General features: G+C 44.3%; 3 protein-coding genes and 1 pseudogene across 3 annotated transcripts; 1 reads left to right on the plus strand and 3 right to left on the minus strand.

Annotated features, from left to right (window-relative positions):
• Positions 1-8,073: 8,073 nt before the first annotated feature.
• On the plus strand, positions 8,074-9,072 carry LOC101941165 (olfactory receptor 52R1-like). Its single transcript, XM_008174999.3, has one exon. The coding sequence runs from the start codon at positions 8,074-8,076 to the stop codon at positions 9,070-9,072; it is 999 nt and encodes a 332-aa protein (XP_008173221.3).
• A 23,875-nt stretch (positions 9,073-32,947) lies between these two features.
• Positions 32,948-33,946, minus strand: LOC101947730 (olfactory receptor 52E4-like). The gene has a single exon (XM_005310486.3). The coding sequence runs from the start codon at positions 33,944-33,946 to the stop codon at positions 32,948-32,950; it is 999 nt and encodes a 332-aa protein (XP_005310543.2).
• Positions 33,947-35,993: 2,047 nt separating this feature from the next.
• Positions 35,994-38,591, minus strand: LOC112060555 (uncharacterized; annotated as a pseudogene).
• An 11,823-nt stretch (positions 38,592-50,414) lies between these two features.
• LOC122172989 (olfactory receptor 52E4-like) lies at positions 50,415-51,362 on the minus strand. Its single transcript, XM_042846419.2, has one exon. It carries the CDS (start codon positions 51,360-51,362, stop codon positions 50,415-50,417), a length of 948 nt encoding a protein of 315 aa, XP_042702353.2.
• Positions 51,363-72,089: the final 20,727 nt, after the last annotated feature.

Here is a 72,089-nt window from a genome sequence, read left to right on the forward strand (position 1 = left end):
ACGGGGCGGCGTATGACGATGGTCTTCAGGCCTATTGCACAATCGGCTGCTCGGGGAAGACTCTGCTAACGTGCGATGACCCGACTTGTAATAGGACGGCTAATAGTCGTAATACACCATTTACTGCCAAAAGGCAAGTCCCACGGCTGCCAGCACCCAGATCGCCGATGAAGGCTACCAGTCTACTGCACCGTCTACCGCCAAAAGGCAGTTAGCAGCTGCTGCTGTGTAGCAATGCAGTCCCACGTCTGCCGGCACCCAGAGGACATATGGTGATGGTGAGCTCAGCTGAGCAGGCTCCATGTTGTCTGCACAGGTAACCCAGGTAACCCAGGTAAAGAGGCGCGAATCTATTGTCTGCCGTTGCTGTGACGGGGGAGGGAGGGGCCTGACGACATGTACCCAGAACCGCCCGCGACACTGTTTTGCATCATCCGGGCATTGGGATCTCAACCCAGAATTCAAAGGGGCGGCGGAGACTGCGGGAACTGTGGGATAGCTGTGGGATAGCTACCCATAGTGCAATGCTCCGGAAGTCGACGCTAGCCTTGTACTGTGGACGCGGTCCGCCGACTAGAGCACCTAGAGCATTTTATTGTGTGGACACACACAATCGGCTGTATACAATCGATTTCAATAAAACCGGCTTCTATAAATTCGAACTAATTTCGTAGTGTAGACATACCTTAAGGGTCCTGTGGCACCTTTAAGTCTAACTGAAGTATTGGGAGCAAAAGCTTTCGTGGGTAAGAAGCTCACTTATTCAGACGCAAGTAATGGAAATTTCCAGAGGCAGGTATAAATCAGTGTGGAGATAACGAGGTTAGTTCAATCAGGGAGGGTGAGGTGCTCTGCTAGCAGTTGAGGTGTGAACACCAAGGGAGGAGAAACTACTTCTGTAGTTGGATAGCCATTCATAGTCTTTGTTTAATCTTGATGTGATGGTGTCAAATTTGCAAATGAACTGGAGCTCAGCAGTTTCTCTTTGGAGTCTGGTCCTGAAGTTTTTTTTTTGCTGTAAGATGGCTACCTTTACATCTGCTATTGTGTGGCCAGGGAGGTTGAAGTGTTCTTCTACAGGTTTTTCTATATTGCCATTCCTGACACGGCTACCCCTCTGATACTTGACTACTAAAGATAGTTAAGTCCCAGGCAGATTGCAAATAGATACAAAAAGATCTTTCAAAACTGGGTGACTGGGCAACAAAATGGCAAATCCCAACTATACATATAAAAGGATATGGTCTAAATAAGCTGTTATCACTCAAGAAAGAGATCTTGGAGTCATTGTGGATAGTTCTCTGAAAAAAATCCTCTCATTCGGCAGCGGCACTCAAAAAAGCGAACAGAATGTTGAGAATCATAAGGAAAGGGATAGATAATAAGACAGAAAATATCATATTGCCTCTATATAAATCCATGGTATGCCCACATCTTGAATACTGTGTGCAGATGTGGTTGCCCCATCTCAAAAAAGATATATTGGAATTGGAAAAGGTTCAGAAAAGGTCAAGAAAAAAATATTAGGGCATGCAACGGGTGCTGTATGAGGAGACATTAATAAGACAGGGACTTTTTAGCTTGGAAAAGAGATGACTAAGCAGGGATATGATAGAGGTCTATAAAATCATGACTGGTGTGGAGAAAGTAAATAAGGAAGTGTTATTTATTCCTTTTTCATACCAAAAGGACTAGGGGTCACCAAATGAAATTAATAGACAGCGTGTTTAAACGAACAAAAGAAAATATTTCTTCACACAATGCAAGGTCAACCTGTGGAACTCTTTGCCAGAGGATGTTGTGAAGGCCAAGACAAAGAGTTCAAAAAAGAACTAGATAAATTCATGGAGGATAGCTATTAGCCAGGGTGAGCACGGGTGGTGTCCCTAACCTCTGTTTGCCAGAAGCTAGGAATGAGTGACAAGGAATGGGTCACGTGATGATTACCTGTTCTGTTCATTCGCTCTGGTGTACCTGCCATTGGGCGCTGTCAGAAGACAGGATACTGGGCTGGATGGACCTTTGGTCTGACCCAGTCTGGCCGTTTATATATTTTTATATTATTTATATATACTGTGAACATCAATGGTCCAAGGACTGACGTCTGGGGGACACGGCTTTTTACCTCTCTCCATATGGAAAACTGACACTTTATTTATACTCTTTGTTTCCTAATGGAAGTGCCTGTCAATGCTTTCAGGATCATCTAATGATCCTTAATTTAATTTAATGACTTCAGGTAGGAAAATTGGGGGGGGGGGGTCTAGAACCCCCGCCAGCTCCCCTAAATGGCACCCCTGCCCAGCTGGGTGCTTTCCGCTCCCAGGCTGGGATGGGAGCTGCTGCAGCCTGAAAAGGAGCCTCCCCGCAGGTAGGAGGCAGCCCCGGCTGACCAGGGGCTGGCTTGGGTTAATGACCCGATGCCTCCCCCCGTCCTGCAGTAACTGGACACTGCCAGGGTCCATTTCCAACATTCTGGTTTAAAACTAGGTACCAGCCAACCCTAAATGGCACCCAGACACAGAAGCCAAAAACCAGATTGTATGGGCAAAATCGTGATGATGTGTGCCTTTATTTCTTAGATAGCCAATTTTGTAGAGAGCCAAGTTCAACAAGGACAAGTACAGCTGGGTGTGTCCCTGTCTGTCAAAAACTGCATACGTGCAAGACCTGGAGAGGATTGCAGCTTGTCACAGCCTCACAGTGTCAGTGGGGCTTCATACTGGTATGCCAGAGGGCTTGGCGGTACCCAATTCCAGGTTGCACCATGAAGAAATCATCACACCCACCCAATGAACAGGCCCTGGGAGATTGTGAGTCCATTTCCCGTTTCGAGTGCACACAGTTACTGACGGAGAGACCGTTGTTATAGCCAGGAAATCAGGACTCCTGGGTTCTGTCTGTTATTCTCTGTGTGACTTTGGCCAACTCATATCTCCCTGCACCTCAGTTTACCAATGGGTATAATGGGGATATGTATATGTTCATAGTGACTTCCTTTGCTAGGTGTTTTGAACATCCTTCAATGAAAGTTTCTACGCTGAATGATGATAATTACTGATGAGAATTACTGATCTCTGATCCCTTAGCCACAGCCCTATTTGCCAACAGAAAGTGTTCATGTCTCCCATCAGTCATCTTTCTCTAGCTCTGTCTGTCTACTACTGTTTAGCCTGGGCATTTACACAGTATCAGACCCTATGGGACCTAGGCATTATCCCTAGTTTTTTTAGTAATCAACAATAATTTTTAAATATACTCAATTACAAAGAACAGGTAATTCCTCTCTGACTCAGTGAAGAGCCCAAAGGGTCTCAACTCCCTCTGGGAAGGTCCCTTAATTATTGTTTACTGCTAACGCTGGATAACAAAAACAGAAGTGCGGCCAAAGAGAGAGAGTCATTGGGTAGAGTGTCTCTAGTCTCCAGCCTGTTTGCATCCAGATGCCGCTTCTCCACAGAGGCTGAGCGAAACCCCCTGGGATTGCATACAGCTATATTTAAACGGTGCACACCTCTGTTTTGGCTATTGGCGTGGGATGCTACTGCAGATGCTGGGGTCAGAGAGGTGCAGGACACAGCCACTGGAGGGTGATTCCCAGGGAAGACGCTTCCATATCAGAAATCACAGGTACCCATCTCTTTCTGTTCGACGCGCGCAGTGGAAGGTGCACATGCTGGGACAGGGAATAGGTCTGCAGTCATTTCCACTCTGCACGGGCATTAAACATCCCACAGCCCTTTCCACAGCAGATGAGTTTGCTCCAGTATCAGGGGCCAAAATGTTGCTAGGACTCCTCACTAGAATAAATATAACAAATTTTCAACATGGGCAAGACATCATTTCTCCTGCTGCATTCGAGAAGTCGGCTGAACCGTTATGCCTTAAACTTTCAAAATGCAATTCTGCTGGATGCAGACAACCAGCATGGGAAATTTCAATCCAAACAGTTAATGTTTGGCAAATGTATAAGCATCTTAAATTGTGGTCTTCTCCTTGAAGTTGTCAGACAGCCTTAACTAACTGTGACGCCACCAGCACCATTTACAATGGCCAATCCATTTGTGAATCCCATTCAGCTAAGCTCTTTGCTCCACTAAGAGCTGTGGTAAGGAGTTCCACAGGCCAAATATGGGTTTTATAAACAATTTTCTTTTTTCAGTGTTATATGTTCAGACTATTAATGTAATTGAATGTTCCCTTCTCGTGTATTATGAAATAGAGTAAATATAAATGCCTGATCTACTTTCGTTATTGATAGATTCATAATGTTCAAGGTCAGAAGGGACCATTAGATCATACAGTCTGACCGGTATAATGCTGGCCACTAAATTTCACAGTTACACTGGTATTGAGCTCCATAACTTGTGTTTGACGAGGATCTGGTCTACATTAGGATTTTATATCATGGAATCATAGATCCACACTAGCATTGAGTGGTGGGATCGCATCATTATGCAGGTCTGGAATGAGGAGCAGTGGCTGCAGAACTTTAGGATGTGGAAAGCCATCTTTCTCAAGTGTGTGCTGAGCTCATCCCATCCCTGCAGTGCAAGGACACGCAAGTGAGAGCTGCCCTCTTGGTGGAGAAGCACTTGGTGATCACAGAGTGGAAGCTGGCGACACCAGGGTGCTACCGGTCAGTTGCAAATCAATTTGGAGGCGGAAAATCAGCCACTGGGCTGTGTTAAGGCAAGTGTGCAGGGGCATTAATCACATCCTGCTACGAAGGACTGACTCTTGGCAACGTGCATGAAATTGTGGATGGCTTTGCAGAAATGGGGTTCCCTAACTGCGAAGGGGAGATAGATGGCATGCATATTTCAAATTTGGCACCAAACCACCTTGTGATGGAGTACATCAATTGGAAGGGGTACTTCTCCATGGAGTTGCAAGTGCTGATAGATCACCAAAAGCGTTTCATTGACATCTATGTGGGGTGGTCCGGAAAAGTGCATGACACACGAGTCTTCAGGAACACCGGCCTTTACTGAAAGCTGCCAGCGAGGACTTTCTTTCCAGACAAGAAAATCCTCACAGCAGGTGTCGACATGCATATAGTGATCCTCGGATACCTGGGATACCTCTTAATGCCATGGCTCATGAAGCCGTACATGGGAAACCTGGATAGCAGTAAGGAGCATTTCAACAATAGGCTGAGTAGGTGCAGGATGATCGTGGAATGTGCATTTGGCAGATTAAAGGCACACTTGTGATGCCTTTATGGCAGGTTAGACCTCAATGAGGATAATATTTTCATGGTCATAGAACGCTTGGCTGCTGATTTTGGGCAGCCACATACCAAGGCTATTAGAGCGGCACAAGAGGGGGCAAGTTGAATCAGGAGGCTTCGAGGCAACGCATTGAAGATGATAACCAGTAATGTCTGTTGCTATGCTTGGGATTGCAATGCATAATGAAGTTCAGTTTTCGTAGGGTAGGAGCCAGTTCTGATTGTTCAGGCCCAGGATCCAATGAAGGAAATGATAAAAATGCTTCTTTGTTTGCTCCTGCCAGATGCTATCATAACTTCCATGGAAACAAATAAAGAATACTTATTAATGAAATCACTTTGCTTTTGTAGCCAAAAAACCCACAACACTATGAGCTCACACACAGACACACGCACATTCATGGTTCTGTGGGGGTACCAGAGGAGAGGTGAATTTTAGAGTTAAGTGTAAGTCCAGCTGTCTTTTGAAAAGCTGTTTGTGGGGGTGTAGTTTAGGGGAAAGCTTGAAGTCCCAGAAATCGGAAATGAATGTGTGGGTGGAGTTTGGGGAGGGCATGGGAAAGAGCTCTGAATGTTCTGAAGGGGAAGGCAGACATGCATCTTCTCAGTGCAGAGGGTTACTTGGGACACTAGTATGTTGGTTTGCTGCTCCAAAACTTGTATCAGCCTCTCTGTTGCATCCCTAGTTTATGCCTCAATTTCTTTTCTTTCCTGCTTGTCGCTTTCCCTCCACAGCCTGAGTTCCCTCTTGTCTATATCAGAGTACTGCAGCACCTCCCAGAACATATCTTCCTTGCTCCCTCTTGGGACCTTTCATATCCAGCGGAGATGCTCAGCTTGAGTGGAGGGGGTGTCTCCTTTCAGGGACATATCTGGTGAGCCACAAGTAACAATAAACAGAAGCATTATTGTTAAGTACATTTACAGCATTGAAATGTTGCATTAAAATCCAGCGCTGGTAACACACCAATCACTTTCTGGCTGACCCTTGATAAGCACACATACCGGAAAACACTGCAAGGCTGGTGAGTGTACCCAGCACCGGAGGACATTGTGCCTGGGAGAAAAGCAATGTGAGAGGGGTCGCAAAGCACTTCTCATGGGACAACACTATAAGTTTCCCACCCATTCCCACAGGAGGGGTCATTGTGGCAGATATTTCTCTCCTGAGGGGAAGCAATGAAGCAAGGTTTCATATAGTACATGCTTGTAGCTTCCACCCCGGTCCCTATGCTGCTCACTTGTTCTTGCCCAAGTAATTGCAGAATGGGCCGGGAAAGTGTCACTCAATTCCGGAAGGAAGAAAGCAGTTCTGCCAAGGAATCTCCAGCACAGGACAGTGGAGTACCTGCAGGAAAGTTTCCTAGAAATTTCCCTGGAGGAATCCTGTGAAATCTCGGTGAGAATCAACAGCCTGCCCCCCGCACTGCCTAGCTGCACGGGGAAATGCCCAGCACACAGAAACGCAGCCAGTCTTGGACATTTCTCTGCCCTCAACCAACCTCCACACTTCACAAAGCAAAACCACTTACCAGGGGTCTATTTTCCTGCTTCTGGATTGTAACTGTTGAGACTGGCTGGACACCTCCAGAGTCGAGAACGGCTTCTGACTGGGCAGAGCTCTGGGCAACCCCAGCATGGGATCCATATCTTCTAATGCCTCCACCTCTTCACCAATGACTTTCTCCTGTGGGTTAAGTCCAGTTTGCATCATCTGCAAACCTACCAAAATATCCACGGGGCTCATGGCCATGGAGGTGATGTCACAGATGAGGATAGCATCCAAGTCCTTATAAAAATGGCAGGTCTGGGGAGCAGCACCTGACTGACCATTTGCCTCCCTTGCCGTCAGGTTCATAGCACTGCTGATACATGGTACTTCTGGTATGTGGCACTCAGCTCCTTCACCTTTCCTGTGCACTGCAGTGTGTCCTAATCATGGCTCTTTTCCAACAAGCTGCACGAAATCTGCCCTTAGGTGTCGAAATTCCTTCAGCTGAAGCACAGCTGGGACTGCACAGCCTCCTCTCCCCAAATACTGAGCAGATCCAGCAGCTCCGCAGTGGTCCAAGAGGGAGAGCGTGTGCTGTGTGGAGCCACAATGGTCACCTGAAAACAGGCAGTGTGAGCGCTCCATGCCAAACAGGAAGGGGAATTTCAAAATTTCAGGGCCTTTAAAGGGGAGGGAGCGGAAGGTATTTACCTTGGTACAGGGCAGAGGAGTTGAAACTACTGACAGCAGCGGTCAGGATGTGCAATGTGGGACGCTTTCAGGAGGCCAATTACAGCGATAAAATCAAAGTGCAAATGCTTACACTGGCACATCGGTGACAAAACTTTTGCGTAATGAACCTTACAAGTCTTTTCAAGGTGGTTTTATTATGTCACTGAAATTGAGGAGTTCTGTCATAGAAAGTAGATTTGCAGTGTGGACACCGCCACTGTCTCTTCACCAAAAGCTTCTTTTTCCCAAAAAAACTTGTCAGTGTAGAGAAGGCCTAAGGAACAGTGTCGGATAACCAGTATCCACCATTGTGTTTCCTGCTGGGGTCTATTAACGTTTCCCACACCAAGATGTGTAGGAATTATTGAGGCAGAGAACACCATAAAATGTGGAATTGTCATTAGTTGGGTCATGTGTTCATAAATCATTTATCTGAATAATGAAAATGTCATTTTTCTGTGTGTGAAGACAAACCAATCTGCTTCACCCATAAGAACAGCCTCCAGTTGTGCATGCAGTATCTCATATTCACATTGTCTCTCCATCCAGGCATTTGTACTGCGACCATCACCCTAAAGCCTGGGCACATACAGGAAGCCAGTAGAACGTACAGTACATGCAGGAGACACCGTTCACCCTCAGAGCTGGACACCTTCTCCCCTACTGCATGTCAGATTCCAACAAAACCGACTTCACCAACCCCTCCACCTTCATCCTGCTGGGCATTCCTGGCCTGGAGGCAGCTCACATCTGGATCTCCATCCCCTTCTGCACCATGTACGCAATAGCTGTCTTGGGAAACATCGCCATCCTGTTCATCGTGAGGAGGGAGCCGAGCCTCCATGTGCCCATGTACTATTTCCTCTGCATGCTGGCTGTCACCGACCTGGTCCTGTGCATGTCCATCCTGCCCAAAATGCTGAGCATCTTCTGGTTCAATTCCAGGGAGATCGATTTCAATGCCTGCCTCACCCAGATGTACTTTGTTCATTGCGTCTCAGTGATAGAGTCTGGGATATTTTTGGCCATGGCTTTGGATCGCTATGTGGCCATCTGTGATCCCCTGAGACATTCCATCATACTGACAAATCCCATGGTGGCCAAGGTAATCCTGGCCGTAGTGCTGCGTGGCAGCATGATCGTACTGCCCTATCCCTTCCTGGCGAGGCAATGGCCATATTGCAGAACCAACATCATCCCCCAGTCGTACTGTGCACATATAGCTGTGGTGAAGCTGGCCTGCGCCGACACCCGTGTCAATAGTTACTACGGCCTCTTTGTGCTTTTTGGTGTGTTGGGTCTGGATGCGATTTTTATTGCCATGACCTATATCCAGATCCTCAGGGTCATCTTCAGCCTCCCCACAAAGGATGCCCGGCTCAAGACTTTTGGGACCTGCGGCTCCCACCTCTTTGTCATTTTAGCCTTTTATATCCCAGGGCTCTTCTTCTCCCTCATGTACAGATTTGCCCAAAATGTGCCCCTGCATTTCCAAGTTCTCTTTCCCAACATGTACCTCTTTATTCCCCCCATGCTAAACCCCATCATCTATGGGATGAGGACCAAACAGATCCGGGACAGGCTGCTCCGGCTCTTTACTCATAAAGGGCCCTAAAGTTTTCTCCTGGTGCTCTGACTCTGAGATTGAGTTTCCGTTCAGAGCTGGTTTAGTGACATAGTGCTGGGCCCTCTTCCCTGAAACACTGACTGCACTGTCAAAGGGACATGAAATCTTTTCCTGGCCTCACTGTGCTGTGTCTGCCTGACAAACGGAGGAATCAGTCTGGGTACAGCTCATTAACTCATAGGGTTGCCACCTTTCTAATTGCTGGTAACTGGATACCTGAGGCCCTGTGCCCTGCTCCACCTATTCCCCAAGTCCTTGCCCCCTGCCCCTGTCCCACACATTTCCACAAAGGCCCCTCCCACTCTGCCACCTATTCCTCCAAAGCTCCACTCTCTTATCCACCTCTTCCTCCAGGCCCCGCCTCACTTCTGCCTCTTCCCCAAAAGCGCCACCCCTTTTGCTGGCCCCTCCCCTCCCCAGCCCCAGTCACTCTCTGGATTATCTCCACCTCCCTCCACGCCCCCCTAGCTGGGGTCCCTCTGCTCTGGGGCTGGGACAGGAGCTGCTGCAGCCTGACAAGGAGCCTGTAGTGAGTGCAGTGAGGACACAGTGCTGGGGCCGACAGACCAATGAGGAGCGGAGAGGGAAGCTAGGAAACCCTATAAGAGCAGTGGATGGTTGGTAGCAGGGTTGTAAGGCAGGTGGGTGAGATTGTGCATCATACAACTTGTGGGCCCTAAAGGTCAGCCACAAAGTCCTGAGGGAAGAGACCATTGTGTGGCTTGTTTCCTTAGCTTTCAGTTCCCTTTTGTTCCTCTTGGCTGGGGGCCTGTAGCTGGCAGTGTTCCTGCAATGAGTATGGGCTGGGAGCCCTTTTCCCTGAGCCAGGTCTTGGGGGCAGGGTAAGTGATTAGCTTTGAAGCTAGAGGGACAATAGCTGAGTGAGGTGACAGGATAAGCCCTCATGTTAGCTGGGAAGGTGGGATGCTGGGCATAGGACAGGGAGGCTTTGGTAGCTCACAGCAAAGGAGATAAATGGTGCATCTTCTATTATCTGGCTATTTAAACACGTACATGGCACCTTATCTGGAACTGCAGGGCACCATATTCTCAAGGTGAAACTGAACACTGAAGGTGAGTCTAACATATGCTCTGCATGACAATTTTGATCACCACATCTAGAATCTCCTTAGCTAAGCAGCTAGATGGCCTCATTATACAATTGCAAAATCATAGAAAATTAGCGGTGGGAGAGACCTCGGGAGGTCATTGCAATGGTCGGTGCACCCCATAAGGCTTTATAGAAATATGCTTATGTATGTTTATATATAACATAACTAGAATGTGTTTTATGCTACATATGCCATGTAACATATCTATGTAAAGGTTATGAGCTACTGACACTATTCATCCTATTTGTATGCATGTATCATTTTTGTATTCAAAGTTATGAATATTGGCTCTGTACTGGCTTGATTTCTAAATAACCTGAGTAGAGCATTTAAATCTTGGAATGTTCCAGCCACATAAGAAGTCTTCCTGGAGACATTCAAGATACCATATGGGCAATGGCTTCTGCCTGTAAAAACTCAGAGTCATGCATGGACATGTGACTTCCCCATGTGATTCTAAAACTCCATCTTGGAGCTGGACTTTGCATAGGAGAGAGGAGGAGGTCTCCACCCACAAGAGAAAGTCTATTTAAACCCCTGGGAGACTCCTCCATTTTGTCTTCAGCTGGCTAAAGAAAAAGCCTCTCCACCCCCAAAGATACCTGAAAGAAACTGGAACAAAGGACAGTAACTGCAAGGGGCGTGAGTGATTGCTGCACCCAGACTAGAAGGAGATTAGTCTGTAAAAGGAAGCATTCTGAAACTGGTGAGAATTTTATTTGTATTCAGTTTGATTAGACATAGACTTGCATCTTTTATTTTATTTTATATGGTAATTCAATTTGTTCTGTCTGTTACTACTTGAAACCACTTAAATCCTGCTTTCTGTATATAATAAAATCACTTTTTACTTATTAATTAACCCAGAGTATATATTAATACCTGTAATGATCTCAAGTTGCAGTGGGCGAGGTTTAGGTTGGATATTAGGAAAAACCTTTTAACTAGGAGGGTGGTGAAGCACTGGAATGGGTTACGTAGGGAGGTGGTGGAATCTTCTTCCTTAGATGTTTTTATGGCCAAGCTTGACAAAGCCCTGGCTGGGATGATTTAGTTGAGGATTGGTCCTGCTTTGAGCAGGGGGTTGGACTAGATGATCTCCTGATGTCCCTTCCAACCCTGATATTCTATGATAATTCTCATAACTTCATATGCAGTAATGATATACATATATGGATAGAGAAATGACTTTCAGCAGATCATAACCTTTACCTTGATACCTCACAAATCATGCTTTATATGCAAGATCACAATCATATACAAATGAGCAATATGGGGGTTTCAAGACACTCCCCCAAGGTATAGAATATCACAGTGACATACTTTGTACAAGTTTTCTCACAATTGTATAACAGTGTTAGCAACAATGATATAAATGGTCATATTCAATCATACAGCATCCCACCATGTTCTTGTCAAACGATGGTGCTACAGCTGCTAGCCACCTAAGGAAGGGGTATTGCCCGGGTGCTAGCAGGGAAGCAACTGGGACACCAGAGCCACTGGAGGATGGGAAGAGCAGATATAAACCTGTTTTACCTCAGGGAGCCTGATCCTTGTTCAAAGAAAGGAGGAAAGAGTTCTTTAAAAGTGAAAGGTGGATGTCTGTGAACTTGGCTGTTTCATCCAAGCGTCGCCAGCCAGCCCCCTTGGCTTCAAACACCCTGCTCAACCAGGGGTTCTTTTGTGAGGCCTTGTATTTTCTGGGACTAGCCCAAGGACAGAACTCCTGTGATGGGGTCCCTGGGGTGCAACCAGGACTCTGGGACCTCTGTCCCACCAACCTGGGGTATCCCTCTCACACTGTGATGCTGAGACAAGCTAAAACCTCTGGCAGGAATGGCACTTACACAGCCATACACAGACAGGGACAAACACAGTTGAGTTACATGAATAAACTCCCAGACACTCATAACTAACACTAGAGAGGCTCAAGCCACTTCCCCTGAGATCCCCAGCCTTGCACCCCAGAACTGCACCGTCCTGCCCTGATCCAAAGCCTGGCCAGTGTCAGTTCATTACCCAGTCCACCTCTCCCTCGATATGGAGAGGACACACACCAACCTGTGTAATCTGAGCTGAGATTTCCTAAGCACTTCAATCAAAACACATGTTTTAGGTAAAATATAAAACACCTTTATTAACTACAGAAGATATATTTGAAGTGATTATAAGTAGCAGGCATAGAGAACAGAGTTGGTTACTTAAGATGGGTTAACTAGAGTGCCTTGTATTAAATGAGGATATTGATGTAACAGGCATACCAGAAACATGGTGGAATGAGGATAATGAATGGGACACATTAATACCAGGGTTCAAAATACATTGGAAGGGCAGAAAAGGTCGTGCTGGTGGGTGAGTGGCACTATGTGAGAAAGAAAGCATAGAAACACATGAAATAAAAATCTGAAATGATCCAAACTGTACCATGGAATCTCTATGGATAGTAATTCTGTGACGGAGTCACAGGCCCGATGCCCTGGGACTGCTCTGTATGAAGCCAGCCAGGACTCTGGGGTAGAGTGGTTTCTCTCAGGGCAGGCTATCCAGGGAGAAACCCCCTCGGCTAGGATCTTCCAGGTCTGACCTCGGAGCATTCAGCATGCCCATTCACACCCTACACTTCCCCTTGATGGGTCCACCTGGATGGGACACCTGGGGAAACTAGAGGGCCCTGCACCCCAACTTTACAATTAGCCATGACTCTCAGCCAGCATAGTAAAATAGAAGGGTTTATTAGTTGACAGGAACACAGCGTAGAACAGAACTTGTTAGCACAGAACTCAGTAAGTTTCAGCAAAATCCATATCGGGGGAACCCTGGATGGATGCCCTGGACTATGCCCCCCGATTCCCCCACAGCAGACTACCCAGCTTCCAGTAATCAGATCTCCGACACATCAATTGTCCCGCCTCCTGGTCTTTCTTTCGCTTCCCGGGCAAAGTGTCACCTGGTCGCATCCCCCTCCTGGGTCTCAGGTTATGAAGGGCATCTCTTACATGCAGGCAGATAGAGTCTCCTCACCTGCCCTCCAGGGTCTTAGCAAATGTCACACACCCTTATTCCCACTACCTAGGCATTGGTGCAATACACAGGGAAACTGAGGCACACACAGTAGTCACACAGAACAGTAAGACTCACATAGGTTCACATACAACATAACAAGGTAAAACCCCATTTTGTCACAAATTCCGTGCACGCAGAATAAGAATATCACAGTAGGGATATATTTACCGACCACCTGACCAGGATGGTGATAGTAACTGTGAAATGCTCAGGAATATTAAAGAGGCTATAAAATAAAAAATAAGAAGAATGGGGGATTTCAACTATCCCCCTATTGACTGGGTACATGTCACCTCAGGACGGGAAGCAGAGATAAAGTTTCTTGACACCATAAATGATTTCTTCTTGGAGCAGCTGGTCCTGGAATGTCCTGCAACCACAAACAGAGAGACAATTCTTGATTTGGTTGTAAGTGGAACACAGGACCTGGTCCAAGAGGTGAACACAGCTGGACCGCTTGGTAATAGTCAGGGCCGGCTGTAACTTTTTTGCTGCCCTGCCGGACCTCCCCCCCCCCCCCCGCGCCCCGCGCCGAGTGCCGCCGGAGCCCCCCCGAGCGCCGCGCCCCGCGCCGCCCCTGCACCGCCGGAGCCCCCCCCCGAGCACTGCTCCCTGCGCTGCCCCCCCCGCCGAGCGATGCGCGCCACGCCGCCGGAGCGCCCCCCCCCCCCCCCGCAGAATGCCGCGACGTGCTGCCCCCTGCCACCCCAAGATTGGCTGCCCCTTACCAGGTGCCGCCCCAAGCATGTGCTTGGTTGCCTGGTGCCTGGAGCCAGCCCTGGTAATAGTGACCATAATATAATTAAATGTAACATTCCTGTGGTGTGGAAAACACCAGAGCAGCCCAACAAAGCAGCATTTAATTTCAGAAAGGGGAACTACACAAAAATGAGGAAGTTAGTTAAACAAAAATTAAAAGGTACAGCACCAAAAGTGAAATCCCTGCAAGCTGCATGGAAAATTTTTAAAGACACCATAATATCGCCTGAACTTAATTGTATACCCAAATTTAAAACACACACACACACACACACACACACACACACACACACACACACACACACACACACAATAGCAGAACAAAAAAGTGCCACAGTAGCTAAACAAACAAGTAAAAGAAGCAGGGAGAGGCAAAAAGGCATCCTTTAAAAAGTGGAAGTTAAATTCTATTGAGGAAAATAGAAAGGAGCATAAACTCTGGCAAGTGAAGTGCAAAAATATAATTAGAAAGGCCAAAACATAATTTGAAGAACTGCTAGCCAAAGACTCAAAAAGTAATAGCAATTTAAAAAAATTAAGTACACCATAAGCAGGAAGCTGGCTAAACAGAAAGTGGGGACACTGGACGATCGAGATGCTAAAGGAGCACCTAAGGAAAATAAGGCCATAGTGGGAGGAAAAATGAATTATTTGCTTCACAGCTGAGGATGTGAGGGAGATTCCCAAACCGGAGCCATTCTTTTTAGGTGACAAATCTGAGGAACTGTCCCAGATTGAGGTGTCATTAGAGGAGGTTTTGGAACAAATCCATAAAATAATCTGTAATATATCACCAGGACCAGATGGGATTCACCCAAGAGTTCTGAAGGAACTCAAATGTGGAATTTCAGAACTACTAAATGTGGTTTGTAACCTATCATTTAAATCAGCTTCTGTACCAAATGACTGGAGGATAGCTAATGTGAAACCAACTTTTAAAAGGGACTCCAGAGGTGACCCTGGCAATCGCAGGCCAGTAAACATGATTTCAGTACCAGTCAAACTGCTTTGAATTATAGTAAAAAACAAAATTGTCAGACACAGAGATGAACATAATTTGTTAGGGAAGAGTCAACATGTTTTTTTGTAAAGGGAAATGATGTCTCTCCAATCTATCAGAATTCTTGAGAGGGTCAACACACATGTGGACAGGGGGATCCAGTGGATATAGTGTACTTAGATTTTCAGAAAGCCTTTGATAAAGTCTCTCAGGAAACGCTGTTAAGCAAAGTAAGCTGTCATGGGATAAGAGGGAAGGTGCTCTTATGCATTGGTACCTAGTTGAATGATAGGAAACAAAGGGTAGAAATAAACGGTCAGTTCTCAGACCGGAGAGAGGAAAATAGTGGTGTTCTCCACGGGTCTGTTCTGGGACCAGGCCTATACACCATATTCATTAATAATCTGGAAAAAAGGGGTAAACCATGAGGTGGCAAAATTGGCAGATGATACAAAATTACTAAGGATAGTTAAGACCCAGGCAGAGTGCAAAGAGCTACAAAAGGATCTCTCAAAACTGGGTGACTGGGCAACAAAATGGCAGATGAAATTTAATGTTGATAAATGCAAATTAATGTACATTGGAAAGCATAATCCCAACTATACCTATAAAATGATGGGGTCTAAATTAGCCGTTACCACTCAAGAAAGAGATCTTGGAGTCACTGTGGATAGTCTCTGAAAAGATCCTCTCAATGTGCAGCAGCAGTCAAAAAAGCGAACAGAATGCTGGGAATCATTAAGAAAGGGATAGATAATAGAACAGAAAATATCATCTTGCCTCTATATAAATCCATGGTACGCCCACATCTTGAATACTGTGTACAGATGTTGTTGCCCCATCTCAAAAAAGATATATTGAAATTGGAAAAGGTTCAGAAAAGGGCAACATAAATTATTGGAGATATGGAAAGGCTTCTGTGTGAGGAGAGATTAATAAGACTGGGACTTTTCAGCTCAGAAAAGAGACGGCTAAGGGGAGATATGATTGAGATCTATAAAATCATGACTATTGTAGAGAAAGTAGATAAGGAAGTGTTGTTTACTATTTCACATAACACAAGAACTAGGGGTCACCAAATGAAATTAATAGGCATCAGGTTTAAAACAAATAAAAGGAAGTATTTCTTCACACAATGCACAGTCAACCTGTGGAACTCTTTGCCAGAGGATGTTGTGAAGGCCAAGACCATAACAGGGTTCAAAAAAGAACTAGATAAATTCATGGAGGATAGGTCCATCAAAGGCTATTAGCCAGGATAGGCAGGGATGGTGTCCCTAGCCTCTGTTTGTCAGAAGTTGTGAATGAGCAACAGAGGATCGATCACTTCATGATTCCCTGTTCTGTTCATTCCCTCTAGGGCACCTGGCACTGGCCATTGTCAGAAAACCGGATATTGGGCTAGATGGACCCTTGGTCTGACTCAGTAGGGCCATTCTTATCATCTTATGTTCTGATATTGCTTCCCACCCCCACCCCACAATTGCTGCCTTTACTTTGCCACTGAACTGGGTTTTTAGCAAAAGGTGTCCACTTTCTTGACTGTGGAAATGTGGCTTTTTAACTATCTAATAAACTCTTTGTAAAGGACTCTCAATTTTCCTTTCCATTTTTCTGTCTACATTTTCCTCCCAATCAGTTTTGCTGATAATTTGTCTGTGCTTTGGGGAATTAGCCATTTTGAAGCATTAAGTATATAGAGATATTACTCGTCGGGAATTGTTCTCTGTTTGTCCATTTGAAAGTAATCAGTTCCATTCTTTATTTTAATGTCCTTTATCATATGTGCCGTCCTTTGTCTCCACATATGGCAGCCTCCCCGATTCTCATAGCCTGTCTCCTTATAGGCCATTCATCCAATCCATACTTCTTTAAATTGCTGGCAAGAATACTATGGGAGACCGTACTAAAAGCTTTGCTAAAGTCAAGGTATATCACATCCACCACTTTCCCCATGTCCACAGAGACAGTTATCTCCTCATAGAAGGCAATCAGATTGGTGAGGCATGATTTGCCCTTGGTGGATCCATGTTGAATATTCCTGATCACCTTCCTCTCCTCCAAGTGCTTCAAAATGAATTCCTTGAGGACCTGCTCCATGATTTTGCCAGGGACTGAAATGAGGCTGACCGGTCTGTAGTTCCCTGGGTTCTCTTTATTCCCTTTTAAAAAACATGTGCAGTATATTTACCTTCTTCCAATCGTCCGGGACTTCCCCCAATCGCCATGAATTTTCAAAGATAATGGCCAATGGCTCTGCAATCACATCAGCCAACTCCTTCAGCACCCTTGAGAGCTATAAAATCATGACTATTGTTATGATGCATTAGATCTGGACCCATGGAGTTGTGCATGTCCAGCTTTTCTAAATAGTCCTTAACCTGTTCTTTCATCACTAAGGGCTGCTCACCTCTTCCCCATATTGTGTTGCCTAATGCAGCAGTCTGGGAACTGACCTTGTCTGTGAAGAGCGAGGCAAGAAAAGCACTGAGTACTTCAGCTTTTTGCACATCATCATCTGTCATTTTGTTGCCTCCCCCATTCAGTAAGGGTCCCAGACTTTCCCTGACCTTCTTGTTGCCAACATACCTGTAGAAACCATTATCATTACCATTCACATCCCTTGCTAGCTGCAACTCCAATTGTGCCATGGCCTTCCTGATTACACCCCTGCATGCAGTAGCAATATTTATATACTCCTCCCTCATCGTCTCTTCAAATTATCAGTTCTTGTAAGCTTCCTTTTTTAGTTTAAGCTCACTGAAAATTTCACTGTTAAGCCAAGTTGGTCGCCTGCCATATTTGCTATTCTTTCTGCACATTGGGATGGTTTCTTCCTGCACCCTCAATAAGGCATCTTTAAAATACAGCCGGCTCTCCTGGACTCCTTTCCCCATCATATTATCCTCCCAGGGGATCCTGCCCATCAGTTCCCTAGTGGAGTCAAGTCTGCTTTTTTTGAAGTCCAAGGTCCGTATTTTGCTACTCTCTTTTCTTCCTCTTGTCAGGATCCTGAACTCAGCCGTGTCATGGTCACTGATGCCTAGGATGCCACCTAGTTCTACTTCCCCTACTAATTTTTCCCTGTTTCTAAGCAGCAGGTCAAGAGGAGCACGGCCCCTAGTTGTTTCCTCCAGCACTTGTACCAGGAATTTGTCCCCAACACTGTCCAAAAAACTTCCTGGATTGTCTGTGCATAGCTGTATTGCTCTCCTAGCAGATGTCAGGGTGATTGAAGTCCCCCATTAGAACCAGGGCCTGTGATCTGGAAGCTTCAGTTAGTTGTCCGAAGAAATCCTCGTCTACCTCATCCTTCTAATCCGGTAATCTATAGAAACGCACTCACCACAACACCACCCTGGTTGCTCTCACCTCTAAATTTAACCCAGAGACTCTCAACAGGCTTTTCTCCAGTTTCATACTGGAGCTCTGAGCAATCATACTGCTCCCTTACATACAGTCAGAGGTTAAGGTAAGCCGATATGGTATGGTATGATGTACCAGCAAGAGGCAGTACACTGTGCCGGACTGGACCCCTTCCCTAGGCTGGCGATTTAAGGGTCCCAGGACTCTCTGCAGTGGCCGGAGCCCTGGGCCCTTTAGATCGCCTCCTAAGACCGTTGGGCGGCGCTTTAAAGGGCACGGGCCTCCCTGCAGTGGCCAGAGCCCCTGGCCTTTAAATCACCACTGGAGCCCTGCCACCGCTACCCCGGGGCTCCGGCACCAGGGCTTGGAGGCACTTTAAAGAGCCAGGTAAATCACCACCCAACCCCCGCTGCCGGAGCCTCCCCGGATCCCCATGACACTGCTCCAGTCATGTGAACTGCCCCACCAAGTCTCTATTATTCCAATCACATCAGAGTCCCTTGATTGTGCCAGGACTTCCAATTCTTCCTACTTGTTTCCCAGGCTTCTTGCATTCGTATATATGTACCTAAGATAACTAGCCAATTGCCCTACTTTCTCAGTATGAATCAGGAGGCTTCCCATCTTGTACCCTCCTCCTCCTAACACGACTGCTACTCTGAAACCTCCTCCTTGTGTTTCCTCCTGGTATCCCACTTCCCCACTTACCTCTGGGCTTAGGACCCCATCCCCCAGTGAACCTACTTTAAAGCCCTCCTCACTAGGCTAGCAAGCCTGCCTGTAAAGATGTTCTTCCATCTCTTTGTTAGGTGGATCCCATCTCTTTCTAGCAACCCTTCTTCCCAGAACAACATCCAATGGTCGAAGAATCCAGAGCCCTCTCTCCGACATCACCTGCATAACCACACATTCACCTACACTCATGGGCAATGTTCCTGGCTCAAGACACTTCCCCTTCTGGTGCTTCAGTTTTCCCATCTGTAAACGGGGGATACCTCCTGGAAGTAGTGAGCAATAGTCTGTAAAGCACCTATCTGTGGTTTCCATGTGACACCGTGCCTCAGTGGGACAGAGCAGAGGATGCCAAATTCAGGACAAAGAGCTGAGAAATAGGGCAGACTCACCCGAGAATGGTGATTATTCTATCATTAGATTATATCAAGCCAGTAACAAATGTAAACTTCTGTCTCGCCACACTAGTTAACTAGAAGCAAAAATACAGTCTCCTTAGGCATCCCAGCCCTTGGCTCACCACTCGAACACTGGACACCATGATGATCATAGTGAAACCCAATTTCACCACATATAGAGTCCTCTATTCTCAAGAGATCAGCCAATTTGACAGGCCAATATATGATTCAGATGTTAACAATAATCACACTTTGCCAATCCATTAGTAACTGAACACTTAAGGTTAAATAATAAAAGAAAAGTAGAAGAGATATAAATGGTTAATAAATGAGATACATATAAGTGATTTTTCAGTGTTCATAGATCAGGATCATAGCAGTGATTGAATAAACTGCTAGCTTGCAAAAGTCTCTGTGAAAATTACATGAGCAGGTTCATAGAATCATAGAATATCAGAGTTGGAAGGGACCTCAAGAGGTCATCTAGTCCAACCCCCTGCTCAAAGCAGGACCAATTCCCAGCTAAATCATCCCAGCCAGGGCTTTGTCAAGCCGGGCCTTAAAAACCTCCAAGGAAGGAGACTCCACCACCTCCCTAGGTAACGCATTCCAGTGTTTCACCACCCTCCTAGTGAAATAGTTTTTCCTGATATCCAACCTGGACCTCCCCCACTGCAACTTGAGACCATTGCTCCTTGTTCTGTCATCTGCCACCACTGAGAACAGCCGAGCTCCATCCTCTTTGGAACCCCCCTTCAGGTAGTTGAAGGCTGCTATCAAATCCCCCCCTCATTCTTCTCTTCTGGAGACTAAACAATCCCAGTTCTCTCAGCCTCTCCTCATAAGTCATGTGCTCCAGACCCCTAATCATTTTTGTTGCCCTCCGCTGGACTCTTTCCAATTTTTCCACATCCTTCTTGTAGTGTGGGGCCCAAAACTGGACACAGTATTCCAGATGAGGCCTCACCAATGTCGAATAAAGGGGAACGATTGGGGGTCATCAGTCCTTGTTCAGAGTTTCCTATTCAGATACCCAGTCCATAGAAATGAAGACAAGATGGAGATGTCTCAGGGGTCCCTCCATATCTTCTCCTCCTTGCATGGAATTTAACAGTCCCAAACAAAGCCCACAGTCCATGTGCCTGGTAAATTATTCTCCCAAGTTGGAGTCCAGGGTCACACGAGTATATCACGTGTCTTGTGTCTTTACATGCTTTGATGGCAGAGAAGAGCAGCCATTGATCATATTCTTAGAGAGGTGTATTGATTCTAATGCCCATTGTGAGAGGTAAGTGTCCTTGATGGTCAATCAGCACATAGCTGTGTGGCCTTATCTACCAGAGCAGTGTTACCCAGGAACACAACACGTGTGTTTGATAAAAGTCCATGGCCAATATTCAATATTTCACACAGAAAGATTATATATAAATTAGGACAGAAAATATCATATTGCTTCCATATAAATCCATGTTACAGCCACATCTTGACTATTGACTGCAGATGCGGTCGCCCCATCTGAAAAAAAAAAGATATATTGGAACTGGAAAAGGTTGAGAAAAGAGCAACAAAAATGATTAGGGGTATGGAATGGCTTCTGTATGAGGAGAGATTAATAAGACTGGGACTTTTCAGTTTGGAAAAGAGTCGGCTAAGGGGAGATATGATTGAGGTGTATTAAATCATCACTGGTGCTGAGAGAGTAGACTGAGCTCCGTGACAAGCTGGCTGGTGACAGGGTGCTGGGCTCTCTTCCCTGAATCTCTTACCGGAGAGTGAGAAAGACTTTAAACTCTTTTGTGACCTAACTGTGCTATGTCAGCATGACAAGTGGGGGAACTCGTTTATGTACAATATAATGGTCTGCCACCTTCATAATTGCTCCTAACTGGCCCCCAGAAACCCGCCCCTTGCCTCACCTCTTTGGCCAAGACTACACCGCTGTTTTGCCTCTTCTTTCCCTGTCCTGCCAAGGACCTGGCCCTGTCGCTTGCTCCTTTCTTCGGCTTCCAAACACTGGAATGGATTACCTAGGGAGGTGGTGGAATCTCCTTCCTTAGCAGTTTTTAAGGTCACTCTTGACAAAGCCCCGGCTGGGATGATTTAGTTGATGTTGGTCCTGCTTTGAGCAGGGGGTTGGACTAGATGACCTCCTAAGGTCTCTTCCAACCCTGATATTCTATTATTCTGACACAGTTCATTTTCACAAGCATGCCAGGAATGAATTCCTGAAAAAACTGGAACCTAGATTGGAGTACCCTCTGTCACCCCCTCTCTGTCACCAAGTGGTCAATGTTAATTGTGAGACAAGAGGCTACTTAGATTATTGAAAACTCTAGTTTTTTTTTGGCAGAAGCACAGTATCTAATTCCTACATAAATGAAGGAAAATTAATCAAATATGAGACCTCCCTCAGGTATAAAATTGTAATGTATATTCTTTCTTTGTTACTAACTTTGTGGGGAGAGGGACCCTGTCAGGACTCCTGGGTTCTATCTCAGCTCTGGAAGGGGAGGGGTTTGCCTGCAATGGGCAGATAAATCTGCTGCCTATAAATTTCATAGGGTAACCCCTAGTTATTCTGTTACATGAAGGAATAAATAACATTTCCTTATTCATGTTTTCCACACCATGCATGATTTTACAGACCTCATATCTAACCTTCGTTCTCTCTTTTCCAAGCTTTCTAATCTCTCCTCATATGGAAGGTGTTCCATACCCCTTATCATTTCTGTTGCCTTTCACTGTGTCTTTTCCAGTGCCCCAGAAGAAGAATCAGATAGAGTAAGTGTTGTTCAGCCCTTCAAAACCAGACAGATTGGATGAGTCAGGAGAAGCTGGAGGAGGAGAGAGGCACAAGGGTGCAGAGGGGACTCTTGGGTTGCAGGGCTATGGCTGCAGCCGAAAGACAGATTCTAGATGCAGGAAAAGCCATGAGTATGCTCCAGGGACGTGTGGACAATGTAATGGCTATTGGAAAACATAATCCCAATTGTACGTATAAAATGATGGGGTCTAAATTAGCTGTTACCACTCAAGAAAGAGATCTTGGAGTCATTATGGATAGTTCTCTGAAAACATCCACTCAGTGTGCAGCAGGGAATCAGTTAGAAAGGGAAAGATAATAAGACTGAAAATATCATATTGCCTCTATATAAATCCATGGTACGCCCACACCTAAAATACTACATGCAGAACTGGTGTTCCCATATCAAGAAAATCTATTGTAATTGAAAAAGTTATGGAAAAGGGCAACCAGAATGATTAGGGGTATGGAACAGCTTCCATATGAGGAGAGATTAATAAGAATGAGTCTTTTCAACTTGAGAAAGAGACGACAAAGGGGGGATATGACAGAGGTCTATAAAATCATGAATGGTGTGGAGAATGTAAATAAGGAAGTGTTATTTACTCCTTCTCATAACACAAAAACTAGGGGTCACCCAATGAAATTAATTGGCAGCGTTTTATAAGAAATGAAAGGAAGTATTTCTTCACACAACACACAGTCAACCTGTGAAGCTCTTTGATAGAGGATGTTGTAAAGGTCAAGACTGTTACAGCTTTTAAAAGAATGAGATTAATTCATAGAGGAGAGGTCCATCAATGACTATTGAGGGGGAAGGGATAGCTCAGTGGTTTGAGCATTGGCCTGATTATGAGCTCAATCCTTGAGGGGGCCATTTAGGGGTCTGGGGCAAAATCAGTACTTGGTCCTGCTAGTGAAGGTAGGGGGGCTACACTCAATGACCTTTCAAGGTCCCTTCCAGTTCTAGCAGATAGGATATCTTTATTTATTTATATAATTTATTATTTATTTATTAGCCAGGATGGGCAGACATGATGTCCCTAGCCTCTGTTTGCTGAAAGACGGAAAAGGTTGATGGGGAGTGGATCCCTTGATAATTATCTGTTCTGTTCATTCCCACTGAAGCATCTGACATTGGCCACTGTTGGAAGACAGGATCCTGGGCTACATGGACCTTTGGTCTAACCCAACATGGCCGTTCTTAAGTTCACTGAAGAAGGAAATGGTATGACGATATTGTGCTGTGCTGTGTTGTGTTTAAGCTGAATCTGGGTATCTCTTCTGCTGTGTAAACTAGAGGAATTGTTTTAGCACCTGTGAATGGGGTTCCAGGGGCCCCCATTCTGAGATTGCTCAATTAGGGCAAACTGCAAAGAACAGGGCAATCTCCCAAAAGGGTGGTTATTCTAATACTTGGATTTGCCAAGGAAGCAGTTTTCACAATGTTTTACTGCTTACAGTGAAGCCAAAACACAGTTCCCTTAAAGCACCCCAGCCTTGGGCTTCTACCCAGACAGCCAAGTCAAGTGTGCTGATGATTATTGACATCACTGCCCAGGTGAATCAATATTTCAGATATAACCAAATACTCAATTAGAGCCAATTCTTATTAACTAAATTAAGATTTATTTAAAAAGAGAGTATTGGTTAAAAGATAAGTATACACAGAGACATGATTAGAGTTTTTAAGTCAGTTTCATAGTAGAGAAGGCTGGCTTCAGAGTTCCACATAGTTCTTACAGAATTAGTCAAGAAATTAGTCAAGATGGGGGAGGGATAGCTCAGTGGTTTGAGCATTGGCCTACTAAACCCAGAATTGTGAGTTCAATCCTTGAGGGGACCACTTAGGGATATGGGGCAAAATCAGTACTTGGTCCTGCTAGTGAAGGCAGGGGGCTAGACTCAATAACTTTTCAAGGTCCCTTCCAGTTCTAGGAGATAAGATATCTTTATTATAGTCCAATGTTGATATCTTCATTATCAGGTCAGTCTAGGGTATAACTGGAGACCAGAGTCTTGTGACTCATGCTTCCCCTGATGATGCTTAAGCAGATCCAAGATAAAAAGGATCAGGTTCCAAGAGCCCTTTATACAGTTCGTGGACAGCACAGCAGTACTTGAGTGAACAATAGGCTTTTGAAGTAACCTTCTATTTCCTAAACATCACTGGTAATTAATACCTGGATTAACATAAGGTTATTATCCATTAAGCAGTTTATAGAGAGTTCACAGGAAATGATAAAGAGACATATAGAAAAAGATACTATTGCACACAAGTTCCATCTAATAATATTTCCTTTTCATCTCTGAATTAATCAAATACAGCTACAGACAGGAATCATTTGGTTACACTGTTAACCTCTAACAAGGTGTCAGTAAACAGAGACTACTAGAGTCACTAACTTCTTCCAGTTCTTTAATAATACAAGTCTACATTTCAAAGCTCTAGCCTATCTAAGATGGAATGGTCCTAATTTCCATTTACATATTTTTCTAACCTGATTGTAAAGGGTGAATCTGGGTCAATAGTCTGCAAGTTGCTTAACTCTTTCTAGCCATGTGTCACACAACCCCTTTTGCAAGGCCTGGGGCTGTTTCCTTTTGCGATCATATAACTCAAAAAAGAGAAACTAGAAACAGCGTGCGCCCAAGGGGGAGCTCTGGGAAGGGTGGGCTGAAGTAATTGGAGAGTCTGGGGGAGCCAAGCCAAAGGTAGCCTTAGGGCCTTGGTGCTTGGTGTGCAGGTTTCTGCTCCCAGAGGGAGGCACTAGAATGGAAGCTGCACTGCGAGAGTGGGCCTAGAAACCCAGAGCCAGGGGCAGGGCCTGAACAGTGCTGTGACTCAAAAGCACCTGGGTCTTGTTTGTGGGCCCCAAACATGCTTAGCTGGTGAGTGTCCAGGTGTACAACCTTGAACAGGGCTGTGACAGCAAACCTCAAGTTGCTACGCGCCAGGAAAGTGTCACAAGATATTTTCTTCACCCAAATGTGTCTCCTCTGCAGTCTGTGTTTCCCCAAGTGCTCTCGTTCCAGAACTGATCCAGCCGGGCTTCCCTGAAGGAAATGTTTCTGGCATACACAGTGCCTGTTTGGGGTCAGGGAGAGAGTTTGTGTCTCCCTCAGAAAGTGCTCCCCAGAACGGCAGAGACAGGGAGTCCCTGTTCTAGTGGGTTTTGTCCCATCTCTCTCTCTCTCTCTCTCTCTCTCTCTCTCTCTCTGTGTTTCCTGGTGCATTTAGGTCCAACTCTCTCTTTGCTTTGTAAGTCACCCCCACACACATGTGCCTCCCTCTCTCTGCCAATTCTAAGTCCCTGGCCATTAGCAACTAGCAGGCTGCAGCTATGGTAACCTACAGTCTAGCCTACTTGGTGCCTATATATATTTTCTTTTAAGATTCTTATTTTCTTAGGGTTTGATTATTTGTTTTATAATAAGTGTACAGATTTAGATTAGAGAATTTTCACCTATAACACAAGTGGCCTGCAGGCCACATCCTGTATGTTGAGCTAAAGCTGGAAGCTTTATATATATATATATATATATATATATATATATATATATATATATATATATATATATATGAAAAGGTGTGGAGAAAAGGAGAAAAGGGCAGAGAAAACCTCCTGTGGAGGAGTTGGAATAGGGGCTGTAACCTTCCATGTTCTAGATAGGCATTGTCATAACTATAAAGGGAAGGGTAACAGCCCTCCTGTGTACAGTACTATAAAATCCCTCCTGGCCAGAGACTCCAAAATCCTTTTCCCTGTAAAGGGTTAAGAAGTTCAGGTAACCTGGCGGATACCTGACCCAAAGGACCAATAAGGGGACAAGATACTTTCAAATCTTGGTGGGGGGGAAGGCTTTTGTTTGTGCTCTTTGTTTTGGGGGTTGTTCGCTCTTGGGACTGAGAGGGACCAGACATCAATCCAGGCTCTCCAAATCTTTCTGAACAAGTCTCTCCTATTTCAAACTTGTAAGTAAACAGCCAGGCAAGGCGTGTTAGTTTTTATCTTTGCTTTCTCAACTTGTAAATGTACCTTTTTGCTAGAGTGTTTAATTCTCTTTGCTGTAACTTTGAACCTAAGGCTAGAGGGGATTCCTCTGGGCTCTTTAAGTTTGATTACCCTGTAAAGTTAGTTTCCATCCTGATTTTACAGAGATGATTTTTACCTTTTTCTTTAATTAAAAGCCTTCTTTTTAAGAACCTGATTGATTTTTCCTTGTTTTTAGATCCAACGGGGTTGGATCTTGATCCACCAGGAGTTGGTGGGAGGTAGGAGAGGGGATGGTTAATTTCTCCTTGTTTTAAGATCCAAGGAGTTTGGATCTGTATTCACTAGGGAATTGGTGAAGAGTCTCTCAAGGCTACCCAGGGAAGGGAATTAGCTCATTTGGGAGTGGTAGCAGCGGACCAGATCTAAGCTGGTAGTTAAGCTTAGAAGTTTCATGCAGGCCCCCACATTTGTACCCTAAAGTTCAGAGTGGGGAAGCAGCCTTGACAGGCATGCACCAGGGTCTGCCTCGTGACACAAAATGGGCAGGCATGTGGAATGGGGGTGAACTGTGCCATGTACATGCCTGTGCTCATGGCTTCATGAAGGAGACACCAACCGATATCCCCAGTGGGCAATGGGATCAGGGTGGAGTACTTTGTGGCCCACTAGAGTTGCTCACCCTCTGAAGGTGGTACTAGGTCCCGCCACTTGGTATCAGGGCATGTGAGGAAGTGAAGCATTTGGAGCATGAGCATGTAAAGTTTTTCCGTTGGTGGAATTCAGAAGTGAACCAGCTGCAGCGTGTTCAGCTGGATTGGGTTATGAAAGGGAGGGAACCGGAGGGACACATGGGACAGGAGCCCAATCAAGAATTCCAGAGGCATTGGGGTGAGGGGTGGGTGGGGAGCACCCTCTTGTAGGACTCGTTCAAGGAAAACCCGAGCATTAGGCAATAAGGTGGCCCCACCTCTTGGAGTATGTGCAGGGGTGTCTGAAGGGTGAACAGCCCCAGGTGAGCTCCGAGATGAAAGAGGCCATTGTGGCCACTAAATGGTGGGTGAGAACTGGGCCAGTCAAATGCTGGAGGAGTGGGCCTGGGCAAGATGAAAACAAAGTACATACATGCCGTCCAACCAGGAGTGGTGCAACCGATCGACCTCCTCATGGACGTAGGTAAAGATGGAATTCTCATCCGGGTGTTGGTCGTGCCAGACATCCAGCAGGGAGTGATGATTGACGATCTCTCTGAGGATGCCTGCAGCAGCCTGGCCGCTCTCAATCCCTGTGAGATTCTGGTCCTCAAAGATGGTATTAAAATCCCCACCAAGGCCCAGCACTCGTGAGGATCCAAGGTGCTGAGGAAGGCAGACACCTGCTGATAGAAACACACCCACTCCGGGTCTGCATTCAGGGGTTAAACATTGAACAGATTCAATATCAGCCACTCCACACTGGCCTGGAGGTGCAGCAGGCCACCTGGCATGACCTCAGCAACTCCCAATATCTCAGGCTGTAGGTAGGGGGAGAACAGGGTGGCCACCCAAGCAGAATGAGTGCTGAGGTGTCTAAAATATACACAATCCCGCCACTCCTGCCACCAACTAGTCTCCGCGGCTGGATCCATGTGGGTTTCCTGCAGGCAAACCACAGAATATCCTAAGTCACAAAGGAAGCAGAGCACCTGGCAACTGTGGAGACCCACCCTAGAGCCTCTGGAGTTCAATGTTGAAAAGATGGTTGGCTTCATTCTGATGGCTGAGGAGGATCCTCGTGGGCAAGGAATCCCCATCCAGCCCTTTGCAACAATCAATGACCCACATGAAAGGCTTTTCACAGAATTTGTGGGCCCACCTGTAGACCAGGATGTCCTGCCTCCCGGTTAATAAGAACATCAGAACATAAGAATGACCATACAGGGTCAGATCAAAGATCAATCCAGCCTAGTATCCTGGCTTCCAACAGTGGCCAATAACAGGTGCCCCAGAAGGAGTGAACCTAACAGGCAATGATCAAGTGATCTCTCTCCTGCCATCCATCTCCACACTCTGACAGACAGCGGCTAGGGACACCATTCCTTACCCGTCCTGGCTAATTGCCATTAATGGACTTAACCTCCAGGAATGTATATAGTTCTTTTTTAAACCCTATTATAGTCCTAGCTTCACAACCTCCTCAGGCAAGGTGGACTGTGCACTGTGTGAAGAAGAACTTCCTTTAATTTGTTTTAAAATTGCTGCCCATTAATTTTATTTGATGGCCCCTAGTTCTTATATAAAAGGGAGCAAGTAAATAACTTTTCCTTATTCACTTTGTCCACACCACTCATGATTTTATATACCTCTATCATATCCCCACTTAGTATCCTCTTTTCCAAGCTGAAAAGTCCTAGCCTCTTTAATCTCTCCTCATATGAGACCTATTCCAAACCCCTAATCATTGTAGTTGCCCTTTTCTGAACTTTTTCTTATGCCAGTATATCTTTTTTGAGATGAGAAGACCACATATGTACGCAGTATTCAAGATGTGGGGGTACCATGGATTTATGTAAGGGCAATAAGATATTCTCCATCTTATTCTCTATCCCTTTTTAAATGATTCTTAATATCCTGTTTGCTTTTTTTACAGCTGCTGCACATTGCATGGACGTCTTCAGAAAACTATCCACGATGACTTCAAAATCTCTCTCCTGATTAGTAGTAGATAAATTAGCCCCCAGCATATTGTATGTATAGTTGGGGTTATTTTTCCCAATGTGCATTACTTTACATTTAGCCCCATTAAATTTCATTTGCCATTTTGTTGCCCAATCACTTAGTTTTGTGAGATGTTTTTGAGGTTCTTCACAGTCTGCTTTGGTCTTACCTATCTTGGAAAGTTTAGTATCATCTGCAAACTTTGCCACCTCACTGTTTACCCCTTTCTCCAGATCATTTATAAATAAGTTGAATAGGATTGGTCCTAGGACTGACTCTTATGGAACACCACTAGTTACCCCTCTCCATTCTCTTACCATTAATTCCTACCCTTTGTTCCCTGTCTTTTAACCAGTTCTCAATCCATGAAAGGACCTTCCCTTTTATCCCATGACAACTTAATTTACGTAGGAGCCTTTGGTGAGGGACCTTGTCAATGGCTTTCTGGAAATCTAAGTACACTACCACCATTGGATCCCCCTTGTCCACATGTTTGTTCACCACTTCAAAGAACTCTAATAGATTAGTAAAACATAATTTCCCTTTACAGAAACCATGTTGACTTTGACAATTTTATTCCTTACTATTGGTTCAACTAATTTGCCCAGTACTGACGTTAGACTTACTGGTCTGTAATTGCTGGGATCACATCAAGAGCCCTTTTAAAATATTGTCGTTACATTAGCTATCTTCCAGTCATTGGGTACAGAAGCAGATTTAAAGGACAGGTGACAAACCATAGTTAATAGTTCTGCAGTTTCACATTTAAGTTCTTTCAGAACTCTTGGGTGAATGTCATCCTGTCCCGGTGACTTGTTACTGTTAAGTTTGTCAATTAATTCCAAACCTGCTCTAGTGACACTTCAATCTGTGACAGATTTGTCACCTACAAAGGACGGCTCAGGTTTGGGAATCTCCCTAACATCGTCAGCCATAAAGACTGAAGCAAAGAATGTATTTAGTTTCTCCGCAATGACTTGATTGTCTTTAAGTGCTCTTTTTTATCTCAACCATCCAGGGGCCCCTCTGGTTGTTAAGCAGGCTTCCTGCTTCTGATGTACTTAAAAACATTTTGTTATTACCTTTGGAGTTTAAGGCTAGCCATTCTTCAAACTCCTCTTTCTATTTTCTTATTAAATTTTTACACTTAATTTGGCAGTGTTTATGCTCTTTTATATTTACCTCACTAAGATTTGACTTCCACTTTTTAAAAGAAGTCTTTTTATCACTCACTGCTTCTTTTACATGGTTGTTAAGCCACGGTGGCTCTTTTTTAGTTCTTTTACTGTGTTTCTTTATTTGGGGTATACATTGAAGTTGGGCCTCTATTATGGTGTCTTTGAAATGTGTCCATGCAGATTGCAGGGATTTCACCCTAATCACTGTACCTTTTAATTTCTGCTTAACTAACCTCCTCATTTTTGCATAGTTCCCCCTTTTTGAAATTAAATGCCACAGTGTTGGGCTGTTGAGATGTTCTTCCCACCACAGGGATGTTACATGTTATGGTCACTATTTCCAAGCGGTCCTGTTATAGTTACTTCTTGGACCACCTCTTGCGCTCCACTCAGGACTAAATTGAGAATTGCCTCTCCCCTTTTGGGTTCCTGTACCGGCTGGTCTAAGAAGCAGTCATTTAAAGTATCCATAAATTTAGTCTCTGCATTTCGCCCTGAGGTGACATGTACCCAGTTAACATGGGGATAATTGAAATCCCCCATTATTATTGAGTTCTTAATTTTGATAGCCTCTCTAATTTCCCTTAGCATTTCATCATCACTATCACCGTCCTGGTCAGGTGGTCGATAATAGATCCCTAATGTTATATTCTTATTAGAGCATGAAATTTCTATCCATAGAGACTCTATGGAACATGTGGATTCATTTAAGATTTTTACTTCATTTGATTCTACATTTTCTTTCACATATAGTGCTAATTCCCCCCTGCATGTCTTTTTCTGTCCTTCCGATATATTTTGTACCTCGGAATGATTGTGTCCCATTGATTGTCCTCAGTCCACCAGGTTTCTGTGATGCCTATTATATCAATATCCTCCTTTATCACAAGGTACTCTAGTTCACCCATCTGATTATTTAGACTTCTAGCATTTGTGTACAAGCACTTTAAAAACTTGTCACTGTTTATTTGTCTGCCCTTTTCTGATGTATCAGATTCTTTTTGATGTGAATGTTTCTCATCTGATCTGGCCCATAGTTTATCCTCTTCCATCCTCTGCTCCTGACTAGAACCTACAGAATCTCTAGCAATAGACTCTCCTCTAAGAGAAGTCTCTGTCGTATCCACGTGCTCCGCTGCAGCCGTCGGCTTTCCCCTGTCTCTTAGTTTAAAAACTGCTCTGCAAGATTTTAATGTTAAGTGCCAGCAGTCTGGTTCCACTTTGGTTTCGGTGGAGCCCATCCTTCCTGTAGAGGCTCCCCCGTCCCAAAAGTTTCCCCAGTTTCTAATAAATCTAAACCCCTCCTCTGTACAACACCATCTACACCATTCCCCTCCACTCCTCCAAAACAGCTCTCGTGGCCCAGAAGACAAGATGGAAGTCTCCCCAACGCTGGAGAGGGAGCTTCACCTTACCCTTTAAATCGTGGGTGTCCACCAGAAAACGGTGAAGCTCATCCCTCAGAACAGTGTGGGACGATGTCGTGGACCCATGATGATCCTCTGGCGGGGCTCCTGTTACGATCCTGTAGCCCACGGAAATAGGCATAGAGGGAGCAGACCACAGGTGCGGTGACAATACCAGTGGTGCCGTGAACCTCCCTATATCTCCAGAAAGGGTAAGGGAGAGGAGGGAAGTGAGCAGCCCCTAAAGAGTCCAGGAGGGGAGACATAAAAACTACCGCCTGAGGTTTATCTAAGGACCGGGGAAATGAGACAACCCCTGGTTGGCAGCAGTATGGAAGATAGAGGAGACAGAAATGAGTAGGGCTTCTCTCCCCCTGCCTCCGCTCTGTGGCTGCGGCTAGGGCTCAGGGCAGCAGGAACTGACAGATTCTTCTGCCACTCCATCCGGGGCAGCCTGGGCTCTTCCCCTCCTCCAGACGCTCCTACTAGAGCTGGAGGCTTGAACTCCTGCCAGCTGAGTCTGAGACAGCCAAGACTCAGGGCTTCTCCCCCTTCTGCTGACCTGCTCCACAGGAATCACATGGTGATTGCCATGTTCTGTTCAATCCCTCTGAAGCACCTGGCACTGGGCACTGTCAGCAGACAGGCTACTGGGCTACATGGACCATTGGTTTTACCCAGTATGGCCATTCTGATCTTTTTATTTACACCCCAGATGTATCTGCCTCCTGCTGTAACACACTATACTCCACTCCCCTACCAGAGATGACATAGATCCCAGGAATCATAGAATATCAGGGTTGGAAAGGAACCCAGGAGGTCATGTAGTCCAACCCCCTGCTCAAAGCCGGACCATTCCCGAAATAAATAATCCAAGCCAGGGCTTTGTCAGCCAGGAGTCCTGATGGGGACTCTCTCTCCACAGAGTTAGTAACAAAGTAAGAATAAACATTAAAAATTTAACCCTTAAGTGATTTGCCAAATGTGAGAACATATTGGTTTTAGAGATGACTGGGTCGCAGCTGAAAAGGGGAGGGAAAGACAGGAGAAAGTGACAGGGGCAGGGCCTTGGAGAGAAGACATACTGCAGGGTTGAGGCTTGACAGAAGAGGTGAGGCAAGATTGCAATTTCAGGGATCCAGCTACCAGCAATTACAAAGGTGGCAACCCAGTGTACTCTACATAGACTGACTCCCCAGGTCATCACATTGACACAGCACAGTAAGGACAGGGAAGGGTTTAATGTCTCTCTGTCTGTCCAGTAAGTGATTCAGGGAAGAGGCCCCAGCACAATGCACCAGCCAGCTCTGCATAGAGCTCAATCTGAGAGCCAGAGCACAAGGAGAAAACATTTAGGTCTTTTTATGAGTAAAGAGCTGGAGCAGCCTGCCCCGGATCTGTTTGGTCCTCACCCCGTAAATGATGGGGTGTAGCACAGGGGGCACCATGTGGTACACACTGGTAAGGAGAATGCGTAAATGCAGTGGCACATTGTGGCCAAACCGCTGAATGAGGGAGGAGAATAAATCTGGGATGTACAAAGCTAAGATGGCACAAAGATGAGAGATGCAGGTCCCAAAAGTTTTCAGCCGGGCATCCTTTGTGGGGAGGCGGAAGATGGCCCTGAGGATCAGAATATAGGACACTGTGATAAAAAACCCATCCATTCCAATCACAGTGAGAAGATCAAAGAGGCCATAGTAACTGTTGATGCGGATGTCAGCGCAGGCCAGCTTCACCACAGCTATATGCTGACAATAAAAGTGGGCGATGATGTTGGTTCTGCAATATGGCCACCGTCTCACCAGGAAGGGATAGGGTAATGCGAGTATGCCACTGCGCAGCACCACAGCCAAGCCGATCTTGGCCACCAGGGGGTTTGTCATGGTGGTGGAATGTCTCAGGGGATGGCAGATGGCCACGTAGCGATCCAAAGCCATCGCCACGAGGATTCCAGACTCCATCCCTGAGAAGGAGTGAACAAAATACATTTGGGTGAGGCAGGCACTGAAACTGATCTCCCTGGAATTGAACCAGAAGATGCTCAGCATTTTGGGTACGGTGGATGTGGACATTACCAGGTCGCTGACGGCCAGCATGCAGAGGAAATAGAACATGGGCCCGTGGAGGCTGGGCTCCCTCTTCACGATGAACAGGATGGTGAAGTTCCCCAATACGGCTATGGCATACATAGCACAGAAGGGAATGGAGATCCAGATATGGGCTGTCTCCAGGCCAGGAATGCCAAGTAGGATGAAGGTGGAGGGGTTGGTGAAGTTGGTGAAGTTGGAATCTGACATGGCATAGGGGAGAAAGTGTCCAACTCTGAGGCATAAGAGTGTCTTCTGCATTTACTGTATGCTCCTCTGACTTTCTATGTGTTCCGAGGATCTCGGGTGATGGTCACAGTTGGAATGCCTGCATGGAGAGACAACGTTAATATGAGACACTGCATGCAGTAGTGGAGGCTGTTCTCATGGTAGAAGCAGATTGATCACACTTTGCACACTGAAAAATGACATTTTCATTATTCAGAGAAAATAACTATGAATAATTACCCTACTAAATCCAATTTCATATTTGTATTGTGCTCCCTGGATTAATAATTCGTAGACGTTGTGGTGGGGGAACCTTAAGAGGCACCAGCAGAAAACACAAGTGTGGATACTGGTTATCCATCATTGTTCCTTAATGCAATGAGAATCAGGATAGGGAGTCCATAATGAAGGGAGTTCCGTCATTCATCCAGTAGCTTGAAATCAGAGAGGGGAAGAAAACAAAATTTTGCACAGATATGTGTTGAGAGAAACATCCCAACTGGAACATACCTCAGGGAAAAGACCTGGATACCACTGATAGCAGCTCAAGAAAAACACCTGCTCATTCACAGTAGTGGACAAAATAAAAGAAATGTTCAGATCCCTAAGATATGGGATGGAGCATAACATGTTCGGGAATGTGTTCAGTTTTGGTCACCCAGTCTCTATTAAGGAGCTAAAAGTCTGGGACTCTTTAGTGTATACAAGAGACAAAGAAGAGACCACATGATATAGGAGAGGAAAATAAACAAGGAAACTGATTTACATTCAAATGGATAGTTCCCAACCAATACTATCTATACACACTTAGTGCTCCAAGAGGACTAATTCCCTAAAGCTTTGGAAAATCGTTAGTAAAACTGATTTAGACAGAAAAATATAAATGAATATTTGTAATTCTTTGATAACAATTTATTAGATATCAGAAAACTCACGATTCCAGAGTCAACAAAGTGAACAACTTTGGGTAAAATCTCAGTTTAGTGCTAAAGTGAAGGTAACAATTAGAGGGAGGGAAGCAATATGTAACAAAGAGGAAAAAGGGAAAATAGCGAGCCAACAATAGAAATCAGAAGTTAAGAAAATTGATAAGGAACGTTAAGACATCAGGGGAAACGCCATGTATTGCAGGGTTATGGATCACAAAAAGGAGTTTATTAAATATATTAAGAACAAGATAAATCCTCGAAAATATTTATGTCAATTCCTGTGTTAAATGTAAAATACTGAAATATAAAAGGAAAGGTTTTTTTATAAAAGAATTGACAAGGTTAAGAAACAATGGAAAAGCGGGTATGGGATTAGTTAAAAAAAGTCTAGATATGTAAGTAATGCCATTCACCAACAGGGTTTAGGCAAAAGAGATCTTGTCAAATAAACCTGATTTCATCCTTTTATGAGAGTACACACTGGTTGATCAAGGGTGATGTTCGTCCATCGTTATCGATGAAGACCTCGACAACTCAGTCTTTCGATGACCGGGCTTTGTGCGTCCGAAGATGACTGATCGGTCTGATTTGGGCGTGGAATGTCCTGTCACACATCGGGCAGACATGTGATGGCACTGTCGATGATGTACGAGCAGCTCTGGACTTGCGCAGCTCACGCTTTTTTTCAGCCTCAGCAATACGCCTCTCCTCAGAGGTGTTACTGCCTGTGTGAATGAGGCTGCACCATGCTGGACGGTTCTGTGCGAAGATTTCCCATGTGGCGGTGTTGATCTCGAAGGACTTCAAAGAGGTCTTCAGCGTGTCCTTGGATCACTTCTTTTGTCCTCCATGGGAGCGCTTTCCCTTAGTGAGTTCTCTGTAGAAGAGCTGTTTAGGAATGCGTTCATCTGACATTCTCACGACATGTCCGGCCCACCTGGTCTGGGCTCTCATCAGCAATGTGTGAACTGACAGCAGACTGGCTCTAGTAAGGACATCAGTATCAGGCACTTTGTCCTGCCATCGGATTTTTAGAAGCTTTCGCAGACAGGAAATGTGGAAGTGATTGAGCCTTCGTGCATGACTCCGATAGACAGTCCACGTCTCGCAGGCGTACAGCAGAGCTGGAAGCACCACTGCTTGGTAGACCTTCAGCTTCGTTGGTAGGCTGATCCCTCGACGTTCCCAAACATTGAAGCGCAATCGGCCAAATGTAGAGCTGGTTTAGCAATTCTGCAGTTTACTTCATCATCGATTGACACTGCTTGGGAAAGGGTACTGCTCAGGTACGTGAAGTGGTCCACTGTCTGAAGTCTCTGTCCATTTACAGTGATGGACGGTTCTGAGTACGGAGCATGGGGAGCTGGCTGATGCATGACCTCAGTCTTCTTGATGTTAATAGTGAGACCAAAGTTATTGCATGCAGTTGAAAACTTGTCCATATTGGCTTGCATTTCTGGCTCAGTACTAGCATTCAGAGCACAATCATCGGCAAAGAGAAAGTCTCGAAGTACAGTTTCCTTCACCTTGGTGACGGCATGCAGTCGCCTCAGATTGAATAATTTCCCATCAGTTCTATACTTCAGGCCTACTCCTTCAGTGCAGTGTTGAAAGGCATCAGTCAGAGTGGCAGAGAATATCATGCTGAACAAAGTGGGTGCTAAAACACACCCTTGCTTGACGCCGTTGGTGACTGGGAAGGCCTCAGATGTTTCACCGTCATCCAGGACACAAGCCATCATACCGTGATGAAATTGAGGTACCATTCGTATAAATCTGTCTGGACAGCCAAATTTTGACATACTCCTCCACAGGCCCTGGCGATTGACAGAGTCAAATGCTTTCATGAGGTCCACAAAAGTTGTGTAGAGTTCAAGATTCTGCTCTTGACCTTTTTCCTGTAGCTGACGCATAGCGAAGATCATGTCAATAGTCCCACGACCATTGCGGAAGCCACACTGTGATTCTGGCAGTAAGCCCTTCTCCAGGTCAGTGATCAATCGGTTCAACAGAACCCGTGCAAGAACTTTCCCCGCTGTAGAAAGCAGCGAGATTCCACGGTGATTGTTGCATACCTGGCGATTGCCCTTCCTCTTATAGAGGTGCAAGATGGATGCGTCTCTATATTCTTGTGGAATGGTTCCCTGCTTCCAGAAGGACTGAAACAGCTCAGTGAGTTTCCGTAGCAGCACGGGTCCACCGACTTTGTACACCTCTGCTGGTATGGCATCTGACCCTGGGGCTTTGCCACTTGACAGCTGATTGATAGCTTTCTTCACTTCGTCCTCTTCTGGTGAAGCATCCATGGAGTCATTGACTGCAACTTGGGGCATCTTGTCAATGGCCTCATCATTGATGACTGAGGGGCGATTGAGAATTGCTTCAAAGTGTTCAGCCCATCTCTGGAGAATCTGCGTCTTCTCTGTAAGGAGCACAGTACCATCAGAGTTCAGGAGGGGAAAGATCCCAGAAGACGGTGGACCATAGTGTATTTTAAGGGCTTCAGAAAACTGCTTAAAGTCGTTCCTGTCCGCACATGCCTGTATTTCATCTGCTTTGGCGCTCAGCCACAAGTCCCGCATTTTGCGCAATCGGTTCTGTACTGTTCTGTGAACGTTGATAAAGGCGGTCTTCTTTGCCGCCAAGGATGGATTGTTTTGATATGCACAATGCAGGCGGTGCTTCTCAGCAAGTAAGGCCTGGATTTCTGCATCATTTTCGTCAAATCAGTCCTGCTGCCTGCATGTGGAGGGCCCCAATAACTTTGATGCAGCTGTATGGACAGTGTTGCGGAATCGCTCCCAGTCTTTCTCAGTGTCATCCTCAATACGAAGATCAGCAAGCTCATTCTCTAGGTCTTCTGCTAGATTTTCAGTGATGCGGCTGTTCTTCAGCTTCGACACGTTGATCCTTTTGAGAGCCTTACAGCCTTGTGGTCGTCTCTTCGGCATGATACGGAGCTTCATTTTGGATACTATGAGCCTATGATCCGTCCAACAGTCAGCGCCACACATAGCTTTTGTAACCCTGACATCTTGTCTGTCCCTTCTCCTGATGATGACATAATCGATCAAATGCCAGTGCTTGGAACGGGGATACATCCACGAAGTCCTGTTACGGGTAGGAAGGCGGAAGACCGTATTGCTGATCAGAAGGCCATGTGCTGCACAAGTTTTCAGCAGTAACAGGCTATTGCTGTTGCACTTTCCCACTCCATTTTTCCCGATGACTCCTTCCCAGGCTGCGGCATCGCATCCAACTCTTGCGTTAAAATCGCCAAGCAGAATCAGCTTGTCTGTGCAGTGCACTGACGATAGCAGAGTATCTAGTTCTTCGTAGAATTTATCCTTCACATCCTCTGGGTTGGTCATTGTAGGAACATATGCGCTGATCAAAGTAGCTTGTTTTCCTTTTTGAAGCGGAAGCTGCATTGTCATGAGCCGGTCATTCATACCCTTGGGGGACCTGGCAAGTTTCCGAACAAGATGATTCCTGATGGCGAAGCCAACTCCTGATTCATAACGCTCATCAATGCTGCGGCCACTCCAGAAGAATGTATAGCCACCGCCTGACTCGGACAGCTGTCCTTCATTAGCAAGGCGAGTTTCGCTAAGGGCTGCAATGTCAATGTCGTAGCGTGCGAGCTCTCTAGCAACAAGTGCTGTTCTTCTCTCCGGTCTGTCTGCCGTGATGTTGTCCAGTAACGTGTGCACATTCCATGTGCCAATAGTGATCGGTGTCACTCTAAGTTTTGTTTATGTTTGACTGCTTTTATGGGATCCCCGCCAGCAGCGGTATGCTGGCCAGGGTAAGGTGAAGCAGGCAATGTTTAGGGCACCTTTTCTAGCCCCCTCCTCATTCTACGGAGGTGAGCAGTGCAATCCTGAATAGGGCTACTCAGTCGCTCAAGAAGATGCCGAGCTCCACTGCTGCTTCGGTCAGTGAGGAACGACCATTATGCCTGGGCCGCCTATGTGCAGGTCCGCGGCTACAGCTCCGTGTATCCACACCTGCTGCTTCGTCGCTCGCCCATCGCCACAGGACTTGATATGATGTAATATGATATGATATGATGTCGAGACTTGCGCGTGAATTGGATTAAAGTGAGGGAGAGTTGCGCGACGTCAGCCTCACGCTCTCTTCCCAGTTCCTATCTGTATCCAGTGGCAGGACAGAAGTTGAGACGGCTGGAGATAGGACAGGGCGCAGAGGATGACCAGGACACCTACGTGTCTTGTCGTGCTCTTAAGCGTTCCACAACGCTTGCTGTCACCGCCTTCCTGACCATTAAACCAGGTTGAACCAGGTGGCCTCAGTCAGCTGGATCCAGCCTTCGCATGCAATGGGTAGACAGGCCCAAACTCACCGAGAGTCTCATACTCATCGGCTACTCTCACCTGGTTTAGCCAGCCAGTCGAGACGGTCTCGGGGTGTGGCTGCTGTGGCATGCTGACAGCTACTTGGAGCCACAGGTGAGAGCTGGGTGTCAAATGGGGACCAAAGTGGATGAGCTACTCCTAGGAGTATGACTGCTCCCGCATCAGAGGTACTACCTCTCCCTGACAAACCCATGTATACAAAGGGTACACATTTGGTGAATCAAGGGAACGACGTTATTAAGGGCACAATAGCAAACTACCTCTCCCTGACAACCCCATGTGTACAAAGGATACACATTTGGTGAATCAAGGGAACGACATTATTAAGGGCACAATAGCAAACTATCCCCCTGCGTAGGAAAGATAGGAAGTATGGCAAGAGACCGCAATGACTTAAAAATCAAAAAAGGATCCTACAAAAAGTGCAATCAAGGTAACATTACAAAAGGAGAGATATAAGCAAATAATACATGTATCTAGGGGCAAAATTAGAAAGGCCGAAGCACAAAAGATCAAAATAACTAGAGACAAAAGGGTAACAAGAAAACATTCTACAAATACCTTAGAAGCAAGCGGAAGACCAAGGACAGGGCAGGTCCGTTACTAAATAATAAGAAGAAATGTGGAAATAGCAGAGTTGTATAAAGACTTATTTGTTTCGGTTTTCACCAAGACAGTTAGTGGTGTTTGGACACATAACATAGAGAATGCCAGTGAAAATGGGGTAGGTTCAGATGCTAAAATAGGGAACGAACAAGTTAAAAGTTACTTGGACAAGTTAGATGCCTTGAAGTCACGAGCACAGAATGAAATGCATCCTAGAATACTCTGAAGGAACTGACTTAGGAAGGATCTGAGCCATTAGCTATTATCTTTGAAAAGTCATGGGAGACAGGGGAGATTCCGGAAGACTGGAAAAGAGCACATATAGTGCCTATCTATAAAAAGGGAAATAAGGGAAACCCAGGCAATTACTGACCAGTCAGCTTAACTACTGTACCAGGTAAGATAATGCTGCAATTTATTAAGGAATCAATTTGCAAACGTCTGGAAGATAATGAAGTGATAAGTGTTATTCAGCATGGATTTCTCAAGAACAAAACATGTCAAACAAACCTCATAGCTTTCTTTGACAGGGTAACAAGCCCTGTGGATGCGTGGAAGCAGTAGATGTGGTATCTTTAAACATTGTTACAGCTTTTGATACAGTCTTACATAAGTGGGAGGAGGGATAGCTCAGTGGTTCGAGCATTGATCGGCTAAATCCAGCATTGTGAGCTCAATCCTTGAGGGCACCACTTAGGGATCTGGGGCAAAAATCAGTACTTGGTCCTTCCTAGTGAAGGCAGGGGGCTGGACTCAATGACCTTTCGAGGTCCCTTCCAGTTCTATGAGATAGGTATATCTCCATATTTTTTTTAACTTTCTCATTACTAAACCAGGGAAATACCACATAGATGGAGCTACTATAAGGTGGATGCATAACTGGTTGGATAACCGCTCCCAGGGAATAGTTATCAATGGTTCACAGTTATGCTGGAAGGGCATAACAAGTGGGGTTCCGCAGGGAGCAGTTCAAGGTCCAGTTCTTTTCAATGTTTTCATTATGATTTAGATCATGGCATAGAGAGTACACTTATGTTTGCAGATAAAAAAGTTGGGAGGGGTTGGAAGTCTTTGAGAATTTTATAAACATTCAAAATGATCTGGGAAAACTGGAGAAAACGATGATTAGAGGTCTTGAAAACATGACCTATGAAGGAAGAATGAAAGAGAGAGGCTTATTTAGTCTGAAAAGGAGAAGACTGAGGGGGGAAATGATAACAGTTTTGAAATACCTAAAACGTTTTTACAAAGAGGGAGAAAAAGTGTTCACTTTAACTTCTGAGATAAGAGAAGAAGCAATGGACTTAAATTGCAGCAAGGGAGGTTTAGGTTGAACATTAGAAAAAAATGTTTCAAAAAAGACAAATGCAGTGTTCAGTTATATTAGCAGAAATATCACATGCAAGTCATGGTACAAGATAGTATTCCTCTACTCGGTGTGTGTTAGGTCTCAGTTGGAGTAATGTGTCCAATTTTCAAAAAGAACAGGAGTACTTGTGGCACCTTAGAGACTAAAAATTTCCACTCCATACGGCTAAATGCAGTGCCTTGCATAATGACAGGTTTCAGAGTAGCAGTCGTGTTAGTCTGTGTCCGCAAAAAGAACAGGAGTACTTGTGGCACCTTAGAGTCTCTAAGGTGCCACAAGTACTCCTGTTCTTTTTGCGGACACAGACTAACACGGCTGCTACTCTGAAACATGTCCAATTTTGCACACCAATTAACAGAAAGGATGTAGAGAACCTGGAAAGGATCCATAGGCAAATAACAAATGTTATGCAAGGGATGGAATACAAGCCGTATGACCAAACCAAAGAAACTAATATGTTTACTTGGAAAAGAGGAGATTAATGGGGGACAGGATAGTTGTCTTCAAACGTGAAAGGCTGCCATAAAAAGGTGGTGGAAAGTTATTCTGTCTTAACACAGAGGGGCAGGACAAGAGGCAAAGGGTTCAAATTCCAGCATAGCACTTTTAAATTAAATTTCAGGAAAATCTTCCCAACTTTAACTACAGGAGGCCAATGGAACAGACTCCCAGAGAAGTCATAGAAGCTCCCTCTATGGAGGTTTTCCAAAGATGTGTGAATAGCCATCAGTCTTAGATGACTAAGACAAAACAAATCCTGCATCTTGTCAGGGGGATAGACAAGCTGTCCTTTGCGTTCTGTTATAACTCTATGGCTCTATCATTCTATGATGTAAAATCCTAGTGTAGACCCGGCCTTAGTCACACACAAGTCTTTCAACTGAATCCAGAGGCATCTGAGTGAAATTTAATGGGCCTGTGTTTTACAGGAGCTCAGACTGGATGATCAAATGGTCCCTTCTGACCTGAAATCCTATGGATCTATTGATAAAGAAAGTAGATCAGGCAGTTCTATTTAATAAGTCTCATAACATGAACAAGGGAACGTTTAGTTAAATTGAAAGTCTGAACATATAACTTTGAGAAAAGGTAATTGCTAACATAATTCATATTTGGGCTGTAGAACTCCTTGCTACCAACATTATCAGAGTGAAGAGCATATAAGAATGGGATTCACAACTGGATTGGGCATTGTAGTGTGGTCTTGCTTGGATCACCTGTAGTGAAGGCTGTCTGAAACCTTTCATTAGAAGACCTCATTTCCACTTGCTTATAAGTTTGCCAAATTTTTGGAGTTTGGACTGAAATATCACATGTTGGCTCTCTGCTACGAGAGGAATTGTTTTTTTGTTTTTGTTTTTTTTTAATTTTAGGCATAACAGTTCAGCTGACTTCTCGAACAAAGCTAGGAGAAATGCGCGTTATCCATGTTGAAAAAAATTAATTATTTTTCTATCATGGAGCCCTAGCAACTCCAAGCTTTCCAGCAGATAAAAGTCAGGTAACCGCCCCTGTCCCTCTGCCCCGTTAACAGACAGAGACCTGATATGCAAGAGGATAGGGTGACAGTGTCTCTGCATTAACACACACTTGGCTCCTGACATCTGTACTCAGTTCTTGCTCCAAGGGGAGTTTTGCCTCACTGGGGCCTGAGCAAAGTATGGGCCGTGTCTCAGAATTTGGCCTTGTATTGCACATATACTAACATCTTTCATGCTGAAGGATTCACTGTGCCACTGAAATGCATCACCTTGGAGCTGGAGGCCATCAGGCGGGATGCACAGGGGTGCACAGAAATCAGTGACATTTTGTCCAGTGATTCTTTAGCAAACTCATCACTTATGGAAAGGGCCCTGGGATGTTTCATGGTTGTGTGGAACATAAAGGACCACAGACTTACTCTCTATCCCCCCACACCCACGTTACAAAGGTTTTTTCGATTACGTGAGCTCCTCATCAAGAGATGGGTACCTGTGAATTATGAGATGGAAGTGTCCTCCTTAGGAATCCTGCTCAGGTATCCGTGAACGGCACCTCTCTGAATCCGGCATCTGCAGCATCATCTGACGCCAAGAGCTGACACAGTGTGCACAGTTCATAATATGGCTCTGTGTAATCCCAGTGGGGTTTGCTCAGCCTCTAGAGGACAAGGGAGCATCTGAATGTAAACAGACTGGAGACAAGCAACTCTCCACTTCTGTGCTAATTATCCAGCTTTAGGAGTAAACAGTGATTAAGGAACCTTCCCAAAGGGAGATGAGAACTCTTGGGCTCTGTGCTCAGTCAGGGAGGAATTGGCCGCTCTGTAGGTTTGTGTGGATATATTTAAAAAATATAGAAAAATGAGCAAGAAAACTAGGGATAATGCCTAACTCTCCTGAGGATCTGATATCCTGTAAATTCTCAGGATAGATTGGTAGACAGTAGACAGAGAGATCTGGAGACACTTGACTGAGAGGAGATACAAGCACTTACAGCAAACCTGTGGGGCTTCAACTAAGGGATCAGAGATCAGTGCTTCTCATCAGTAAGTATCATTATACTGTGTAGCAACTTTCATTGATGGATCTTCAAAAGCTAACAAAGGAGTGTTACTATGAACCATTACCATTTCACTGATCAGTAAACTGAGGCACGGGGAGACATGACTTTTCCAAGGTCACACAGACAAGTCTCCTGATTTCCCTTCCATAACCACAGTCTCTCTGTCATTAAGTGACAACATGACAACAGGGAAATGGACTCCCAGTCTTGCAGGGTCTGTTCACTAGGGCAGAGTGGAAAGGAATTCCCTGGATTGCAACTTGGAAGTGGGGATGGCCGAGCTCTGTGGCATACCAATCTGGGCCTCCTCTCACACTGTGAGGCTGTGACAAGTTGCAATAGTCACAGGTCTTGCACTTACACAACTATGTACAGACAAGGACACACTCAGCTGCAGTTGTATGAATACTGTCATTAGCCACTCGTCAACGAATAAACAGAGGCTCCAGCCAGTTCCCCGCAGCTCCCCACCCTAAGACCCAAGAGCTGGACCATCTTGCCCTGGCCAAAAGCCTGACCAGTATCAGTTTATTTCCCAGTCTACCCCTCCCTCAATGTGGAGAGGACAATACATCAGCCTGAGCAGATTTCACTTTTATGTTTCAAACAACATCCTGTAGTAAGTATAAAAATATAAAACAGTTTTATTAATTACGGAAAGATCGATTGTTTAAGTGATTATAAGTAATAGTGTAAAGAAGTTGAAATCTGAGAAATAAACAACATCACAATCTAAGTTCTATACACTAGACAGGCTTTGAATCAAACAGTGAGTCACCCTGATGGGACAAACAATCCACCAATCTCCCATACATAGGCTAGAAATCCCTTCAGCCTGGGACCACAGCCCCAGTTCAGTCCCAGGTTCTAACATCTTTGGTGTTGAGTTGTGGGGGACTGAGGCCAAGTGATGATGTCACTTCCACATCTTATAGCTTCTGCCATGTAGAGGGAGCTTCATTATTCCAAGCAAAAGTTCCCAGCACAGTTACCAGAAAAGAACAGCCGCAAGATGGAGACCAGTGTCACATCATAATCATATCACTATGGTAAATATGGGAGTACCAGGGTGTTGCTTTGGGGCACAGAATGTCACACCTCTCCCCTTAGTTTACTGCAGGAATGTGTGACGGGTTGGATCACAGTACCCCCCTTGGGAGCTGCCACCTGATGTGCCAAGACTACCTCTGCTCCTGCTTTCCCTGCCAGCTCAGGACCCCAGCACCCCATCTTGGTGAGCCAGACCTGCCCATCTGCTCCAACACAGACCCAGGGTCTGAATTACTTGCCCCAAAGCTGCAGACTTAACTGAAAGCAGCTAACAGAAGTGTTCCTGTCTTTAACTCTGAGATGCCCAACTCCCAATGGGGTCTAAACCCAAATAAATCCGTTTTCCCTGTATAAAGCTTATACAGAGTAAACTCATAAATTGTTTTCCCTCTATAACACAAATAGAGAGATATGCACAGCTGTTTGCCCCCCTCCCTCCCCAAGGTATTAATACATACTCTGGGTTAATGAATAAGTAAAAAGTGATTTTATTAAATACAGAAAGTAGAATTTAAATGGTTCCAACTAGTGACAGACAGAACAAAGTGAATTACCAAGTAAAATAAAATAAAACACACATACCTAAGTCTAATCCCACTGAATACAGAAAAGATTCTCACCAGTTCCAGAATTTCCATGCATGACTCAGTTCCTTACCAGCCAAGCCACATTCCTGGGAAAGCCCAGATGTGGATTGGTGTCTCCAAGTTCATTGTTGGCTTAAGTTTTTCTTGATGGGGCACTTACTGAGAACAGTGTTTTCTCAGGAAGCTGACCAACTGCTTCACTACAACCTACTTAGAATCAAACAAGTATGCAGCCAATATTCATAACTTTGAATAGAAAAATGACACATGCATACAAATAGGATTAATAGATTCAGCAGATCATGATCTTTACAGAGATATGTTACATGGCATATGTAGCATAAAACTCGTTCTAGTTATGTCCTATATATATTTCTTCACACAACACACAGTCAACATGTGTAGCTCTTTGACAGAGGATGGGATGAATGCCAAGACTATAACAGCTTTCAGAAAGAACTAGATGAATTCATGGAGGATAGGTCCATCAATGACTATTAGCCAGGATGGGCAGACATGATGTCCCTAGCCTCTGTTTGCTTGAAGCTGGGAAATGTTAATTCAGAATGGATCTTTTGAGAATTATCTGTTCTGTTCATTCCCTCTGAAGCATCTGATGTTGGCCACTGTCGGTAGACAGGATACTGGGCTACATGGACCTTTGGTCTAACACAACGCGACCATTCTTAAGTTCACTGAAGACGGAAATGGTGTGAAGATGTTGTGTTTTGTTGTGTTTTCCAGAATCTGGGTATCTCTTCTGCTGTCTAAAGTAGAGGAATTGTTTTAGCAACCTATGAATGAATTCCAGGGGGCCCCATTCTGAGATTGCTCAATCAGGGCAAACTGCAAAGAACGGGGCAGACAATCCCCCAAACGGTTGGTTATTCTAATACTTGGATTTAACAAGGCAGCAACAAAACAGCTTTCACAATGCTTTACTGCTTACACCGAAGCCAAAACCCAGGTCCCTTAAAACCACCCAGCCTTGGGCTTCCACCCAGACAGCCAACTCAGGTATGATGATGACTATTGAAAAACTTGCTCATCATATAATAAAGTTCTACCAATCCCAAAGGATTATACACATCACCTCCCAGGTGAATGAATGTTTCAGATATTACTCAAATAATCACTTAAAGCCAATTCTTATTAACTAAACTAAGATTTGTTTAAAAAGACAGAGTATTGGTTAAGAGATAAGTATACACAGAGACATGATTAGAGTTTTTAAGTCAGTTTCATAGTAGAGATGGCTGGCTTCAGAGTTCCACAAAGTTCTTTCAGAATTGTTCAAGAGATTATAGTCCAATATTAAAATATTCATTACCAGGGCGATCAGGGTGTAACTGGAAACCAGAATCTTGTGACTCAAGCTTCCCCTGATGATGCTTAAGCAGATCTGACATAAAAAGGATCAGGTTCCAAGAGCCCTTTATACAGTTCGTGGGCAGTACAGCAGTACTTGAGTGAACAATAGGCTTTTGAAGTAACCTTCTATTTCCTAAACATCACTGGTAATTAACTACCTGGATTAACATAACATTATTATCCATTAAACAGTTTATAGAGAGCAACAGAGGGTCCTGTGGCACCTTTAAGACTAACAGAAGTATTGGGAGCATAAGCTTTTGTGGGTAAGAACCTCACTTCTTCAGATGCAAGAAGTGAGGTTCTTACCCACGAAAGCTTATGCTCCCAATACTTCTGTTAGTCTTAAAGGTGCCACAGGACCCTGTGTTGCTTTTTACAGATTCAGACTAAGACGGCTACCCCTGTGATACTTGAGTTTATAGAGAGTTCACAAGAAACTTTAAAGAGACATAATGAAAATGAGATTATTGCACCCAAGTTCCATCTAATAATATTTCCTTTCTGTTTCTGAATTAATCAAATACAGCTCTAGATAGGAGTCGTTTGGTTACACTGCTAAATTCTAACAAGCTGTCAGTAAACAGAGACTACTAGAGTCACTAACTTCTTCCAGTTCTTTCATAATACAAGTCTATATACAAGTTTTTCCCTTGGTGGAATTCAGAAGTGAACCGGCTGCAGGATGTTCAGCTGGGTCAGGTTATGAAAGGGAGAGAACCGGAGGGACACATGGGACAGGAGCCCTATCAAGAATTCCAGAGGCATTGGGGTGAGGGGTGGGTGGGGAGCACCCTCTTGTAGGACTCGTTCAAGGAAAACCCGAGCAGTAGGCAACACGGTGGCCCCACCTCTTGGAGTATGTGCGGGGGCATCTGAAGGGTGAAGAGCCCCAGGTGAGCACTAAGATGAGAGAGGCCATCGTGGCCACTAAATGGTGGGTGAGAACTGGGCCAGTCAAATGCTGGGGGAGTGGGCCCGGGCAACATGGAAACAAAATACATGCATTCCGTCCAATCAGGAGTAACGCAACCGATTCACCTCCATCTGGACATAGGTAAAGGTGGAATTCTCAGCCGGTTGCTGGTCGTGCAGGGAGTGATGAGCTCTCCGAGGATGCCTGCAGCAGCCTGGCCGCTCTCAATCCCTGTGCGATTCTGGTCCTCAAAGATGGTATTAAAATCCCCACCAAGGCCCAGCACTCGTGAGGATCCAAAGTGCCGAGGAAGGCAGACACCTGCTGATAGAAACACACCCACTACGGGTCTGCATTTGGGAGGTAGATATTGAACCGATTCAATGTCAGCCCCTCCACACAGGTCTGGAGGTGCAGCAGATGACCTGGCATGACCTCAGCAACTCCCAGCATCTCAGGCTGTAGATAGGGGGACAGCAGAGTGGCCACCGAAGCAGAATGAGCATTGAGATGTCTAAAATATACCTGGTCCCACCGCTCCAGCTGCCAACTAGTCTCAGCAGCTGGATCCATCTGGGTTTTCTGCAGGCAAACCACAGAGTACCCTATGTCACAAAGGAAGGAGAGCACCTGGCAACTGTGGAGACCCACCCTAGAGCCTCTGGTGTTCAATGTTGAAAAGATGGTTGGCTTCATTCTGAGGGCTGAGGAGGATCCTCATGGGCAGGAAATCCCCATCCAGCCCTTTGCAACAATCAATGACCCGCCTGAAGGGCTTTTCACAGAGTTGTGGGCCCACCTGTAGACCAGGATGTCCTGCCTCCCGGTTAATAAGAACTTAAGAACATAAGAACGGCCATACTGGGTCAGGCCAAAGGTCGATCCAGCCCTGTATCCTGACTTTCAACAGTGGCCAATGACAGGTGCCACAAAGGGAGTGAACCTAACAGGTAACGATCAAGTGATCTCTCTCCTGCCATCCATCTGCACCCTCTGAAAAATAGAGGCTAGGGACACCATTCCTTTCCCATCCTGGCTAATTGCCATTAATGGACTTAACCTCCAGGAATGTATCCAGTTCTCTTTTAAACCTTATTATAGTCCTAGCCTTCACAACCTCCTCAGGCAAGGTTCACTGTGCGCTGTGTGAAGAAGAACTTCCTTTTATTTGTTTTTAAATTGCTGCCCATTAAATTCATTTGGTGGCCCCTAGTTCTTATATTATGGCAACAAGTAAATAACTTTTCCTTATTCACATTCTCCACATCACTCATGATTGTTTATACCTCTATCATACCTCCCCTTAGTCTCCTCTTTTCCAAGCTGAAAAGTCCTAGCCTCTTTAAACTCTCCTCATATGGGACCCTTTCCAAACCCCTAATCATTTTAGTTGCCCTTCTCTGAACTTTTTCTTATGCCAGTATACTTTTTTTGAGATGAGAATAGCACATCTGTATGCAGTATTCAAGATATGGGAGTACCGTGGATTTATATAAGTGCAATAAGATATTCTCCATTTTATTCTCTATTCCTTTTTAAATGATTCCTAACATTCTGTTTGCTTTTTTGCCTGACGCTGCACACTGGGTGGACGTCTTCAGAGAACTATCTTCGATGACTTCAAGATCTCTCTCCTGATAAGTAGTAGCTAAATTAGCCCCCATCATATCGTATGTATAGTTGGGGATATTTTTTCCAATGTGCATTACTTTACATTTAGCCACATTAAATTTCATTTGCCACTTTGTTGCTCAATCACTTTGTTTTGTGAGATGTTTTTGAGGTTCTTCACACTCTGCTTTGGTCTTAACTATCTTGGGCAGTTTAGTATGATCTGAAAATTTACCATTTATTCCTATCTTTTATTCCCGTCTTTTAACCAGTTCTCAAATCATGAAAGGATCTTCCCTCTTATCCCATTACATCTTAATTTACATAAGAGAGCTTGGTGAGGGACCTTTTCCCTTTTCTGGAAATCTAAGTACACTATGTCCACTGGATCCCCCTTGTCCACATGTTTGTTGACCACTCTTTAAAGAACTCTAATAGATCAGTAAAAAATAATTTCCCTTTCAAGAAACCATGGTGACTTTTGGTCAACAAGTTATATTCTTTTATGTGTCTGACAATTTTATTCTTTACTCTTGGGTACAGAAGCTGATTTAAAGGACAGGTTACAAACCATAGTTAATAGTTCCGCAGTTTAACATTTAAGTTCTTTCAGAACTCTTGGGTGAATGCCATCTGGTCCTGGTGACTTGTTACTGTTAAGTTTATCAATTAATTCCAAACCACCTCTGGTGACACTTCAATCTGTGACAGATTTGTCACCTATAAAGGACGGCTCAGGCCGTTCTTATGTTCTTATGACTTGCTACAAGATATGAGAACATATTGGTTTTAGAGATGACTGGGTCACAGATGACAAGCAGAGGGGAAGAGAGGATCAAGAGATGGGGAAGGGCCTTGGGGAGAAGACACACAGCAGGGTCGAGGCTTGACAGAAGAGATGAGGCAAGATTGCAATTTCAGGGATCCAGCTACCAGCAATTAGAAAGGTGGCAACCCAGTGTAGTGTACATAGACTGATACCCCAGTTCATCATATTGACACAGCACAGTAAGGACAGGAAAGGGTTTAATGTCTCTCTGTCTATCCAGTAAGTGATTCAGGGAAGATGCACCAGCACCATGGAACAGCCAGCTCTGCACACAGCTCAATCTGAGAGCCAGAGCACAAAGAGAAAACATTTAAATCTCTTTATGAGTAAAGAGCTGGAGCAGCCTGTCCCGGATTTGTTTGGTCCTCACCCCGTAAATTATGGGGTGCAGCACAGGGGGCACCATGTGGTACACACCGCTAATGAGAACGAGGAAATGCAGTGGCACATTGTGGCCAAACCGGAACATGAGAGAGGAGAATACATCTGGGATGTACAAAGCTGAGATGGCACAAAGATGAGAGATACAGGTCCCAAAAGTTTTGAGCCGGGCATCCTTTGTGGGGAGGCGGAAGATGGCCCTGAGGATCTGAGTATAGGACACAGCGATAAAAAACCCATCCATTCCAATCACAAAGAGAAGATCAAACAGGCCATAGTAACTACTGATGCGGATGTCAGTGCAGGCCAGCTTCACCACAGCTATATGCTGACAATAAAAGTGGGGGATGATGTTGGTTCTGCAATATGGCCACCGCCTGACCAGGAAGGGATAGGGTAATGCGAGTATGCCACTACGCAGCACCACGGCCAGGCCTATCTTGGCCACAACAGAGTTTTTCAGGATCGTGGAATGTCTCAGGGGATGGCAGATGGCCACGTAGCGATCAAAAGCCATGGCGACGAGGATTCCAGATTCCATCCCTGAGAGGGAGTGAACGAAATACATCTGGGTGAGGCAGGCACTGAAACTGATCTCCCTGGAATTGAACCAGAAGATGCTCAGCATTTTGGGAAGGGTGGATGTGGACATGACCAGGTCAGTGATGGCCAGCATGCAGAGGAAATAGAACATGGGACCATGGAGGCTTGGATCCCTTTTTATGATGAACAGGATGGTGAAGTTCCCCAACACGGCTATGGCGTACATAGCGCAGAAGGGAATGGAGATCCAGATATGTGCTGCCTCCAGGCCAGGAATGCCAAGTAGGAGAAACGTGGAGGGGTTGGTGAAGTCAGTTCTGTTCGAATCTGACATGGTGTAGGGAAGAAAGTGTCCAACTCTGAGGTGTCTCCTGCATTTACCGTATCATCCCCTGACTTTCTGTGTGTTCCCAGGATCTCGGGTGATGGTCGCAGCTGAAATGCCTGCATGGAGAGACAACGTTAATATGAGACACTGCATGCAGTAGTGGAGGCTGTTCTCATGTTAGAAGCAGATTGATCACTCTTCGCTCACTGAAAAATTAAATTTTCATTATTCAGAGAAAATAACTATGAATAATTACCCTACTAAATCCAATTCCATATTTTGGTTGTGCTCCCTGAATTAATAATTCCTACACTTTGTGGTGTGGGATCCTTAAGAGTCACCAGCAGGAAACACAAGTGTGGATACTGAGTAGCAGCCATGTTAGTCTGTATCCGCAAAAAGAACAGGAGTACTTGTGGCACCTTAGAGACTAACAAATTAGTTATCCATCATTGTTCCTTAAGGAAATAAGAGCCAGGATAGGGATTCCATACTGAAGGCAGTTCCCCATTCATTCAGTTGCTCGAAATCAGAGAGGAGGAAAAAAAAAATTTTTTTTTCAAAGATATGTGCTTAGAGCAACATCCCAACTAGAACATATGTCAGGGAAACAACACAGGCACCATTGATAGCAGCTCAAGAGAAACCCCTGCTCATTCCCAGCAGTGGACAAAACAAAACAATGTTCAGATCCCTAAGATATGGGATGGAGCATAACATGTTCGGGAATGTGTTCAGTTTTGGTCACCCAGTTTCTATTAAGGAGCTAAAAGTCTGGGACTCTTTAGTGTATACAAGAGACAAAGAAGAGACCACATGATATAGGAGAGGAAAATAAACAAGGAAACTGATTTACATTCAAATGGACAGTTCCCAACCAGTACTATCTATACACACTTAGTGCTCCAAGAGGACTAATTCCCTAAAGCTGAGGAAAATTGTTAGCAACATTGATTGGGAGGAAAAATTTAGACAGAAAAATATAAATGAATATTGGTAATTCTTTGATAACAATTTATTAGATATCAGAAAACTCACGATTCCAGAGTCAACAAAGTGAACAACTTTGGGTAAAATCTCAGTTTTGTGGTAAAGTGAAGGCAACAATTAGAGGGAGGGAAGCAATATGTAACAAAGAGGAAAAAGGGAAAATAGCGAGCCAACAATAGAAATTAGAAGTTAAGAAAATTGATAAGGAATGTTAAGACATCAGGGAAAACACCATGTATTGCAGGGATATGGATCACAAAAAGGAGTTTATTAAATATATTGAGAACAAGATAAATCCTCGAAAATATTTATGTCAATTCCTGTGTTAAATGTAAAATATTGAAAAATAAAAGGAGAGGGTTTTTTTATAAAAGAATTGACTAGGTTAAGAAACAATGGAAAAGCGGGTATGGGATTAGTTAAAAAAAGTCTAGATATGTAAGTAATGCCATTAACCAACAGGGTTTAGGCAAAACAGATGCTCTCAAATAAACCTGATTTCATCCTTTTATTAGAGTACACATTGGTTGATCAAGGGTACACATTGGTTGATCAAGGGTACATATTTGGTGGATCAGGGGAACCACGCAGATGCAACAAACCTTGATTTCTCAGAGGCATTTGATTTAGTAGTGGAAAATACTGAGTTGGTGAGTTGGAGCAGGGGAAGGATTTTACCTTTGCACATGGGATTGGTGAAATAAACTGCATCCAGTTCGGGGATCCACAAAGATGTTGAAAACTTGGAGAGGGTGCAGGAACGAGCCACAAAAATTCTTGGAGGATAGAGAAAAAGACGGACTGTTAGACTTGAAGGTATAGAGCCCTTAACTTATCAAAAATATTATCAAGTGGAGACTTTCATGGGGAGAAAATCATGTAATCTACCAGACAAAGGCCGAGCAAGTCCAAAGGGCTGGAAGCTGAAGCCAGGTAAATTCCAGCTTGAAATTAGGGCCAAATATTTAGCACTGAGGGTGATTAACCATTGGGACACACTGAAAAGGGAAGTGTTGGATTCTCTAATTCCCCATGTTGACACATCCTGACTGGATGTTTTTCTGGAAGATCTGCTTGAAGGGTTGTTTACACGTAAAATACTACAGCGGTGCTGCCATAGTGCTTTACTATAGACACTACTTACACAGATGGAAGAGTTCTCCCCTCAGCCCAGGTAACCCCTGAGAGGTGGTAGCTTGGTCGATGGAAGAATTCATCTCATGCTGTGTACACCAGGGCACAGATTATCCAATAAGTTCTTGGAATGTATTGGACACAATTTTTTGTTCCAGAAGCTGGAGATACCTACTTGGAGAGAGGCTGTTCTAGACTTGATTTTGACGTATACGGAGCAACTGGTTGAGAATTTGAAAGTGGAAGGCAACTTGGGGGAAAGTGATCATGAAATGATAGAGTTTATGATTCTAAGGAATGGTAGGAGGAAGAACAGCAAAATAAAGACAATGGATTTCAAGAAGGCAGACTTGAGCAAACTCAGGGGAGTAGATAGGCAAGATCTCATGGGAAGCAAATCTAAGGGGAAAAACAAAGAAGACAGCTGCCTGTTTTTCAGAGAGACATTATTAAGGGCACAATAGCAAACTATCCCCCTGCGTAGGAAAGATAGGAAGTATGGCAAGAGACCGCAATGACTTAAAAATCAAAAAAGGATCCTATAAAAAGTGCAATCAAGGTAACATTACAAAAGGAGAGATATAAGCAAATAATACATGTATATAGGGGCAAAATTAGAAAGGCCAAAGCACAAAAGATCAAAATAACTAGAGACAAAAGGGTAACAAGAAAACATTCTACAAATACCTTAGAAACAAGCGGAAGACCAAGGACAGGGCAGGTCCGTTACTAAATAATAAGAAGAAATGTGGAAATGGCAGAGTTGTATAAAGACTTATTTGTTTCGGTTTTCACCAAGACAGTTAGTGGTGTTTGGACATGTAACATAGAGAATGCCAGTGAAAATGGGGTAGGTTCAGATGCTAAAATAGGGAACGAACAAGTTAAAAGTTACTTGGACAAGTTAGATGTTTTGAAGTCACCAGGCCTGAAGAAATGTATCCTAGAATACTCTGAAGGAACTGACTTAGGAAAGATCTGAGCCATTAGCTATTATCTTTGAAAAGTCATGGGAGACAGGGGAGATTCCGGAAGACTGGAAAAGAGCACATATAGTGCCTATCTATAAAAAGGGAAATAAGGGAAACCCAGGCAATTACTGACCAGTCAGCTTAACTTCTGTACCAGGTAAGATAATGCTGCAATTTATTAAGGAATCAATTTGCAAACGTCTAGAAGATAATGAAGTGATAAGTGTTATTCAGCATGGATTTCTCAAGAACAAAACATGTCAAACCAGGGTAACAAGCCCTGTGGATGCGTGGAAGCAGTAGATGTGGTATCTTTAAACATTGTTACAGCTATTGATACAGTCTTACATAACTGGGAGAAGGGATAGCTCAGTGGTTCGAGCATTGATCGGCTAAATCCAGCATTGTGAGCTCAATCCTTGAGGGCACCACTTAGGGATCTGGGGCAAAAATCAGTACTTGGTCCTTCCTAGTGAAGGCAGGGGGATGGACTCAATGACCTTTCGAGGTCCCTTCCAGTTCCATGAGATAGTTATATCTCCATATTTTTTTTAACTTTCTCATTACTAAACCAGGGAAATACCACATAGATGGAGCTACTATAAGATGGATGCATAACTGGTTGGATAACCGCTCCCGGGGAGTAGTTATCAATGGTTCGCAGTTATGCTGGAAGGGCATAACAAGTGGGGTTCCACAGGGAGCAGTTCAGGGTCCGGTTCTTTTCAATTTTTTATCATGATTTAGATCATGGCATAGAGAGTACACTTATGTTTGCAGATAATAAAAGTTGGGAAGTGTTGGAACTCTTTGAGAATTGGATAAACATTCAAAATAATCTGGGAAAAATGGAGAAAAGGATAATTAGAGGTCTTGAAAACATGACCTATGAAGGAAGAATGAAAGAGATAGGCTTGTTTAGTCTGAAAAGGAGAAGACTGAGGGGGAAAATGATAACAGTTTTGAAATACCTAAAACGTTTTTACAAAGAGGGAGAAAAAGTGTTCACCTTAACTTCTAAGATAAGAGAAGAAGCAATGGACTTAAATTGCAGCAAGGGAGGTTTAGGTTGAACATTAGAAAATTTTTTTTCAAAAAAGACAAATGAAATGTTCAATTATATTAGCAGAAATATCACATGCAAGTCATGGTACAAGATAGTATTCCTCTACTCGGTGTTGGTTAGGTCTCAGTTGGAGTAATGTGTCCAATTTTGCAAACCAATTAACAGAAAAAAAAATTAATGGAGATATCCCATCTCCTAGAACTGGAAGGGACCTTGAAAGGTCATCGAGTCCAGCCCCCTGCCTTCACTAGCAGGACCAAGTACTGATTTTTGCCCCAGATCCCTAACTGGCCCCCCTCAAGGATTGAAATCACAACCCTGGGTTTAGCAGGCCAATGCTCAAACCACTGAGCTATCCCTCCCCCCAAAAGGATGTAGAGAACCTGGAAAGGATCCATAGGCAAATAATAAATGTTATGCAAGGGATGGAATACAAGCCGTATGAGCAAACCAAAGAAACCAATATGTTTACTTGGAAAAGAGGAGATTAATGGGGGACAGGATAGTTGACTTCAAACACATAAAAGGCTGCCATAAAAAGGTGGTGGGAAGTTATTCTGTCTTACCACAGAGGGGCAGGACAAGAGGCAATGGGTTCAATTCCAGCATAGCAGATTTAAATTAAATTTCAGGAAAATCTTCCCAACTTTAACTACAGGAGGCCAATGGAACAGACTCCCAGAGAAGTCATGGAAGCTCCATCTATGGAGGTTTTCCAAAGATGTGTGAATAGCCATCAGTCTTAGATGACTAAGACAAAACAAATCCTGCATCTTGTCAGGGGGATAGACTAGCTGTCCTTTGAGTTCCCATATAACTCTATGGCTCTATCATTCTATGATATAAAATCCTAGCGTAGACCCGGTGTTAATCACACAAAAGTCTTTCAGCTCAATACAGAGGTAACTGAGTGAAATTTAATAGGCCTATGTTTTACAGGAGGTCAGACTGGATGATCAAATGGTCCCTTCTGAACTTAAACCCTATGGAGCTATTTATAAAGAAAGTAGACCAGGCATTTATATTTAATTTGTATCATAACATGAACAAGGGAACATTTAGTTAAATTGAAAGTCTGAACACATAACATTGAGAAAAGGTGATTGCTAACATAATTCCTATTTGGCCTGTAGAACTCCTTGCTACCAAAGTTATTGGAGTGAACAGCATAGAAGAATGGGATTCACAAATGGATTGCCCATTGTAGGTGGTGCTGGTGGCATCACCTGTAGTTAAGGCTGTCTGACACCTTCCATTAGAAGACCTCATTTTCAGTTGCTTATATGTTTGCCAATTTTTGGAGTTTGGACTGAAATATCACATGTTGGGTGTCTACTTCAGGAAGAATTGTTTTTTTAAGAAAGTTTCAGGTATAACAGTTCAGCAAACTTCTTGAATGAAGCTAGGAGAAATGTGTGTTATCCATATTGAAAAAAATTAATTATTTTTCTAGTGAGGAGCCCTAGCACCTCCAAGCTTTCCAGCAGATAAAAGTCAGGTAACAGCCCCTATCCCTCTGCCCCATTAAAAGCCAGAGCCCTGATATGCAAGATGAGAGAGTGACAGTATCAGTGCATTAACACACAGTTGGTTCCTGACATCTGTACTCACGTCTTGCTCGAAGGGGAGTTTTGCCTAATTGGTGCCTGAGGAAAGTACGGGCCGTACTCTCAGAATTTGGCCTTTTATTGCACATCTACTAACACCTTACATCCTGAAGGGAGGTGGTGGAGTCTCCTTCCTTGGAGGTTTTTAAGGCCCGGCTTGACAAAGCCCTGGCTGGGATGATTTAGCTGGGAATTGGTCCTGCTTTGAGCAGGGGGTTGGACTAGATGACCTCTTGAGGTCCCTTCCAACTCCAATTCTATGATTCTATGATTCTATGAAGGATTAACTGTGCCACTGAAATGCACCGCCTTGGGGTTGGAGGCCATCAGGTGGGATGCACAGGGTTGCACAGAAAAGAGTGAGATTTTGGTCAGTGATTCTTTAGTAAATTCATCATTTATGGCAAAGGCCCTGGGATGTTTCACAGTTGTGCCGAGTGGAAAGGACCACAGACTTACTCTCTATCCCACCACACCCACGTTGCAGAAGGATTGTCGATCGGGTGAGCTCCTCATCAAGAGATGGGTACCTGTGAATAATGAGATGGAAGTGGCCTCCCTAAGAATCCCTCTCAGGTATCCGTGACCTATACCTCTCTGAATCCAGCATCTGCAGCAGCATCCAATGCTGAGAGTCAACACAGTGTGCACAGTTTATAATATAGCTCTGTGTAATCCCAGTGCGGTTCGCTCAGACTCTAGAGGAGAAGGGAGGATCTGAATGTAAACAGGCTGTAGACAAGCAACTCTCCGTTTCTGTGCTAATTATCCAGCTTTAGGAGTAAACAGTAATTAAGGAACCTTCCCAAAGGGAGATGAGAACTCACGGGCTCTGTGCTGAGTCAGTGAGGAATTGGCTGCTCTGTACGTTTGTGTGTATATATTTAAAAATTATAGTTGATGAGTACAAATCTAGGGATAATGCCTAACTCTCCTGAGGATCTGATATCCTGTAAATTCTCAGGATAGATGGGTAGATAGTACACAGAGAGTTCTGGAGAAAGTTGACTAAGAGGATCTACATTCACTTACAGCAACTACATGGGGCTTCCACTAAGGGATCAGAGATCAGTACTTCTCATCAGTAACTATCATTATACTGTGTAGCACCTTTCATTGAGGGATCTTCAAAACTTAGCAAAGGAATGTCAGTATGAACCATCCCCCTTGGTTTCACTGATCAGTAAACTGAAGCACGGGGAGACATGACTTTTCCAAGGTCACACAGACACGGGCTGACAGAACCCAAGTGTGCTGACTTCCCTTCCAAACCATGGTATCTCTGTCAATAAGTGACCACATGACAACAGGGAAATGGACTCCCTGTCTTGCAGGTCCCGTTCACTGGGGCGGGGTGGAATGGAATTTCATGGGTTGCAACATGGAACTGGGGACCGCCAAGCCTCTGGCATACCAATCTGGGCCCCCCTCTCACACTGTGAGGATATGACAAGCTGCAATCTGTTTGGGTCTTTCACTTACCCAGCCATACACAGACAGGGACACACCCAGCTGAGGTTACATGTATGCTTTCACTAACCACTCATCAACCAACAATAGAGAGGCTCCGTCCAGTTCCCCCCAGCTCCCCAGCCAAGAACCCAAGAGCTGTATCGTCTTGCCCTGGCCAAAAGCCTGACCAGTATAAGTTTATTTCCCAGTCTGCCCCTCCCTCAATGTGGAGAGGACAATACATCAGCCTGAGCAGATTTCCCTTTTATGTTTCAAACAACATCTTGTACTAAGTAACGCAATATAAAACAGATTTATTAATTACAGAAACATCGATTGTTTAAGTGGTTATCAGTAATAGTGTAAAGAGCAAAGTTGAAATCTGAGAAATAAACATCACAATCTAAGTTCTTCACTCTAGACAGGCTTTGAATCAAACAGTGTGTCACCCTGATGGGACAAACAATCCACCAATCTTCCATACACATGCTAGAAATCCCTTCAGCCTGGGACCACAGCCCCAGTTCAGTCCCAGGTTCTAACGTCTTTGGTGTTGAGTTGTTTGAGGAGTGAGGCCAAGTGATGATGTCGCTTCTCCATTTTATAGCTTCTGCCATGTAGAGGGAACTTCATTATTCCAAGCAAAATCCCCCAGCCCAGTTACTGGAAAGGAACAGCCACAAGATGGAGACCAGTGTCACATCATAATCATATCACCATGGTAAATATGGGGGTCCCAGGGTGTTGCTTTGGGGCACAGAATGTCACACCTCTCCCCTTAGTTTACTGCAAGAGTGTGTGACGGGTTGGATCACAGAACCCACCGTGGGAGCTGCCTCCTGATGCGCCAAGACTATCTCTGCTCCTGCTTTCCCTGCCAGCTCAGGACCCCAGCACCCCATCTTGCTGAGCCAGACATGCCCATCTGCTCCAACTCAGACCCAGGGTCTGAATTACTTGCCCCAAAGCTGCAGACTTAACTGGAAGCAGCTTACAAAAGTGTTCGTCTCTTTAACACTCAGATTCCCAACTCCCAATGGGGTCTAAACCCAACTAAATCTGTTTTACCCTGTATAAAGCTTATATAGGGTAAACTCATAAATTGTTCGCCCTCTATAACACCGATAGATATGCACAGCGGTTTGCCCCTCTCCCCCGCAGGTATTAATACATACTCTGGGTTAATGAATAAGTAGAAAGTGATTTTATTAAATACGGAAAGTAGGATTTAAGTGGTTCCAAGTAGTGACAGACAGAACAAAGTAAATTACCAAGTAAAATAAAATAAAACACGCCAGTCTATGTCTAATCCAAGTGAATACAGATAAATTCCTCACCAGTTCCAGAATGTTTCCCTTTACAGACTAATCTTCTGTTAGTCTGGGTCCAGCAATCACTCACACTCCTTACAGTCACTGTCCTTTGTTCCAGTTTCTTTCAGGTATTTTTGAGGGTGGAGAGGTTCTCCCTTTAGCCAGCTGAAGACAAAATGGAGGGGGTCTCCCCTGGGTTTAAATAGACTTTCTCTTGTGGGTGTAGACCCCCTCCTCTCTCCTATGCAACGTCCAGCTACAAAATGGAGTTTTGGAGTCACCTGGGCAAGTCACATGTCCATGCATGACTCAGTTCCTTACCAGCCAAGCCACATTCCTGTGAAGGCTCAGATGTGGATTGGTGTCTCCAAGTTCATGGTTGGCTTAAGTGTTTCTTGATTGGGCACTTACTGAGAATAGTCTTTTCTCAGGAACCCGACCAACTGCTTCATTACAGCCTACTTAGAATCAAACATTTATGCAGACAATATACATAACTTTGAATACAAAAATGGCACATGCATACAAATAGGATTACTAGATTCAGCAGATCATGACCTTTATAGAGATATGTTACATTGCATATGTAGCATAAAACACATTCTAGTTATGTTATATATATACATATATACACATATACATAATCATATTTCCATAAAGCCCGTCATAGAGTGTTAGTCACTGATTGATGCAGAAGCAGTGTTCTCAAGGCTCTCTTTACTTTTTGACAGTACAACTCCCAAGTGCTGAAAACATTGTGGTGTTATCCATAGGTGTTCTTGCAAACTTCTGTGTAACCTTCAACACTTTGTAGGATCAGCACAGTGATATCATAATCAGCAAATGTGCTTTCTGTGCAGTATTGTTAACCATTGTGCTTTTTCAACTAATTGTAACTCAATACATATATTCATGAATGCCATGAGATGTTCCTCAGTTTCCCCCTCCAGACAGCAGACCAGGTTTGTTATTATTTCCCTTTAGTGACAAGCTTTGAGCCTGTGAACAGGTGTTAGCTGAGAAGCAAAAACCACTTTTAGCTTCTTGTTGATTACTACTAGCATATCCAAAAGCTTTCCCTCAAAATCATACATGCTATGCCTTTTCGTAGGTTTACCATCAGTACTGGTTTTTTTTTTTTTATAAGATTTATCGTTAGCAACTAACTTTGAATTATGAGATTTAACAATACCACCAAATCTTTTATCACAGGTAGGCAAGTATTTTTATTTTTATTATACTACACCTGTTGTTTGGACAGTTTGGTTTCTTCAATAACCATTGTGTCTTTCAACTCCTTCCTAAATTTTAACTTGTGTTTAACTACAGGTTTTCCTTTCCTTTCCCCTCAGTGTGTCCTTCAGTAGGTATCTAAGTCTAAGGTCATCTTTGAGGTCTTGCTATGCCAGGGTCCGGTGAGATAAAGATGTAAGGGGACTTCCCATGTTGGCTAGGCCCCTGTGGAGCTGCTTCCCAACCCCAGGGTATGGCTATGCAAAAAATCCACACCTTCTTCACCTGGGTCACTGACTAATGTGGAGCAAGAGTGCCGAAGACCCTCTTTAGATTTTGAACATGTAACTCCCGAGTTTTGCAAAACATTGTAATTGTAGTGTTACCCACAGGAGTTCTTGTAAAGTTCTGTGTATCTTTTTACACTCTGTAAAACAGCCCTGTGATCAAAGGTCTGAAATATGTCTTTTTTGGGTCGCTAGAAAAACCTCTCTTTGTATCTGTGCACATTGTTAACCATTCTGCCTTTCTAACTGGGGATATTCCAATAGAGATATTCATCAATGCCATGAGCCATTGTGTCTCAGTTTCCAATTCCATACAGCAGACCAGGTTTATCATAGTTTCCCTGCTGCGATAAGCTTTGAGCCTGTTTACAGGTATTTGCTGAGAAGCAGTATCCCCATAGGGCCTCTTGTTTACTACTCCTAGTGTGAGATCTGCTATAGACGTATCCCTATGGGATTGGGAGCAGTCAGATTACGAACACAGTGCTGGTATATAATACTCTAAATGCTCTTTATTGATTACAAAACAAATGTTACTCACTCCACATTCACACCCCAAACTATACTAGAGTCGAAAGGTCAGAATGGTCCTGATGGCCAGTCGAAATTCCTTTCGATCATAAGATGATAAGATGCGGGGAGCTGGCGAAAACCACATCTATATCCACACAGGTTTCTGGCTGAATAAACGACTCCAATTTGCACAAATCATAGGCATTCATGTCAGTCATGTCATTTGTTCTTTGCCTGCCTTTGTTTCCTAGGACTTCTACGCACACAACTGTAAATAGACAATACTTGGCAGGCCGCCATGATCCAAGGCATGCCATTTCCTTCAAATCTTACACAATTTTATATCAGTCCAAGTGGTGTTGTTTCCTTTTCTGCTCATTCTCCATATTTTTCTTGCAACATAACAAGATTGTTTTTGCGCATATAATTCTAATAGTTCTCGACCTTAAGTTCTTGTTCCTGTTGCCAACTTGAAATGCACGTATTCATGTTAAGCATGCGTCATTCATACCATTGCTCAATGACCTATAGCATATTAAATGGATATATAAATCACTATATATATATCCCAAAACTAGTATGTCGAAAAGCCTTTCCCAAGAATCATGCATGTTACAACTTTTCATAGGTTTTACCATCAATACCAAACTCTTTCTTTTAAGGTTTACCATTAGCAACAAACATTGAATCATGATATTTACCAATAACATCAAATCTTTTATTACAGGTAGGTGTTTCCAAGTATATTTATTAACCCATGCCTTCTGCTTGGACAGATTGGTTTGTTCCACTGGGAGGGAATGGTGAGGTTCCATTTCAGCGAGTAGCTGTGGACTTTCTGGGTCTTTTCCCAAAAAGAGAGGAAATCAGTACATACTGATTTTAATGGATTTTGCCACCCTATGGCCGGAAGCAGTAGCTCTAAGCAAAACCAAGGCTAAAACTGTGTGCCAGGTATTAACAAACATTTTTGCTGGGGTAGGCTGGCCCTCCGACTTCCTTACGGATTTTAGAACTAATTTCCCGTAAGGGAACATGAAAAGCCTTTGGGAAGCTCATGGGGTGAACCACTTGGTTGGCACCCCAACCACCCATTCATAAATGAGCACTCCAACGATTGAGTTCTAGTGTTACAGCAGTTGCTCTTTGCCTACAGGGCTGTACCACATCCCAGTTTGGGCTTTTCACGATGTCAACATGTGTATGGCCGTGAGGTTTAGGGGCCTTTACAGTTGGTGAAGAAACAATGGGAGGGGTTTATACCTTCTCCAGGAACTAGCATCCTGGAATTTGTAAACAACCTACAAAACACCCTCCAACACTCTTTAGCACTTGCTAGAGAAAACCTAAAAAAATGCTCAGGAAGAGGAAAAGGCCTGGTATGATAAACATGCCAGAGAGCGTTCCTTCAAAGTAGGGGACCAGGTCATGGTCTTGAAGGTGCTCCAGGCCCATGAGATGGAAGCATTGTATGAAGGGCCATTTATGGTGCAAGAGCTCCTGGGAGCTGTTAACTATCTCATAGCATCCCCACCTCAAATCTAAAGCGTAAGGTGTACCATGTTTACTCTAAAGCCCTTTTATTCCAGAGAATTAAAGGTTTGTCAGTTTACAGCCCAGGGAGGAGATGACGCTGAATGAACTGAATGTGTCTACTATGAGGGGAAAAGTGACAGTGGCCTGGAAGAGGTGAACCTGTCCATGACCCTTGGACGCATGCAGTAACAGCAGATCAAGGAGCTGTGCACTGTTTTTTCACCGATGTTCTCAGCCACACCAGGATGAACTGAAAGGGCACACCACTCCATTGACACTGGTAATGCTTGCCCAATTAGGCCCAACCTTACCAGGTGGCTCCTCACGCCAAAACTGCTATAGAACGGGAGATCCAGGACATGCTACAGATGGGTGTAATCTGCCCCCTGACAGTGCATGGGCATCTCCAGTGGTTCTAGTTCCCAAACCAGATAAGGAGATACGCTTTTGTGTGGACTATCGTAAGCTAAATGCTGTAACTTACGCTGACAACTATCCAATGCCATGCACAGATGAGCTATTGGAGAAACTGGGACGTGCCCATCTCTACCTTAGACTTAACCAAGGGGTACTGGCAAGTACAACTAGATGAACCCACCAAGGAAAGGTCAGCCTTCATCACCCATGCAGGAATATATGAATTTAATGTGCTCCCTTTCAGGCTGCAAAATGCACCTGCCACCTTCCAAAAACTTGCAGATGGTCTCCTAGCAGGATTGGGAGAATCTGCAGTCGCCTACCTTCATGATGTGGCCATTTTTTCTGATTCATGGGCAAAACACCTGGAGCATCTACAAAAAAACTTCGAGCGCATAAGGCAGGCAGGACTAACTGTTAAGGTTAAAAAGTGTCAAATAGGCTTAAATAGAGTGACTTACCTTGGACACTGGGTGGGTCAAGGAACTATCAACCCCCTACAGGCAAAAGTGGATGCTATCCAAAAGTGGTCTGTCCCAAAGTCAAAGAAACAGGTCCAATCCTTCTTAGGCTTGGCCAGATATTACAGGCAATTTGTACCACACTACAGCCAAATCACCACCCCATTAACAGATCTAACCAAAAAAAACCCAGCCAAATGCAGTTCAGTGGACTGAAGAGTGTCAGAATGCCTTTAACCAGCTTAAAGTGACACTCATGTCTGATCCTGTGCTAAGGGCCCCAGACTTTGACAAACCGTTCCTAGTAACCACAGATGTGTCCGAGTGTGGTGTAGGAGCAGTTTTAATGCAGGAAGGACCGGATCAGGAATTCCATACTGTCGTGTTTCTCCGCAAGAAACAGTCTGAGAGGGAAAGCCACTGGCCAATCAGTGAAAAGGAATGTTACACCATTGTATATGCACTGGAGAAGCTACGCCCATATGTTTCGGGACAGTGTTTCCACCTGCAAACCGACGGTGCTGCGCTGAAGTGGCTTCATACCTTCAGGGACAAGAATGAAAAATTTCTTCGGTGGAGTTTAGCTCTCCAAGATTTTGATTTTGAAATACAACACATTTCAGGAGCTTCTAACAAAGTGGCTGGTGTACTCTCCCGTGAAAGTTTCCCAGAATCAACTGGTTAAAATCATCCTTGAAATGTGGAAAATATTGTTAGTTTTTACATAATCAGTAGTATTTCTAAAGGTGTATGTGTCTTATTAATTCTGTTTTCTCCTAGAGTTCCAGGAAGAAATCACAGCCAGTGTGGAGCAGGCTGTCCAGCACTCTGTATGATTTGGGGGCAGTGTGTAAGCAGAGTCAGGATGAGCTCTACCCTGACATCTGGTGGTGAATTGTGCTGAGTTGTGGAAAAGAACTTCAGGGGCTGATCTTGTTTGCATAGGCACACCTACTCCGCCTAGCATGAACCCACAGCAGCGCAAAATGATTAGCAAGAGATGTTAAGAGTAAAAAGAAGGGTTTCTTCAGGTATGTTAGCAACAAGAAGAAAGTCAAGGAAAGTGTGGGCCCCTTACTGAATAAAGGAGGCAACCTAGTGACCGAGCATGTGAAAAAAGCTAATGTACTCAATGCTTTTTTTGCCTCTGTTTTCATGAAAAAGGTCAGCTTCCAGACTGCTGCACTGGGCAGCATAATATGGGGAGAAGGTGACCAGCCCTCTGTGGAGAAAGAAGTAGTTTGGGACTTTTAGAAAAACTGGACGTGCACAAGTCCATCGGGCCGGATGCGCTGCATCCGAGGGTGCTAAAGGAGTTGGCGGATGAGATTGCAGAGCAATTAGCCATTATTTTTAAAAACTCATGGCGATCGGGGGAGGTCCCCAATGACTGGAAAAAGGCTAATATAGTGTCCATCTTTAAAAAAGGGAAGAAGGAGGATCCGGGGAACTACAGGCCAGTCAGCCTCACCTCAGTCCCTGGAAAAATCATGGAGCAATTATGAAACACTTAGAGGGAGGAAAGTGATCAGGAACAGTCAGCATGGATTCACCAAGGGGAAGTCGTGCCTGACTAACCTAATTGCCTTCTATGAGGAGAAAACTGGCTCTCTGGATGAGGGGAAAGCAGTGGATGTGTTATTCCTTGACTTTAGCAAAGCTTTTGATACGGTCTCCCACAGTATTCTTGCCGCCAAGTTAAAGAAGTATGGGCTGGATGAATGGACTGTAAGGTGGATAGAAAGCTGGCTAGATCGTCGGGCTCAACGGGTAGTGATCAATGGCTCCATGTCTAGTTGGCAGCCGGTTTCAAGCAGAGTGCCCCAAGGGTTGGTCCTGGGGCCGGTTTTGTTTAATATCTTTATTAATGATCTGGAGGATGGTGTGGACTGCACTCTCAGCAAGTTTGCAGATGACACTAAACTAGGAGGCGTGGTAGAGGATAGGGATCGGATACAGAGGGACCTAGACAAATTAGAGGATTGGGCCAAAAAAAACCTGATGAGGTTCAACAAGGACAAGTGCAGACTCCTGCACTTAGGACGGAAGAATCCCATGCACTGCTACAGACTAGGGACTGAATGGCTAGGTAGCAGTTCTACAGAAAAGGATCTAGGGGTCACAGTGGATGAGAAGCTGGATATGAGTCAACAGTGTGCACTTGTTGCCAAGAAGGCTAACGGCATTTTGGGCTGTAAGAGTAGGGGCATTGCCAGCATATCGAGGAACGTGATCGTTCCCCTTTATTCGACATTGGTGAGGCCTCATCTGGAATACTGTGTCCAGTTTTGGGCCCCACACTACAAGAAGGATGTGGAAAAATTGGAAAGAGTCCAGCACAGGGCAACAAAAATGATTAGGGGACTGGAGCACATGACTTATGAGGAGCGGCTGAGGGAACTGGGATTGTTTAGTCTCCAGAAGAGAAGAATGAGGGGGGATTTGATAGCAGCCTTCAACTACCTGAAGGGGGGTTCCAAAGAGGATGGAGCTCGGCTGTTCTCAGTGGTGGCAGATGACAGAACAAAGGGCAATGGTCTCAAGTTGCAGTGGGGGAGGTCCGGGTTGGATATTTGGAAACAGTATTTCACTAGGACGGTGGTGAAGCACTGGAATGTGTTACCTAGGGAGGTGGTGGAGTCTCCTTCCTTGGAGGTTTTTAAGGTCAGGCTTGACAAAGCCCTGGCTGGGATGATTTAGTTGGTAATTGGTCCTGCTTTGAGTAGGGGGTTGGACTATATGACCTCTTGAGGTCCCTTCCAACCCTGATATTCTATGATTCTATGATTCTTTAGTATCATAGAATCATAGAATCACAGAAGATGAGGGTTGGAAGAGACCTCAGGAGATCATCTCATCCAACCCCCTGCTCAAAGCAGGACCAACCCCAACTAAATCATCCCAGCCAGGGCTTTGACAAGCTGGACCTTAAAAACCTCTAAGGATGGAGATTCAACCACCTCCCTAGGTAACACATTCCAGTGCTTCACCACCCTCCTCACTCTCCTCTTCTGCAGACTAAATAACGCCAGTTCCCTCAGCCTCCCCTCATAAGTCATGTGCCCCTGACCATTTTCATTACCCTCCGCTGGACTCTCCAAAATTTGTTCACATCCTTTCTGTAGTTGGAGGCCCAAAACTGGATGCAATACTCCAGGTGTGGCCTCACCTGTGCCGAATAGAGGGGAATAATCACTTCCCTCGATCTGATGTCAATGCTCCTACTTATGCAGCCCAATATGCTGTTAGCCTTCTTGGCAACAAGGGGACACTGCTGACTCATAGACAGCTTCTCATCCACTGTAATCCCAAGGTCCTTTTCTGCAGAACTGCTCCCTAGCCATTTGGTCCCTAGTCTGTAGCAGTGCATGGGATTCTTCCATCCTAATTGCAGGACTCTGCACTTGTCCTTGTTGAACCTCATCCGATTTCTTTTGGCCCAATCCTCCAATTAGTCTAAGTCACTCTGGACCCTATCCCTACCCCCCAGCATATGTACCTCTCCCCCCAGCTTTAAGACAGGATGTGGATCCAACTGAATAAATGGTTGTCTGTGAAAATGCTAATGACCCACCTGACAGAGAGGATGAGGAAATTCTCCGGGCTGGTAAGACACAGAAAGAGGCTATGAAAGTGCTGCTGGGAGAAGGCACAACACTTTGTCCAGAGAGCACAGATCACCATCACAACCCTCTAGGAAAAGTGCTTCGAGTGGTGATCAGAGGGGAAGCCCAAGTAGGGGGTGGACTTTTTCCACAGGCATAACTCTGGGATGGGAAGCAGCTTCATTGATGGCTAGACAAGTGCCCTTATAGCCTTATCACATCAGTCCATTGAATACCAAGTACTCAATGATGAGCTTGAACTGAGATCCCTACTGAAGAGGACACTGAGGGGAAAGGAAACCCAGTAACTCAACATATGTTAAGGTTCAGGATGGAGTTAAAAGACCAAATGCATTTTCAACAAACCAAACTGTCCAAGCAAAAGTAATAAATATTCTTGGAAACGCCTATTTATAATGAAAGATTTGATGTTATTGTTAAATATCATGATACAAAGTTTGTTGCTAATGGTAAACCTTATAAGAAAGAATTTGGTATTGATGGTAAATCCTATGAAAAGGTGTAACATGCATGATTTTTGGGAAAGGGTTTTAGACATACTAGTGTTAGGAGATGCACACACATTGTGATTTATATATCCATCTAATATTTTATAGGTCATTGAGGCCTAATATAAATGACATGTGCTTGATATGAATACAAGCATTTCAAGTTGGCAAGCGAAGTAAGAACTTAAGGTCAAGAACTATTAGAACTATGTGTGCAAAAACAATCTTGTTATGTTCCAAGAAAAATACAGAGAATTAGCAGAAAAGGAAACAACACCAGCTTGACTGATATAAAATTGTGTAAGAATTGGAGGAAATGGCACACCTTTGAATATGGGAGCCCTTGCAGGATTGTCTCTTTGCAATTGTGTGGGTAGAAGTCCTAGGAAACAAATGCAAAGAACCTATGATGTGACAGAATGGACTATAAATGATTGCCTATGATTTCTGCAAATCAGAATTGTTTATTGATCCAGAGACCCATGTGGACATAGATGTGGTTTTCTCTGGCTGCCCGCATCTTATGATCTTATGATCGGAAGGAATTTCAACTGGCCATCAGGACCATTCTGACCTTTGGACTCTAGAATAGCATATTTGGGGCTGTGAATGTGAACTGAGTATGGTTTGTTTTGTAATAAATAAAGAACATTTAGAGTATTATATACCAACACCATGTCCAGAATCTGCCTGCTCCCAATCCCGTAGGGATACCTCTATTGCGGGTCTAACACTAGGGGTAGTAAACAAGGAGCCCTATGGGGATACTGCTTCTCAGCTAACACCTGTAAAGAGGCTCAAAACTTGTCACAGCAGGGAAACTATGATAAACCTGGTCAGCAGTATGGAATTTGAAACTGAGGCACAATGGCTCATGGCATTGATAAATATCTCTATTGAGATATCCCTAGTTAGTAAAGCAGAATGGTTAACAATGCTGCACAGATACAAAGAGAGGTTTTTCTAGCTACCCAAAAAAGACACATTTTCTGACTTTTGATCACAGGGCTGATCTACAGAGTGTTAAATGGTACACAGAACTTTACAAGAACACCTGTGGGTAATACTATAACTACAATGTTTTGCAACACTCGGGAGTTACATATTCAAAATCTAAAGAGGGGCTTCGGCACTCCACCTCCACATAAGTCAGTGGCCAAGGTGAAGAAGATGTGGATTTTTTGCACGGCCATACCCTGGGGTTGGGAAGCAGCTACAAAGGGGTCCAACCAAAATGGAAATTCCCCTTCCATCTTCATCTTACCAGACCTTGGCATACCAAGACCCCCCAAATGATCTTAGACTGAGTTCCCTACTGAAGGAGACACTGTAGGGAAAAGAAAACCAGTAGTTAAACACATTTTAAGGTTTAGGAAGGAGTTGAAAGACACAATCGGTATTAGATTTCAGAGTAGCAGCCGTGTTAGTCTGTATCCGCAAAAAGAAGAACAGGAGGACTTGTGGCACCTTAGAGACTAACAAATTTATTAGAGCATAAGCTTTCGTGGACTATAGCCCACTTCTTCGGATGCATATAGAATGGAACATATATTGAGGAGATATATATACACACATACAGAGAGCATAAACAGGTGGGAGTTGTCTTACCACCTCTGAGAGGCCAATTAATTAAGAGAAAAAAACTTTTGAAGTGATAATCAAGCTAGCCCAGCACAGACAGACAGTTAGATAACAAGTGTGAGAATACTTACAAGGGGAGATAGATTTCAATGTTTGTAATGGCCCAACCATTCCCAGTCCTTATTCAAACAATCGGTATTGAACACCAAACTGTCCAAACACAATGCGTGGAATAATAAAAATTCTTGGAAATGTCTACCTGTGATAAAAGATTTGGTGTTATTGTTAAATCTCATAATGTAAAGTTAGTTTCAAATGGTAAATCTTATGACAAAAAATGGTACTGATGGTAAACTTATGCATGATTTTGGGGGAAAGCTTTTGGATATGCCAGTAGTAATCAACAAGAAGCTGTACGTGGCTATTGCTTCACAGCTAACACCTGTCCACAGGTTCAAAGCTTGTCACAGGAAGGAAATGATAATAAACCCGGTCTGCTGTCTGGAGGGGAAAACTGAAGCACAACACCTCATGGCTTTGATGAATATCTGTATTGATTTACCAGTAGTTGGAAAAGCACAATGGTTAACAATGCTTCACAGAAAGCACTCTAGCTGACTTTTGAGATCACTAGGCTAATCTACAAAGTGTTGAAAGGTACACAGATGTTTACAAGAACACCTGTGGATAACACTACAACATTTGCAACACTTGGGAGTTGTATGGTCAAAAAGTAAAGAGAGCCTTGAACACACTGCTTCTGCATCAGTCAGTAACTAATACTCCTTCAGTCAACTAAGGAAGGAGGTGTGGTTCTCTGATACACAAAGCAACACCTTGTCTGCACCATATTTACCATGGGGATATGATTATGATGTGATTTTTACAAAGTACATAAAATATGTCATGTAAGATATCAATGGAAAATTATGATTGACTGAATATGATTACCCTGTTTGTATGCATGTATCATTTTTGTTCCTAAAGTTCTGAAAGCATGCAAGGGCATGTGACCAGATCCTGTGACTCTGGACTCCATCTTGTGTCTGTACTTTTCCACTAACTGTGCTGGGGGCTTTTGCTTGGAAAAATGAAGCTCCCTCTACATGGCAGAAGCTATAAAATGTGGAAGCGACATCATCACTTGGCCTCACTCCCCCACAACTCAACACCAAAGATGTTAGAATCTGGGACTGAACTGGGGAGGTGGTCCCAGGCTGAAGGGATTTCTAGCCTGTGTGTGGAAGATTGGTGGATTGTTTGTCCCATCAGGGTGACACACTGTTTGATTCAAAGCCTGTCTAGTGTATAGAACTTGGATTGTGATTTTGTTTATTTCTCAGATTTCAACTTTCTTCTTAAGTATCAGAGGGGTAGCCATGTTAGTCTGGATCTGTAAACAGCGACAAAGAGTTCTGTGGCACTTTATAGACTAACAGATATATTGGAGCACAAGCTTTCCTGGGTGAATACCCACTTCGTCAGATGCATGTCTCATACATCTCTTGAAGTGGGTATTCATCCACAGAAGCTTATGCTCCAATAGGACTGTTAGTCTATAAGGTGCCACAGGACTCTTTGTAACTTTGTTCTTTACACTATTTCTTATAATCACTTAAACAATTGGTCTTTCTGTAATTAATAACTTTGTTTTATTTTTTTTTTACTTAATACAAGATGCTGTTTGAAACTTAAAAGGAAAACTGCTCAGCTCATGTATTGTCCTCTCCACATTGAGGGAGGGACAGACGGGGAAATAAACGTATACTGGTCAGGCTTTTGGCCAGGGCAAGATGGTACAGTTCTTGGATGCTAGGCTGGGGAGCTGGGGGAACTGGCTGGAGCCTCTCTATTGTTGTTTCATGGATGGCTAGTAAAAGCATTCATGTACCTGCAGCTGGGTGTGTCTCTGTCTGTGTATAGCTGTGTAAGTGCAAGACCAGAGAGGATTGCAGCTTGACAGAGCTTCACGGTGTGAGAGAGGGCCCAGATTGGTATGTCAGAGGGCTCAGCGGTCCCCAGTTCCAGGTTTCACCCCAGGGAATTCCTTCCCTCCCC

This window comes from Chrysemys picta, chromosome 1 (genome assembly GCF_011386835.1).
Source record: "Chrysemys picta bellii isolate R12L10 chromosome 1, ASM1138683v2, whole genome shotgun sequence".
Lineage (NCBI taxonomy): Eukaryota > Metazoa > Chordata > Testudines > Emydidae > Chrysemys > Chrysemys picta.

What these genes read in the sequence shown, in the direction of transcription:
- LOC101941165 (XM_008174999.3), top strand. Translation starts at nt 8,074, where the DNA reads ATGCAGGAGACACCGTTCACCCTCAGAGCTGGACACCTTCTCCCCTAC.
- LOC101947730 (XM_005310486.3), bottom strand. Translation starts at nt 33,946, where the DNA reads ATGCAGAAGACACTCTTATGCCTCAGAGTTGGACACTTTCTCCCCTAT.
- LOC122172989 (XM_042846419.2), bottom strand. Translation starts at nt 51,362, where the DNA reads ATGTCAGATTCGAACAGAACTGACTTCACCAACCCCTCCACGTTTCTC.